Source organism: Pelobates fuscus, chromosome 2 (genome assembly GCF_036172605.1).
Source record: "Pelobates fuscus isolate aPelFus1 chromosome 2, aPelFus1.pri, whole genome shotgun sequence".
Classification (NCBI taxonomy): Eukaryota; Metazoa; Chordata; class Amphibia; order Anura; family Pelobatidae; genus Pelobates; species Pelobates fuscus.
Genome location: NC_086318.1, coordinates 82,987,996 through 83,060,084, shown reverse-complemented (window position 1 = coordinate 83,060,084; position 72,089 = coordinate 82,987,996). Strand labels below are relative to the sequence as shown.

Here is a 72,089-nt window from a genome sequence, read left to right as displayed (position 1 = left end):
TGTGAGATTTGGAAGCTCGTTTAACTTGCTTATCTTCCTCACTCTGCTTTTGTTATTATAATTACTTAATGCTAACTATTTGTTTTTTACTATTTTGGCCACATCTGCGGAGTACCACAGAAAAAATATCTTAATTTTTTTGCTTTTACTGACAAACCTAATGCATTTTTTGTTGCCTTCAGCAGTGCAACTTTTAAATAATCCAATTTTTCTTGGACTCCAGTTAAACTGCTCTAGTATGATAATGACTCCTTCACAGATATTCTAATTTTAGTAATGTCTGTTTTTCTAAAGTCTAAAACTTTTGTTTTTGTGTGGTTTGACTCAGTCACTGTTCTTATATTAAATCACACTTATGTTGCCAGGAATGTCCGTGCACCCTCACATTATCCGTGCACCCTCACAATTTTGAAACTATTATAGGTTTGAAATATTATCTGGGGTTTACCAGGTGCTGCTCTCCACCTATACTACATTTGACAGAGGCTCCTACTTAGGACCTCCTGTGAACTCCCCAGAGCCAAGCCATGTCTTTGCACCATAATTTGTAGATGAGGTGTGAAGCGGTGCCCAGCGGTCCTAAAGTAAGAGGTCAAACCACATCCTATTCTTTATGATTTAGGGCTCAATTTAAAAGCCTAGTATTTGTACATACTTTACTTCATAACAGTGCCCCATCTACCTATATTCACTATTAAGTTAGCATGGGTGCCCTCCACCTCTGCAAAAGATCCACACCTCTCCTCTGTTCATAATATTTTTTTTATTTGCATAAAGTCATGGTACAGATATCACTTTTTTGTATACATAGAATATTGAGAAGTAACAATTATCTATATGTGTCAAATACATAGAAAACAAGAATTTGTTGATAACAATTGTCTGTATGGTTTGTGAATCAAGATGTGTTTAAGTAAATACAAAAACAAAGAACAAAGATAACCCTGGTTGTATGGTATGGAGTGTATGTTGGAAGTTTTCCCCTTCGGTTATCTTGCCCATGCTATTGCGTCTTGCCCAAGGGTGCATGTGAGATCCCCCCTCATGGGGAATGCTGAAGGTACGTGCACCACCAGGACCAGATAGATGTGTAAGAGTGATATCTGTCTGAGAAGGAGTAGCAATTTCCTCCATATTCCTAGTGGTTTCTACTCTTTGGATCCAATCTCTTATGGGCGGCGGGTTAGATTTTTTCCAGTATACAGGGATCAATTGGTTTGCCGCTGTTATCAAATGTAGGAGGAGTTGAGTTTTTTCTTTGGGGTGGTCCTTAAATTATATAGTGAGGAATAGAAGTCATGGAAGACCTTGGTTATGTCTGGCATGAGGTGGGAATTTTTTCCCTCCCTGTTTTTTATAGCGGCTATGAAGGTTCTTCTCTCAGTTTTTTTAGTGCATTTGCCTCCTTGTGCGTAGTAAAGGCTTTTCGTGAGTGTCAGTTTACGTTTGGTTTGAGTACTTAGGTGAATGTTGAGTTCTGTTCTTTTTTGAATCAGTGTTTTGTATGTATCCAGAGTTAGGTTGGCTTTGTAAGTCTGTTCCAGCCCCGATTTTCCTGATGAGTTGTGTTACGTGTGTGCTCTGGTGCTTTTTATGATTGGAGGCCAGTTGGATGAGTGTACCCCTGATTGTGCATTTGTGCGCCTTCCAGATATTCGGGTATGTGGATTTGGGGTGTTGGCTGTGGGCGAAAAAGTGGTCTAATTCTGCTAAAATACGGTTGAATATTTTGGGGTGATTTAGGAGCGTGTCATTAAGTTTCTATTGGGATCTTGACGTGTATAGGGAAGGGATAGTTATGGTCATGGCAAGTGGAGCATGGTCAGACCAGGTGATCGGGCCATATGAGCAAGAGGATATCAGGTTGAGGAACCTGTGGGGGGAGGAAGAACAAGTCAATCCTCGAGTAAGAGCCTGTTGTATGAGAGTAATAAGAGTAATCCCTTTGAGATGGGTGACATGATCTCCAACAGTCGAATAGTTGGTGCGAGTCTAATAGGCGTTGGGTATTTGCTCTAGTTGATGCGAGGTAAGTGTCAGCGTGGGAGGTAGTGTCTAGAGGGCTGTCTAGTGAGATATTGATGTCCCCCCCCCCCTAGGATTAAGAGTCCCTCTGCAAAAGACTCCAGTTTTTTGAGTATCTTGTTGAGAGCTGAGTGTTCATATTATTATGTAGCCTCTAGAGCTACAATAGTCCTATGGAACTTCCTTCCCTGCTCAATTAGACTCTCCCAGTGTCCAGTCCTTTAAAAAAAATTCATTAAAAACGATTTTTATCAAGAAGATTAAACCGTTACCAATGTGCCTTTCCTCTTCTTCCCCTGCACTCTACTAACCCATGTCATCCTCTTACTGCGTTATATAATTATATTGGATACATTTTACTTTTATCTTTTGCACATTTACACCCAAATCTCCATAGAATAAAAGCAATTCTGAGCAGGGCCATCAGCACCTTCTTTTTATGTATGTCCAACATGTCCTACTATAATTACTTGTGTATTAGTCTACCTATTGCAAAGGACAGCAGAATATAGATGTAAACATAATAATAATAATAATAATAATAATAATAATAGCTAATTATCGGTAATGCTTATGCGCTGACATACACAACGATAAATATTTAGATTTTTTCACATGATGACAATTGTAGAAGGAATACTCTGTTTTATTTCTGAGGAAGGTTTGGCAGTACACCAGTAACCACACCAATCTGTCATTTGTAATCCTCGAAAATTCCCAGTGGATGCAAATGGCATATTTTACTCTAGTTATATTTTGACGTTAAAAAAAAAAAACACGAAATGGAACTGGCCTTCTTTTGAAACAGACTCCTGTTTATGTACTTAAGCTGTGTGAGGAGGAGGCAGCAGTGTGAATAGGTCGGGACGTATCTAGAGGAGGAATACAGGCTTCAAAGTAGGTAACAAGCGAAGGCTTCTGGGCAAGATATAAGTCTTCACAAACTAGTGACTAGAAGAACGTCTGATCAGGACAGAAGCACAGGTAACTCCATGCTCACTACTGATCTAAACAATTAACATCATTGCTCACCTGGCCTCTAACCATATTATAAAAAAGGGAAAGGCAGATTTGGGTTTGGTTTAGTTGTATTTTATTTTCCTGTAGTGATACAGCTTGACATATACATTTATAAATAAATGTATGTTATTATAGCAGAGAAAGCTTCTATTTATATGAGGACCTCATGACAAGATTCCAAGACAAATACTTTCTGACACTCCAGTTCACATGTTTTACGTGCATTTGCGCATTAACTATGCCTTCAGTATTGATTCTGTATATTTCTTTGCATTCCATTAGCAGCTAAGCATAATGGGCCATTATATCCAATGACTGCTTTCCTTTGTATTAAAAAAAAATAAATCCAATTACGTAACAAATTAACAGGGTTATTTACTACAGTGAACGTTGGTGAGAATTCAAAGTGAATTTCAAATGCAAGGCCAAAGTAGTTTAACTGGGAAACATAACAAAGTCAGTTATGCTTCCAATTTAGTTATTTAGCCTTAAATTCCCAACAATTCTCGCTTTAGTAAATAACCCTGTAAATGTTATATCTATATGTAATGTAATGCTCCTCTGTAGAAGGGAGAAAATAGATGCAGCTTGCACACATACTGCATGTCTTCTGTTTGCATTACTGATAAACATATTTCACCAAAATGCTCAAGAGTACCTTGCTGTATATGTTTGTGTGTGTGTGGACACGTGCAGTATGGTGCATTATGGAAAAATAATGCTATTTTTGGGGGTTCTGGAGACATCACGATAAACCATAAGACCAAAGGTCAATAGTTTTAATTTATTAATGTCTTACGCACGTTCCAATATATATTTTCTATTACAATATATTTGAGGTTGGGGTAAATGTATCACACTGATAGTAAGGGTTAATGGTTAGAGTTTGGATACTGTAGGAGTTAATGTTTAATTTTAATGTATTTTAGGGATTATTGGTAAGTGTACTGTATTGTAGGGGTTAATGTTACATGATAGTAGGATGTAGTGTAAAGGTAAATGGTTAGTCAGAATGTAGAGTAGGAATTACTGTTTATTAATAGTGCATGGGTCAATGTTTGATAGTGTGATAGTGATAGTGTGGCGTGGTGTAGAAATAAATGTTAAGTGACAGTGTAGTGTGGGGATTATTGTTTATTAATAGGGAAGGGATTAATAGTTAGTGGTAATGTAGTGTGGGGATTATTGTTTATTAATATATCAGTGGTAAATAGTGATAGTGTAGTGTGGGGATTACTGTTTATTGAAAGTGCAGTGCAATGTAGCCATTAAAGTTTAGTGTTATTGTAATGATATGTAGTGTAGATGTTAATATTTAGTGACAGTGTAGTGTGGGGATTATTGTTTATTGATATTGCAGAGGTAAATAGTGATAGTGTAGTGTGAGGATTACTGTTTATTGATAGTGCAGTGAAATGTAGCCATTAAAATTTAGTGTTATTGTAATGATATGTAGTGTAGATGTTAATGTTTAGTGACAGTGTAGTGTGGGGATTATTTATTAATAGGGAAGGGGATTAATAGTTAGTGGGAATGTAGTGTGGAGATTATTGTTCATTAAAGGACCACTATAGGTCCACCTAGGGTTATCCCTGCCTGCTGTAAGCAAGTTGTTTATTGATATTGCAGTGGTAAATAGTGATAGTGTAGTGATGGGGTTACTATTTATTGATAGTGTAAGGATTAATGTTTAGTTATAGTGTAATGTTTAATGTGCAGTGTTAGGATAATGTAGCGGTTAAAGGTTAGTGTTAGTGGTATTGTAATGATATATAGTGTAGGTATGAATGTTTAGTGACAGTGTCGTTTTGTGATTCAGGGGAGATCCATTGCTGCCATAGATTAGTGTGAGTTACAGTACTGAGCAGCATTAGAAAGGTAACAGCATGGCATTACCATCCACGCAGTATGCTAGTAAAAATGACCTGCCTGGTATATATATATATATATATATAAACACACAACAATTACAACAAAAGTAGCACATTATACAGAAACATTGATCATGTTACTAAAGCAATTGGCACAAAATGTAAGTGTATACAGTATATATATATGAAGGTAATGATCTGAAGTTTATTTCACTAGCCTATCCTTGTTTACCATGGAGTAAGTCTCTCACATCGTGTCATTTTACAGATTAACCCACGCAGTTCGTCATAGAAGGCAATGATGAAGTTGCTCTTCATTGGGTTATATTTCTCCTGCATCCTCCTGGGAACATTCCTGGGTAAGTTTAATAACCTTTATCTGTACCTTTCCAATTAACACAGCTAAAGTGTGAGGGCATCAGACAACGGGTTAACGTGTTTATTGTTAGGAGCTAATTTTATGAATCTATTAACTATGACCCATAGGCATCACTAGTGTGCTACATTGAAATGCAACATCTTAGATTTCATTTTCACATTTTCCAGGCAAGTTACAAGCAGAATTCATATATATTATCCCAACTGGATAGTTCAAACTCCGATGTGAGATCATTATGTCTGTGACTCAATAATAACAATTACCTGAAAATCTACATATGGATTTCTATGGTATATAACCAAGGCAATTTTATAAAGTTATATTTTCCAATTGGACCAACATTAGTTCTGTTCTTTCTGTTAAAGGAGTAACTTACACAATTCTACCATTAATTAATATGGAAATTCTATCCATTCCAACCTTGCCTGGCAGTTTAGCACGAGACAGTCAGACAGTCAGACAGACAGACAGATACACTTGTTTGTATACTGGACAGTCAGTAATTAGACTGTTGTGATGTTATAATACAGGTTTAGTTCTTTCCAAAATTCAATTTATTAATAAAGTTCCCATTTAAGCAGTTAATGTGACGGCTGTCTTATCTTGTCAGCTTCTACTCAAGCTGAATATATATAATGTATATATCTCAGTCTGCTTCCCCTTCACTCAGATTAACTGTTGTATAGCTGAAATTAGTAAGATGCAATTTAAAGGAAGAACCTTGAAGGTGTTTTGAACCTTTATAAATGGTTTAGTTTCCCTATCAGACTGTATGCGCTCTCTGGAATGTTGTTGCATGCACTCCCATGAGGTGGGTTCAGTGCCACGCTGTCTTCGGACACAGGGCCCTATTGTATGGGACACAGCCTCACTGTTAGGAATTCCTGCTGACATTTGGATTCAGCTCACACTTTATATTCTGAAAGTCTCCATTGTATTATTATGGCTCCTCTCACATAAAGTTTTCCTTTTTTTTATTTACAGATGCTCGACCGGTTTACGAGGAAAATGGTAAACATTAATGTACTTTTATAGCAAGCATGCAGTGTGGCTTGTGTTGGTGCTTGACGTTGCTGCATTTTTTGGGGGGGAAATATGAGATAGAAATGCCAAAACTCTGATCAAATCTGTGTTAACTTACAGACAAAACTCTGATCAAATCTGTGTTAACTTACAGACAGTTTGTAAGTTATAGAAAAACTGTAAGGCTTGCACATATCAACATAATAATACACAGAAACCCACGAGTCGTTGAGCCAGTCCTGATAATCTACCGTTTGGGCATTTTGAATGGGATGGGATCCTTATGCCTATGTTATACTTATTTAATGAGTGCCTATGGAAAAATGGCATATCCATATCCACAAGTCTATCATTACTGACAAATGCCACTTAAAACATAAATCAATCATTCCCTAATTGGTAATGAATACAAAAATAAATATAGTTTGTGCAATATTGGTGAATGTAAGGGTTTTGTATGTAGGACCATCATGAATGCTTGTGAATGTCTTAAAGGGACCCCTACAGCATAGTCAGTGCTCTATCCAAGGGGATTCTATCCAAGGGGATGGCATAAAGCATACACAATATCATTGTGTATTGTGTGTAGTGTCAATGTGTGTATTAGAGTTTATGTGTGCAAATTATCAGTGGGTGTCCATGTTCTAGCATATCCACAATGTCAGTTCATTTATGGCAGTGTCCCTGTGTGGGTATAATAACAGTAAATATGTATGTTGGCATATTGTCAATATACTTTGTATGTTGATGTTTCGGAGTGCGTGTTGACGATTTCAGTATGTTTGTCTCAGTATTTCTGAGTATGTGAGTGCAGTGTCTGTTTATGTATGTAGGGGTATTCTTGTGTGTTTGTGTATGTGCAGTATATGCTTATTTTGTTATACTTGCTCGTGTGTACATATGTGCGCACCGCACAATGTCTTGTCAGATGTGAAGTGCAATCCCCATAATGCTCAGCCAGACTTATGGGATAACTAAGTGTAACTGGAACTATAGTTCACAAAACACCCACCACATGTTTGTAAAGTACACCTCCCATGGCTTAAAGCAGTGGCGTACATACCAGGGTCGCAGGGGTCGCGGCTGCGACCGGGCCCGGCCCACCAGGGGGCCCGGCCGCCCCTACGACCCGGTATGTACCCACAGGGCCAGCCTCTTCTGCTGGGGGGCCCAGGAGCCGGCCACCTCCGGGCCCCCCGAGGCTGGCCCTGCTGTCACCCGGCTGGCGGGCGTGCGAGGGAGCACTGTCCCCTGGGTGCTCCCTCTTCAGCTCCCTCGCGCACCGCACTGAAACCGGAGCCGGAAGATGACGTCATCTTCCGGCTCCGGTATCAGTACGCGGCGCGCGAGGGAGCTGAAGAGGGAGCACCCAGGGGACAGTGCTCCCTCGCGCGCCCGCCAGCCGGGTGACCAGCAACACCACTGGACCCCAGGGAATCCCCCCAGCTCTCACACAGGTAAGGAGGCTGGGGGGATTAAATTAAAAAAAAAAACCAGAAAAAACGTGTGTGTGTGTGTTTAGTGAGTGTGTTAGTGAGTGTGTGTGAGAGTGTGTTAGTGTTAGTGAGTGTGTGTGTGTTAGTGAGTGTGTTAGTGAGAGTGGTAGTGAGTGAGTGTGTTAGTGAGTGTGTTAATGTGAGTGTGTTAGTGTTAGTGAGTGTGTTAGTGTTAGTGAGTGTGTTAGTGAGAGTGTGAGTGAGTGTGTTAGTGTTAGTGAGTGTGTTAATGTGAGTGTGTTAGTGATTGTGTGAGTGTTAGTGAGTGAGTGTGTGTGTTAGTGAGTGTGTTAATGTGAGTGTGTTAGTGTTAGTGAGTGTGTTAGTGTTAGTTTGTGTTAGTGTGTGTGTGTGTGTTAGTGAGAGAGTGTGTTAGTGAGTGTGTTAGTGTTAATGTGAGTGTGTTAGTGTTAGTTAGTGTTAGTGAGTGTGTTAGTGAGTGTGTTAATGTGAGTGTGTTAGTGAGTGTGTGAGTGTTAGTGAGTGTGTGTGTTAGTGAGTGTGTTAATGTGAGTGTGTTAGTGTTAGTGAGTGTGTTAGTGTTAGTGAGTGTGTTAGTGAGTGTGTTAGTGTTAGTTTGTGTTAGTGAGAGTGTGTTAGTGAGAGTGTGTTAGTGAGTGTGTTAGTGTTAGTGTGAGTGTGTTAGTGTGAGTGTGTTAGTGTGTTAGTGTGAGTGTGTTAGTGGTAGTGTGAGTGTGTTAGTGTGAGTGTGTTAGTGAGTGTGTTAGTGAGTGTGTTAGTGTGAGTGATTGTGTTAGTGAGTGTGTGAGTGATTGTGTTAGTGAGTGTGTTAGTGAGTGTGTTAGTGAGTGTGTTAGTGTTAGTGAGTGTGTTAGTGTGTGTTAGTGTTAGTTTGTGTTAGTTTGTGTGTGTGTTAGTGAGTGAGTGTGTTAGTGAGTGAGTGTGAGTGAGTGAGTGTGTTAGTGAGTGTTAGTGTGAGTGATTGTGTTAGTGAGTGTGTTAGTTTTAGAGTGTGTTAGTGTTAGTGTGTGTGTCTGTTACTGAGTATGTTTGTGTGCGTCTGTCACTGAGTGTGTGTCTGTCAGTAAATGTGTGCGTCTGTTCATGAGAGTGTGTGTGTGTGTGTCTAAAGCACTTACCTTTCTCCAGCGCCGGGCTCCCTTGGCGCTGGGGATCTCTCCGTCCCGATCCGCCTCTCAGCTCCGAATGCACATGCGTGGCTTTCCTATGGACGTTCAGCGTCTTCTCACTGTGATTTTCACAGTGAGAATCGCAGAAAATCCTCTAGCGGCTGTCAATGAGACAGCCACTAGAGATGGATTAACCCTCAGTGAAACATAGCAGTTTCTCTGAAACTGCTGTTTTCAGCTGCAGGGTTAAAACTAGAGAGACCTGGCACCCAGACCACTTCATTGAGCTGATTTGATCTGGGTGTCTGTAGTGGTCCTTTAAGTGTATGTGTTTATGCATGCACTGGCGTACATACCGCGGTCGCACGGGTCGCAGCCCTGCGACCAGGTGCCCGCCCGCAATGTGTTGCGGCCCCAGCCCGCGCAGAGTAAGCGGGGGGGGGGGGGGGAGGGGGCCACAGATCAGTTTTCGCACCGGGGCCCCATGGGTTGTGTGTACGCCACTGGCTTAAAGGCTGACTGAGCTTTGAGGTGAAGTGAAGGTCCTGATTTTTATTGTTGCCCCACAGATTGACAAGTGGTTGATTCACCACGAATATTAGGTTCCCATATATGAGTTCTGTATCTTCAGGTCAAAATACTTCACCTGATTCATTATTCAAATTTGCGAGGGAGCTTCCTCTTGTTTCCAATGACACATGAGAAGTAATCATGCCATGTTGAGAACTATTTTAGCTATGTACCTATTACGATGTAGGAGGTAAAATGCAGGTCCAAATATGAGAGGGCCAGTTGATCATCTCATGTAATTAATAGCAAAAGTCAATAAGTCTAAAGAGAGAGACACCACATTTTATTGCTCTCTGTTAATTTTGTTTCCCTGAAGTTCTGCATCCTAAAATCTGTATTTAACCCCTTAAGGACCAAACTTCTGGAATAAAAGGGAATCATGACATGTCACACATGTCATTTGTCCTTAAGGGATTAAACTCTCTGCACTGAGTTTCTCCACCCGATTTGCATTGCATTGGCGTTTGCCAGAGTTTTTGTGTTTAAAAAGCTTCCTTCTTACCTATAACAATGAATAATAAATATCTGCACAGACAACACTTACTCAAAGGAATTTGTCTTGTAATACTAATTGTAGGGAGTTGGTGGAATATTTTCAGCACCCCCCTACAGAGAACAAAGGGAGGGCGATGATTGGCTTAGAGGTGTTACCCGCTTTCTCATCTGAAATTTGTTTTACTTTAAAGCTGAGGACAGGTATATATCTTTTAAGTTTCTAAAACTATAAAAGTCATACAAAAAAAATATAGCTCATCCCTAGCTTGGAGTGCCCATTCACAATATTTGGAACCTATGCTTTACATTTCACATAACAATAATAACACTGGAACTGGTGTCATGTTTCATGACCTTGGCTTAATGGCAGAACGTTTGTATTTTTGGAACTTTTTCTTACTGAATAATAATATACTGATTACTTCCTCTGTCTGAGTTGCCTGCCCTCTGCTTTGCCTTGTGACACAAGGTCATTGTGAATCTCCTTGGATGGAGCACTGATTGTGTACAACAGTATTTCTACTATGTAATATGATGGCTTTATAAACACATACCTCCAAACATTGGAAGTGGCCAAACAGGGTCACATCCTAAAGGTGTGAGTGGGGATGTGGCCAGGGAGGGGCTGTTCAAATAAATTTTAGGTGACTTACTAATAACAATTTATGTAATTAAAATGTAATTTAGAACACGATGTATCTTTTTTACACAGGCTGGTTTCTAAGCTTATTTATTGAGGTTTGAAGATATTAAAGTGATTATTATTACTGTGGAGCTCTGACACACCATCAATATGGAGTTACCAGAAAAGAGGGATATTCGAGTAGAAAAGAAGGACAGAGTGGGCTAACAAAAAAAAAAGACATTTGGCTAAAAATAAGGACTGCGCATCCTAAATATGGATACTTGAGATGTATTGCAAATATATTTATGTTTGTCACAGAGAAAACAATAACTATCCCTTACTGAGATAGTGAGTGATATACTAAAGTGCCTGAATAAAAGCAGCTCAACACAAAAAGTGGAATACCTTAATCCACAATAAAGTGCAAAATATAAGAATAAAAAGGTATAAACAATATACCAGCAAGTGGAGCGCTATAATGAATATTAATATAAATAATGAGGGGGTATACTCACCCCTCCAACATAGTGATACAATGTGTCCAAATGTACATACAAAGTAAAACAACAAAAAGAGAGAATATAGTGCAGATGGTTTACAAAAATAAAAAATGAATAATAGTAGCAATTGGTTGAAACCACTCACGTGGGTTGGAGCCTATAAGCTATTGGCTCCGTAAGTGACTCCTTTTTGCTCTTGAGGCAGCAACACACCCCTTTATCCCAAACGATGTTCTCCCGAAGATATGGAACAAGCAGAGAGAGAGAACCTCATAGGTGGTATAGTACAGATAGTGTATACAAAATAGTGAGATAGTAATTGTTATGCTCACCTTAGACAGAGCCTTGAATTCCTGGCTCTGAGGTTTGTTGGCAATATGCTAATTTATTGGGATAGCATTCCCCACATAGTGTTCCTGGAGGCTAGAAAGGACTATATGGACTGATATAAAAAAATATCGATTTATTGTAGAGATAAAAAATAATAAAAACAATATTAAGACTTCTCAAAAGCATATAAGCTAAAAGGTGTCACACAGCTACTGAGGAAGCTCATACAAGAGTGAAACGCGTTTAGCTGGAGTTTTGGACTTTTATACTTGGACTTTCTACATTTTAGCTTATATGCTTTTGAGAAGTCTTAATATTGTTTTTATTATTTTTTATCTCTACAATAAATCGATATTTTTTTATATCAGTCCATATAGTCCTTTCTAGCCTCCAGGAACACTATGTGGGGAATGCTATCCCAATAAATTAGCATATTGCCAACAAACCTCAGAGCCAGGAATTCAAGGCTCTGTCTAAGGTGAGCATAACAATTACTATCTCACTATTTTGTATACACTATCTGTACAATACCACCTATGAGGTTCTCTCTCTCTGCTTGTTCCATATCTTCGGGAGAACATCGTTTGGGATAAAGGGGTGTGTTGCTGCCTCAAGAGCAAAAAGGAGTCACTTACGGAGCCAATAGCTTATAGGCTCCAACCCACGTGAGTGGTTTCAACCAATTGCTACTATTATTCATTTTTTATTTTTGTAAACCATCTGCACTATATTCTCTCTTTTTGTTGTTTTACTTTGTATGTACATTTGGACACATTGTATCACTATGTTGGAGGGGTGAGTATACCCCCTCATTATTTATATTAATATTCATTATAGCGCTCCACTTGCTGGTATATTGTTTATACCTTTTTATTCTCATATTTATGTTTGTATTATGATGAAAACATTTGAGCTAGTAGATGATACATATTCTGACATTTCTCTATTTTATTTTTATTTTTGCAGAACCACCATATGAAGAGGCTCCAGCTCACCCATATTGGCCCTTTTCCACCAGTGATTTCTGGCAATACGTGGAACACTTCCGCAGTATGGGAGCATATGATAGAATAAATGACCTGGCACGCACCTTCTTCGCTCACTACCCCATAGGAGATACCTTGGGATATAGCAGCCCTAATCATGAGCACTAGAAGTGCATTCCAAGTGGCTCTTACTGCCTCACAACAGCTGTACAAAGACAATTTACACAACGCCTGACACTAGAATATATGGGTGAACCAAGTGTCATCAAATTCCAAAACAAGCCTTATCAAATCAATGTATCTGAATACCAAGCAAATCCCGGCTTTATTGCAGAGCGATCTACGTTCTTTTTTGTTTCTGTATATTTTTTTGTAGGTGTAGATTTCTAAATATGCCAGTGTTGTAAAGAAAATCCACGTGTTTCTATTGTAAAGCAATAAAAACGATTACGGAATAAAACTAACTTCTTTCTACATGTTCTCTTGTGGCTACATGTGAAGTAGTTTGGCTACTTCGGCCTTAAATTTGAAATTCACTTTGGATTCTCACTTGAATATTCCCAATAGATATAGATGCAATTTTCCAAAACAAAGGTCTTTATTAGCTCAAATAGGCATACTGTAGCTTATCTGTTTATATTCATAATTACACAAAGTCTACAGCCCTAAAGGACAAATGTCACCTCAAAACTATTTTTCAATATTATAATCCCAAAGAAAAATGAGAAGACCTAATCCTTGCCTTTATTATATAATAGGATCCTTCAGCCATTTACTGTATATGCACCTTGGTTCACACAGTGTTTGACCAATTCTATTTACCACATTTTAGTTATTCAGAAAATATCCCAGGCCTTATGACCTACAGCAAGCTGTAGTGGTTATGGTGCCAGGAGTGCTCTGGTGCCCTCCCCTTCCCCGATATTAGTAGTCAAACTCTTTGCTAATAGTTTGACTTCCTACCTGGTCCCTGCCTCTTCTCGTATTTGGAGGACCAGAAGCGTCCGTTAGCTCTCCTGATCTAAGCCCTACAGCGGTCAGGGAAGCAAGGGGCAGTGCTGGATCCCAGATAAGAAGTCAAATAAATTATAAAGCAGTTTGACTGTTGACATTGGGGGAAGGAAGTTCCCGGGCACTTCTCGCACCATAACTCCTTACATATTTTATTTTTATTAAAATCAGCAACTTAATGACATAACATGCAATGGTGAGGGGAACAAGCATTTGATTGCTTTCAATCAAAAAGTCAGCAAGTGAAAACCGAAATGCATGAACTATGATAAACTAGCAAAAATAGGATAAAAGTTGCAAAAATAGCTATATTGGAGAATTGTTCCTACTGACGTACTGACTAAAATTAGCAGTTTGTGTTTTAATTCATCACAAGTGACTGAAGAAATGAACATATAAGTACTATGAATGATCTGATTGTAAGTTTGTCCTGTGACAATGTACCTTGATTCTACATTGCTCAATACAACAGTCTGGACCTACGTACAATGCTTGGGGAAAGCGAATGTTGTGACTAGCTAGCAGACATACCTGCCATGCCGTCCTGAGTGTTGTGGTGTTCCCTTTACTAAATTCCATCAGGAGGAAAAACTGCCTAAAACCTACCTTCATGGTCCCAAGTGAGACTCTAAGAAAGATTATTATATATTTTTTTAATGTTTATTTGCTTTGAGGTAGTAAACAAAAGGAACACGATAGCATGCACATAGTCGCAAAGAGGGAAATGTTACAGACGTCATTTGCAATCAGTACAAAGAATCAATCAGAATCCTTGAACATAACAAATATACGGTAACTGCGCATCCAGTGGTTGATGTGACAATACAAACAGTGATATTATCATCAGATCTCAGGCATGGAAAGAGATCACAAATAAGGCAACTAATAATAAAAAAAAACATGGCGATAAGAACAGGAACCAAATAAGAAGAAAAACAATAGTAGTAATGGCAGTAACAATTTCAATGTACTCTTTAGATATCATCCCGAAATTAGCCCTCATTGGAGAGGGGCAGGGGTGCACCTGCTCAGAGCTTATTTGTTAGTTAAGGGCTTTAAAGAAAAGTGACCCAGAGAGAATTGTGGAGAATTTCAGCTCCTCCATCTCCCTGATATTCTCTACCATGCGGAATCATTCCTCTAAAGAGGATTTTATTCCGACTTCCATTAACAAGGAATTAAAGCTTTGGTGGCATTCAGTAAATGAGGGTGAAAAGCCTGTTTAGATTGAACTACTGATAGTGATTATTACATTTTTAATCAGTAACCTGCAAAGCAGATACTTTTAAGCGTGCAAGTGTATCTCAGAACTCATCACTCAGTAATAAACAGTCATTATAGAGTAAATGTCAAACATTAAGAATGTAACAAATATATTGCGATTTCCTAATCAGACGTAATCAGCCATTGGGTGATCTGTAATAATGATTTTTTAAATCTTTTTTTAATATGTCCCTTCTACACACACACACACTGCATCCCTGATCCACACACTACATTCCTATCCAAACACACACACTCCCTAGCCTTCCACACACATACGCATACACAAATTACATACTACAGACACTGCAAAACACACATTTCAGTTCCTATCCAAATACTCATACACACACTATAGCCACCATATAGATACACACCAACACTACACCACAAACAGCCCCCCTTACAAACACATAAAACACAGGAAAAACGTAGCAGGAAGTATTACTTTACTGAGAGGGTAGTGGATGCATGGAATAGCCTTCCAGCTGAAGTGGTAGAGGTTAACACAGTGAAGGAGTTTAAGTATGCGTGGGATAGGCATAAGGCTATCCTAACTATAAGATAAAGCCAGGGACAAATGAAAGTATTTAGAAAATTGGGCAGACTAGATGGGCCGAATGGTTCTTATCTGCCGTCACATTCTATGTTTCTATGTTTGACGGTGCAATGGTGACAGTCTCTCTATGCTCTGCATGAAGACTCTGAATGCTTCCAAAAGGATGCACTGACACAATGCATCTCTGTGAAGTAATTCTGAATGGTCATAGCCAGGGCCGGACTGGGAAAAAAATTCAGCCCGGGCATTTTTCGATCACAGCAGCCCCCTGAGAAAGGGGTGGGGCTAGAGAGGGTGTGTTTTGTCATCACTAATGACAAGCACGCCCCCTCTCAAAGTGAGCATATTGGTTTAATGCGCAGAGCCCTGCTGAAGAGCTCTAGCATGGGAAAAAGGCCCTGTATTTGTTCTGCGCAGCGTAAGCAAATGTAATAACATGCTTGCGCTGTGTTTGGTTTTAACTTGTCTCTGGTGTCTCCATAAGGGGGATACCAGAGGAAAAAAGGGCCAGAAAAGCATATGGTGCATGTGTTTGGAGCCTGCTTGTGGGATTGCGTGTGTGTTGAGTAAGCTGATTGTGGTGTGGTATTGTGTAAATAGGTCAATTTAATTTGTGTTTGTGGTGTAATATATGTGGCTACGGGCTGTAGCGAGTGTTTATAGGGGGCATAGTGTGTATAGGGGATGTAGTGAGTGTGTACATACGGGCTTTAGTGTGTGTAGGGGTTGTTGTAGAGAGTGTGTGTTTAGAGAATGTAGTATGTGTTTGCTTGCAAGGAATGTAGTGTGTGCATAGGGGATCCAGAGTCTGTATGTCAGGAATGTAGTGTGTGTATGTGGTGCAGTGTGTGTAGGGGATCTTGTGTGTAAAGGACCCAGAGTGTGTATAGGAGATTGTGTGTGTGTGTGTGTGTGTATATAGAGGATTCAGAGTGTATATAGGGTAAGGGATCTAGAGTGTATCTGGAGCGTAATATGTGTAGTGGTGCTGTAGTATATAATATTGTAAAGTGCTACGGAATCTGTCGGCGCTATATAAATGGCAATAATAATAATAATATTATGCATGCTGCACCCTTCACACATACACACAGCACACCCAACACACTGCACCCTTCACACATACAATACCTCCAAACACATATGTGTTTGGACGTATTGTATGTGTGAAGGGCGCAGTGTGTTGGGTGTGCTGTGTGTATGTGTGAAGGGTGCAGCATGTGTGTGTAAGAGGGGTGCTGTGTGTGTGAGGGTGTTCTTATCTACTGTCACATTCTATGTTTCTAATGTTATTGTCTGTTAACTTACTGAGGGTTATTTTATATATTATACATACGTGTGTGTGTTGTATATGTGTGAGAGTGTGCTGTGTGTGTTGTGTGACTGAAGGTGCTGTGTGTGTGTGTGTCTGAGGGTGCTGTGTGTTTGTGTGTGTGTGTGTGTCTGAGGGTGCTGTGTGAGTGAAGGTGCTGTGTGTGTGTGTGTCTGAGGGTGCTGTGTGTGTGTGTCTGAGGGTGCTGTGTGTGAGTATGTTGTGTGACTGAAGGGGATGTGTCTGTCTGAGGGTGCTGTGTGTGTGTGTGTGTGTGTGTGTCTGAGGGTGCTGTGTGTGTGTGTGTGTGTGTGTCTGAGGGTGCTGTGTGTGTGTGTGTCTGAGGGTGCTGAGTGTGTCTGCGGGTGCTGTGTGTGTGTGTGTGTGTCTGAGGGTGCTCTGTGTGTGTGTGTGTGTGTCTGAGGGTGCTGTGAGTGAAGATGCTGTGTGTGTGTGTGTGTGTGTCTGAGGGTGCTGTGTGAGTGAAGATGCTGTGTGTGTGTGTGTGTGTGTGTGTCTGAGGGTGCTGTGTGTGTGTGTGTCTGAGGGTGCTGAGTGTGTCTGAGGGTGCTGTGTGAGTGAAGATGCTGTGTGTGTGTCTGAGGGTGCTGTGTGAGTGTGTGTGTGTCTGAGGGTGATGTTAGTATGAGTGTGATGTGTGTGAGTGCTCTTAGTGTGAGTGTTTATAGCACAGTGTTTGTATAAATGTAATATATAAATATAATTATTATTTTTTTTTTTTTTATAAAAACTAAAAACTATGTATCCCACCCCCTCCCTTCTTACCTTTAGCCTGGGAGGGGGTGGGAAGCCCGGTTTCCATGGAGGGGGGTGCCGTTCTGCCTGATCCCTGGTGGTCCAATGGTGAGAGTCTCGCGAGATCTGATCGTTGCCGCGGTAACCGCGGCAACGCTCAGACTTCGCGAGAGGATCCGGCGGAGCTGCTGGCTAGAGCTCCGCCGGTCCTCTCCTCCTCCTGCCTCCCTCCCTCACTCCCCAGGAGGCCGCATCTCAGTGTCTCTGGGCCGGTGAGGGAGATCTTTGATCTCCCCACCGGCCCATGGAGGCACAGAGCAGGGCCGGCGCTCGGGTAGCGCTGGCCCTGCAGGGGCTGGTAGGGGAGATCCTGTGATCTCCCCTGCCGGCCTCGGCCCCACGGCCATCGCGGCCCACCGGGCATTTGCCCGGTATGCCCGATGGCCAGTCCGGGCCTGGTCATAGCTTGGCAATTCCCCTGCATGTGCACAAACCTTTAAATGCTTTCTCTATGATAATAATTGGATTGACTGAAATCATCAATAATAGCAATCTCAGCCAGCAGAGGCAGAGTGACCAGTGTCGGGGAAATAAAGATAAGTGAAATCCTTTATTTTCTTACTTCTAGTGGTCTCCAAACATCTAAATAGGTAGGTTAACACTCTAGCTCTGGAATACATGTTTGCATTCCTAACACCATAGAGTTTCTTTAAATTCACTTGTCCTGTACAAAACAAACACAAGACATTCTTCTCATACAAGATGAATTCAGCATTGTTTAGTGCATTGGCTGGCGTGATGGGCACTAAACTGATACTCATATTTTGGGGAGGGATAATTGTCATTGGTGATGACACAGCACTAATCCTCTCTGAATCCACTACCCATTATTGAGCTGGTCTGCCTTAAAATATAAATTTGTGTCCAAGTCTGACCCCGTCCTTACTTATTTAAAGTATACATTGTCTGGGAATTCAGTTGATTGTTAAACCCCACTAACATCAAGTTGGTGTTAAAAACTGGAAGGCATGGAGTATTGGAGTTTAAAGAGTATTTGATCCCGTGCTGATTTTGAACGTTTGCCCACTGACAAAGAAATGATCAGTCTATAATTTTAATGGTAGGTGTATTTTAGCAGTGAGAGACAGAATAACAAAAAAAAATCCAGAAAAACGCATGTCAAAAAAGTTATAAATTGAGTTGCATGTAAATGAATGAAATAAGTATTTGACCCCTTTGACTTGGTGGCAATACCCTTGTCGGCAATCACAGAGGTCAGACGTTTCTTGTAGTTGGCCACCAGGTTTCCACCAGGAGGGATTTTGTCCCGCTCCTTTTTACAGATCCTCTCCAAGTCATTAAGGTTTCGAGGCTGACATTTGGCAACTCAAACTTTTAGCTCCCTCCACAGATTTTCTATGGGATTAAGGTCTGGAGACTGGCTAGGCCACTCCAGGACCTTAATGAGCTTCTTCCTATGCCACTCATTTGTTGCCTTGGCTGTGTGTTTTAGGTCAGTCATGCTGGAATATCCATCCACAATCCATTTACAATGCACTGATTGAGGGAAGGAGGTTCTCATCCAAGATTTGACGGCACATGGCCCCATCCACTGTCCCTTTGTTATGGTGCAGTTGTTCTGTCCCCTTAGCAGAAAAATAACCCATAAGCATATTGTTTCCACCTCCATGTTTGACTGTGGGGATGGTGTTCTTGGGATCATATTCAGCATTCCTTCTTTTCCAAACACGGCGAGTTGAGTTGATGCCAAAGAGCTTGATTTTGGTCTCATCTGACCACAACACTTTCACCCAGTTCTCCTCTGAATCATTAAGATGTTCATTGGCAAACTTCAGACGGGCCTGTATATGTGATTTCTTGAGCAGGGGGACCTTGCAGCCACTGCAGGATTTTAGTCCTTTTAGTCCTTCACTTACTGACTATGGCCCCAGCTGCCTTGAGATCATTAACAAGATCCCCCGTGTAGTTCTGGGCTGATTTCTCACTGTTCTCATGATCATTAAAACTCCACGAGGTGAGATCTTGCATGGAGCACCAGACTGAGGGAGACTGACAGTTATTTTGTGTTTTTTCCATTTGCGAATAATCGCACCAACTGTTGTCACCTTCTCACCAAGCTGCTTAGCAATGGTCTTGTAGCCCATTCCAGCCTTGTGTAGGTCTACAATCTTGTCCCTGACATCTTTGGACAGCTCTTTGGTCTTGGCCATGGTGGAGAGTTTTGAATCTGATTGATTGATTGCTTCTGTAGACAGGTGTCTTTCATACAGGTAACGAGCTCAGATTAGGAGCACCCCCTTTAAGAGAGTGCTCCTAATCTCAGCCTGTTAACTGTATAAAAGACACCTGGGAGCCATAAACCTTGCTGATTGATAGGGGATCAAATACTTATTTCACTCATTGACATGCAAATCAATTTGTAACTTGTTTGAAATGCATTTTTCTCTTTTTTTTGTTATTCTGTCTGTCACTGTTAAAATACACATACCATTAAATTGTAGACTGATAATTTTTATTTTTTTTTGCCAGTAGGCAAATGTTTAAAATTAGAAAGGCATCAAATATTTTTTTCCATCACTGTAGCTATTCAATAAAGAGCCTTCTCTGTGATATGTGAATGCTATGGAGGGTGTGCCAAGGTTGACATTACATTTTCAGTGCTGAAAATTCTTCTACTAACGTAATGACAAACTCCTTGCTCCAAAACAAATGACCTAACATAAGCTTATTTTCGTCTTTGAAATTTATTGAGGATTTAATATGTGTTTATGCATGGCAACTAATTAATTCCAGCTGACAGATGTGGATTCATATTAATACTGGTCCATTTACCGAGTATATTGTAATTGAGCATTTTTTTTTTCTCTTTCAGCATCAGGCACCTTTTTGTTTTTAATACAGGCTTGTTTGTTGGTCATAGAAACTTTAAGAGAAGTCTAAAGATCAGGAGAAGAATTTGCAGCAAAATGTGATGGTGACAATGGTTTACTTATGTTGGTGTAACATCACACTTTTGCTTTACATTAATGTTGACTCTAAGACATCATATCTATGTTGTTTTGTTTTAAAAGCAATCGTTTTAATATAATTTCAATGTAAAGGCGGCTTCAAGTGAGAAAGCAGTTGGAAGCTGTATTTTGTAAATCACATCTTGTGACTATAGAGTCACGTTGCCTGGTGTAGAGGGTGGGTGGTGTATGCAGGTGCAAAATAAAAATGTCATATTGATGCTACTGTTAAAGTTTCCATCACATATGTACATTTCCATCACATATGTACAGTTATACTAAAAGGGAGAAGGATGTATTGTCTAACTCAGTCTTGGGTCCCATCCATCAAAACATGCAGCCTTCGATATAGAAAAATAACTGCAAATGAAGAGATTCTCTTGTTTGCTGTCCACAAGTGATGGCTTTGAGCTACTCCATTTAAGCTTGGGCTCCTGATGTTCCCTGCATTTTAAGCTGTGCAATCTGAATTTTCAGTACTCGGTGGGAGTCGCAGGTCTTCTCTATAAATTATATATCCTCCTATCAGGTCTCCAAATGTGCCCTCAAAATATATTCTCTCATCCTGTTTATAAAGTAATCCACTGGTTTGTTTATGTGTCACATAACTCCAGGGCCTGGTAGTCTATGACATTTTGACCACAATAAATACAAAATAAGATGTGAGCAAAGTCACACTCTTCCTTATCTTGCATAGATTTAAAAATAATATCTTGTAAACATTCTTCTATAAATTCAAGGAGACAAATGCATATAGCATTTCTATAAACCCTGAAAAATGGGTGTCCCAAAATAATCAGTTTAGACCAGATTTTACTTATACAGTAACAGCACTTAAAGTGACCTATCAGATTCAGACTTGGACTAAATCCTGAAAGATAACCCAAGAATCAAATCCCAAATCTCAGAAACTTATAGTATTTCCTGATGTTGTCCCTCAGACGTCCACAGATGTTACTGATAGTTAGAGGGTGCTGGTGAAAGTTCCAGGTGTTTGCTGAAAGTTACATGGCTTTGCAAGTTCTCACAAGTGCCCAGATTAAGCTATCAAAGGAGAGTCTCTTGATTCTCTTACAGTACTTGCATGAGACTTTATTATTACCTCTATGAACTAATGCCACCCAAAAGTTATTTTAACCCCTTAAGGACCAATCTTCTGGAATAAAAGGGAATCATGACATGTCACACATGTCATACATCCTTAAGGGGTTAAGGGGTTAAAGAAGAGCTCTCAGGGTTATTCACTAAACACTAGATTTGAGAAAAAAGGCACCTTGAAAGCTTATTCTGGGTTGCCTTGCTCACATGGACCCTGAGCCACAATGGGGAGGTTAGGGGTTTCACACCAGGCAAATATATTCCATATTTTATTAGTTACCTCCACCTGCCTCAAAGGGGTGAGGTCTAGGAGGAACAGTAGGTCTTCTCCGTTATTATATTAATAGCCTACAACCACTGCCCATGAGGGGGGGCCTGGGAGAACAACAGGGTTCCCTTTATAATTTAATTATAGTCCCCATATGTATGCCCTGGATGAGGGCAGGGGGAATACTAGGATGTCCACCACTGCTGTTTTGTTTAACAGTGCCCACCAGAAACCACAAATGGATATTACTGAGGGAAGAAGCAGAAGAAGAATGTATTAGGGCAGACAGCTGGACCACTGGTGCTGTATCTGATTCTGTGCAATAGTCAACATCTACGATCAGTGGTACATCCTCCACTACTACTACCACCAGCTTTAGGCAGAGAAGGGGGGGGGGGGGGGGTGCAGATAGATAGAAGCTGACAGGGGCAAGTTGGACAGGAACAGTCAGACATAGAAAAATAAAAATAAATGTTCCTCTTGCTTAGATGCTACTGCCAGTGCCACTTACAATTGTTTTACTGATTTGTGATTTTCTTATTTATTTATAGTAAGAGACAGATTAATTTGCTGTGTGCTTCTGTGCCACTGCTTTGGAAATTGCAAACCTCTTCACCCAGTACGCAGTGTGTGGAAGTTTACTGCACAAGTGAACCCTGCCTGTACTGAGCGCGGCAAGTCTTTTTTTTTTTTTTTACACTTTATAGAAATGTGATGGCAGTGGTAGTGGTGATTGTAATCTTTTGAAATGTCTTTCATTGTAGTGGTTTTGCCCAGGCTGGATGAGTCTTGCGGTGTGACTACCTCCACAATTGCAGGTGGTAAAAGTAAATAGAACACAATATTTTGCTTACCCAATCCCAGCACCAATGTTCCTCGTCGATGCATCGGCACTCCGTAACCCAGTGTTACATGCACTAATCGAAACAGGGTGCTGAAATGGGAAATGGGATAGATAAAGTGCAATCTGATTACCCACTAGATGTTCTGTCATAAGTACTGACCTAGGGCTGTAGACCAACAACTCCTCAACGTTTTGGCTGTTGCCTTCTTCCAGGGGATCTCCCTGAATGTGCATTAGTTTTTGGATGAATAAGATTTTGTTTACTATATCTAAACGAAAATCCTACATACAAATTATATATGAAACGAAAGGGCAAATGCCGAATACATTACCTTTTCGTTTCAGTTTGTTTAGTTACCGGCTCGCGGCTCCGTCCTTGTAATATGTGAAAATATAAGTGGCAGGGAGCTTATATATAACTGCCACTTCCTAACTCCCCCCATGGCCCCCTTCATTCAAAATTAACCCCATATTAGCATAATGGAGATTAAAATCTCCCGAATGCCAAACCTCGCTATGAAGCAAGTAGGGGCATGTCTACTAAACAGTGAGCAGCCAATGGCTGCTAACTGTTAAAAAAAAAAAAAAAGCCCCCCACTCTCCAAATTAAATTAAAGGGGACCTAGCACAGACCTAATAATAAAGTGACGAGGGGTACCCAAGCCCCTAGTCCTTCACCCCAATATAAATTCCCTACCTAACCCCCTCACCCTAATAATAGTGAGGAGGGGGCAATAAACTAACACCCTGTAAAATAAATGTCATACTTACCATTAGATGTCTTCTTTCTTCTTTTCTTTTCTTCCTTCAGCCCCAATAAAGGCCAAATAAAAATCCATAATTGTCCGGTCAAAACTGTTAAAATAAAAAAATAAACCAGAGCGCAAAAGAAATGCCACCAAAATAAAACAAAACAAACAACAGTAAAAATAATCCATGTTCACCCAGGGTGGACTCCGCACAAAATGAGCTTTGCAGAGCGGGGGAAGCCTTATATAGTCTACCCACCTCCTGCAATTTGACTCAGAGCACTCTGATTGGTTGATTCCAAGCCAACCAATCAGATTGCTCTGACAGGTAAATGAAGAAACTGAAAGGTAAGTCTCTACATTTACCTGTCACATCACTCTGGATGGTTGACTTGGAATCCAACCAATCAGAGTGCACTGAGTCATTTTACACAGCGTGGAAAAATTCCAAAGAACTACATTTAAATACTTACCTGTCAGCCTCTACATTTACCTGTCAGAGCACTCTGATTGGTTGGCTTAAACCAACCAATCAGAGGGCTCTGAGCCTTATTGCAGGGAGTAGGAAGGCTTTATGAGCCTTTCTCTGCCCTTCGGAGCTCAGTATGCGCGGTGCCCTTGCTGGGTGAAGATGGATTATTTTTTTTTAGCTGAGGTTTTTTGTTTTTTACAAAATTCAACGGGAATTATATATTTTTTTTATTTGGCCTTTTTGGGGCTGAAAAAAGAAGGTGTAAGAAAAAAGAAGACATCTAATGGTAAGTATATATATATATTTTATTTACAGGTATTTAGTTTTTTGTTTCCCCCTCACTATTTTTAGGTAGGGTTTAATTTTATTGCAGGGGAGTAACTAGGGGTTTGGAGACCCCTAGTCACTTGTAGAGGGGAGGTATTTTTTATATTTAGCCCACACCCACCGCTCATGGGTGGGGGCTGGGGGGGAGACAATAGGTTCCCCTCTTTTGTTACTTAGGGCCCCTACCCGTCGCTCATGGGTAGTGGCCGGGAGGAGACAATAGATCCCCCCATTGATACTTAGGGCCCCCATCCACCGGTCATGGGTGGGCATTGGGAGGGACAATAGGTCCCTTATTGTCATTTAGGGACCCAACCCGCCGCTCATGGGTGGGAGCCATGTTGGGGAGGACAATAGGTTCCCCCCCCCCTATTGTCTGTTAGTGTCCTTACCTGCCGCTCATGGGTGAGGACCTGGGGGGGACTATAGGTGTCCCTCCCCCTCTATTTAACAATTTAAGGTCCCCACCAGCCGGTCATGGGTGGGGACCTAGGGAGGGGACTATAGGTGCCCCCCATTATTTATTTAATTAAGGTCCCATGTAGTAGGGGCATGTCACCTAAACAGCGAGCAGCCAGTCATTTAAAACTGGATATAAATCACTATCTTATATAGAAGTGACAGAGAGCTACAGTAAGAGTACGTGTAACGTATAGTTATGGTAAAAACAATAACAATGTTGCAATATGAAAAAGTAGCTATTTAGATCAGTAACACAGCCTGATCTAAATAGCTACTTTTTCATATTGCAACACTGTTATTATTTTTGCTATAACTATTGGTTACACGTACTCTTACCATAGCTCTCTATCACTTCTATGTAAGATACTGATTTATATCCAGTTTTAAATCACAGCGAGGAGCCGCAAGTAGGGGCATGCGGGAGGATTTAACCTCCCTTTTATTAACATGGGCGCTGCCAGCTCCCTCCTTGCTTTTTTTTTTTTTTTGGTGCATGCCCAGTGTTATTTTCATCCTAATGGAGGAAAACTAATATTTTTTTTTACCGAATTTCAGAATGGACGTATGAAATGTTTATTTAGTACGAATTCATTCATCCAAAATGAAAATTTCACTGGTGCACATGTCTAGAAGGAAACAGAACTAGTGGGTAATATGACAGAACATCTAGTGGGTAATCAGATTGCACTTTATCTATTTGTCTGTCTATGGTGGATACATCTATAGGTTATGCACTTTATGTTTATACACTTTATATTTTATATTAACTGTTTGTTGTACCTAATGTATCAAATAAAATCCTGTTTTTGGCAAGAATTGGTGTGCTATGGGTTCTTTAAAAATCTAACAATAACATCTGCATGATTGCCCAGCTTTATATAGTCCTACTGGCCAGAATGCCTTTATTTCCTTAAAGGAACACTATAGTCACCTAAATTACTTTAGCTAAATAATGCAGTTTTAGTGTATAGATAATTCCCCTGCAATTTCACTGCTCAAGTCACTGTCATTTAGGAGTTAAATCACTTTGTTTCTGTTTATGCAGCTCTAGCCACACCTCCCCTGGCTATGATTGGCAGAGCCTGCATGAAAAAAAAACTGGTTTCACTTTCAAACAGATGTAATTTACCTTAAATAATTGTATCTCAATCTCTAAAATGAACTTTAATCACATACAGGAGGCTCTTGCAGGGTCTAGCAAGCTATTAACATAGCAGGGGATAATAAAATCTTAATTAAACAGAACTTGCAATAAAGAAAGCCTAAATAGGGCTCTCTTTACAGGAAGTGTATATGGAAGGCTGTGCAAGTCACATGCAGGGAGGTGTGACTAGGGTTCATAAACAAAGGGATTTAACTCCTAAATGGCAGAGGATTGAGCAGTGAGGCTGCAGAGACATGTTCTATACACCAAAACTGCTTCATTAAGCTAAAGTTGTTCAGGGGACTATAGTGTCCCTTTAACAGCACACTGGTTGCAGTCTTCAGTGCCTTGGTATGGTGGTGGTAGTGGAGAAGGTCCAACCATAGCAGCAAGAGGCATGCTGGGAGTGGATCTGTAAGGCAGCAGAGCTATCAATCTCTCCTGTTACCTCCTAAAGTGATGGATGAAAAGCACATTTTGGAAAATATCTTGCAGGCAATCAGACAAATGATGGCAAATTGGTTAGGAGAGCAGACATGCACCAACAGGCAAGTTGAGTTTGTGATTGCTGACCGAGCTGCGAACATGACCAAAGCTCTGTGAGTGGATTCGATTATAGATGGGTTGAAATTCATGAAGCCATCACAAAGGTGCAAACCATATGAGAGCCTTGCATGAGGATTGCTCGGCATTTCCACCATAGTGTGAAGGCTAACAAATTCTTAAGAGAGAAGCAAGACTTCCCCCACACCGTCTGTACGATATGATGTCACTATGCCACCACACAGTGGAACTCCACTTTAGACATGCTGGAAAAACTTTGGAACAGTAAAGGGCAACCCATAGTTGGACAATAATAGGAAAAATACAGTTTTTTCTTATTCCATTAATGGGACAAGTTCACCCACCTCCCTTTAAAAAAAATAAATACATTTAAATTACTCCTGCTGCTGCTCATCTTTTTTTCAAATGCCTCACATTGTCATGGTTTTGCACTGCTTGGCTGAGTCTTGCGGTGGGAATACACCTGCTGTCTTTGCGTATGCAGGTGGAAAAAGCTGAGAGGGCGTTTTTTTCCACACCAAAGGACAATCACTCATGCTAAGGACTGGAAGTGGGGGGAAGCATTGTACTTCTTAGGGTGGAAGGGGTGAGAAGTTGATTAATTGCCCACTGATATTTCTCTCTCATTTTATTTTTTTTAAAATACCCCTTTTTTCAACTTAGAATGATTCCTGCTTCCCATGTTTCATCAAAGGGACATTGCAGTGATCCATATAGTGTCTCAAAATATCTTGTCATTCATGTACCAGGGCAGGGTGTTTTAGTCTGAATGTCTCAATATCCTCATTGACATGAAGTGGTCTGGGTGACTAAAGTTGTCTTTTAATATGATAGCAAAAAGAAGATTCCAATTAATCATTACATTCTCTCATTTACATTTTTTCTGATACAGAGGTATAATAATCTAACTTTGCCAACTCAGAACTGGTATTGTAAAAATGGCTGATATTGCTTCGACTTTAGGTTAGCCATTGTAGCCATGTTTGAGTTGCGGCAAACTAAAAACTGCTTTTTTTCCTTTTTTTTGGCTTGTCCACATTTTTTCATTCATTTGTTAGGTGAGCGAAATTCTGATGAGCCAGACTGCAAAATTAACAAAATTCCTCCATGCTGAAAAATGTATTTTTAGACTTAGTGGTTTGGCGGAAGCTAATTTTACCTCCATGCCCAAGTCTAGCAGGGTTATTCACTAATGTTCAAATTCAACAATGTTTGGATTTTGTAGCATCAATTCAACAATGTCTGGATTTTGTAGCATCAATTCAACAGTGTCTTGATTTTGTAAGCAGGTCTGATTTTGATTTGTATGTCCGTCAAGCTCGAGGGCAGGCTGGCAGCTTGTGGGGCCCTTGGTGGATAAGGGAATTGGGTGGCCCCATGTTTTGTTTTTTTTGGTTAGTACTCTTCTCCCCCTTTTTTGTGGCTGTCACACATATATTATGTGTGTGTTGCCTAGCACCCAGATTGGCTGTGTCAGAGTCACACAGGCATGACTCCCACACCTGCAGGGCCATTAAACAGGGCCAGATTAACTTAACCCCTTAAGGACACATGACATGTGTGACATGTCATGATTCCCTTTTATTACAGAAGTTTGGTCCTTAAGGGGTTAAAGTGGTTTATCCAACTAAAAACAATGTTTTAATTTTTAGTTTTTGGATGGAGTAACACTTGCTGGCATGACCCCTTTAAATTAAAGAAATAAAACAAATTTAATCACATGCTTCCACTGTTATTTCTGATGACATCACAAGCAGTGTACCGCATATGTGCAACCATACAATGCATAGGGGCTGAGGTGGGTGCAGGAAAGGGTGCACTGCTCCAGGAAGTCCCTCCAGTGGCCATCTAAAGAGTGGCCACTAGAGGTGTCCCTAGGCTGTAATGTAACTCTGAAACAAATACGTTAAATGCAAGTGCCTGCAGGGACTGACTATACTCATTAGAACAACTACATTAAAGGGACACTCCAGGCACCCAGACCACTTCTGCTCATTGGAGTGGTCTGGGTGCCAACTCCCACTACCCTTAACCCTGCAAGTGTAATTATTGCAGTTTTTTTTTTAACTGCAATAATTACCTTGCAGGGTTAAGTCCACCCCTAGTGGCTGTCTATTAGACAGCCACTAGAGGACACTTCCTGCTCTATAGCACAGGTTTTCTGTGCTAGAGCGTCGCTGGACGTCCTCACGCTGTGTGAGGACCTCCAGCGTCGCTCTATTCCCCTTAGGGAAGCATTGAAATTCATTTTCAATGCTTTCCTATGGGGTGCGCTAATGCGCATGCGCGGCATTGCCGCGCATGCGCATTAGGTCTCCTCGGCCGGTGGGCGAGATCAGTCTCACCCACCGGCCGACGTAAGCAGAAGGAGGAGCGGCGGGGGAGGAGGAAGCAGCGACGTGGGACATGTCGCTGCCTCTGGTAAGTCACTGAAGGGTTTTCACCCCTTCAGCAACTGGGGATTGGGGGGTGGGAGGGAGAGGGACCCTCCAATGCCAGGAAAACGGATCGTTTTCCTGGCACTGGAGTTTCCCTTTAAGCTGTAGTTGTTCTGGTGACTATAGTGTTCCTTTAAAGCATATATTTCTCTGTCTGGATACTCTCCTTGTGTATACTTGATCCTAGTCAAGAGTGCCTCACTTGAATGTTTTCAATTTTGCTTAGACAATAATTCACTCTCCATTTTTCAAGGGATAATGTTGTCCCACAATTATCACTACAGTTAAATCTAATTGTACTTTGCAAAAAGTATGTCTAATTTGTAGGTTCAGAGCTCTTGGTAAATGGTATAATTTAACTCTCAAGTGTGCCTTTGGGATAGATTGGAAGCTTGTTTGAGCAGGGTCACCATCAACCTCTTGTTCCTGTAATATTTTGCAATTGTCTCATTTATTGTTAAATAGTAAATAAAACTAAACAAATAGGAGATATAATCAAATGTTCTCTTTTTTTAAGGTACCTACTTCAGTCACTTTAATAGTACTTGTGTTTGTATCCCTTAAAAACAAATCCTGTCCTAATTTTAAATTACATTTTGTACCACTTCATGAGTGAACAGGCAAGAAACATGTTTGTAGTGTAAAGCTAATCAGTGGTTAAAATGAAGGATGCACCATGCAGGGATAATATCACTACTAACTAATCAGGAAATATATAATCACTCACACTGTGCTACATATAAAAAGTAAAATGGACAATCATCATTTATAATTATTTCCAAACAAACTATTTACCGCATAATTAATTAAATCACGCGGCATGTGTTGTGGCAATGTTTTCGCATAGATCTCTTTACACATACATAGAGAAAATACAAACAAACCGCAAACTAGCAATTTTATATGAGTTCAAATATTAACAGAAAAAAAAACATGTTCATGAAGGGGTTAACGAAACTGGGTTTAGGATAACACAGAAATACATAGACTGCTAGTGACATCTTGTGGACAATAGATAGAAATCAGAATCCGGTTTAAGAAATCGTGTTAGAGGAGGATGGTGGATATCAGAGGACGCTAATTGGTCATAATTGCTTCTTAGAACATCAAGTCATGTCTAATATGTCTTCCAGCCCTGCATCATTGTGGATTAATATTAAACATGAATTATTTTAGTATGTTCTAATAATAATATTAGAATAATAGGCACAATCAGAATCAGATTACTCGGGTTTTCAAGTACATTCATGAGTAACAACATCCATGAGTTGTTAATATTACCCAATTTATTGGTACTCATTTTATCTATCTCAGAATGAGGAAGGGCTGAGTCAACCCTGCCAGGATTCAAACCTTCTGATAATTCATTAGCCCACTGAGCTATCTGGTCTGCAACTAATTAACTCCTGATTCTTCCTTTAAACTCAATTAGGTATAGTACTACTAAACTGGTTCATGGATTGCAGGATAAAACTTACCAGGAAAGGTTAAAGGAACTTAACATGTATAGCTTGGAGGAAAGACGAGACAGGGGGGATATGATAGAAACATTTAAATACATAAAGGGAATCAACACAGTAAAGGAGCAGACTATATTTAAAAGAAGAAAAACTACCACAACAAGAGGACATAGTCTTAAATTAGAGGGACAAAGGTTTAAAAATAATATCAGGAAGTATTACTTTACTGAGAGGGTAGTGGATGCATGGAATAGCCTTCCAGCTGAAGTGGTAGAGGTAAACACAGTAAAGGAGTTTAAGCATGCATGGGATAGGCATAAGGCTATCCTAACTATAAGATAAGGCTAGAGAATAATGAAAGTATTTAGAAAATTGGGCAGACTAGATGGGCCGAATGGCTCTTATCTACCATCACATTCTATGTTTCTGTAAACACTACAGTGCTCCATAATGGTTATGGTGTTTGGAGTGTTCCTGTAAGAATTGCAAAGGAGCAATCTGGGAATGAATAAGAACAGCAAGGGATTGCATTACTCAAGTTGGGAAAATAATTTTGGTGTACTCACATTTGAGCATTCTAGAGACCCTCTTGTTAGACGTATATTCTCTCCTTAATTTTTCACAAAGAACCCAGAGTTTATGCATTTTTGGATTGTGTGTGTAGTTCGTATAGTTCTGTTGTTCAAAGACTTGTGCAGAGTGGAAAAATTCAGTTTGGCCAAATCGCTTTTAGTGGTAGTGGATGCATGGAATAGCCTTCCAGCTGAAGAGGTAGAGGATAACACAGTAAAGGAGTTTAAGCATGTGTGGGATATGTATAAGGCTATCCTAACTATAAGATAAGTCCAGGGACTAATGAAAGTATTTTTTTAAAAATTGGGCAGACTAGATGGGCCAAATGGTTCTTATCTGCCGTCACATTCTATGTTTCTAGTAATAAACTTATTTACCTGATCTGTTCATTGGTAAATGCATATTATCTGTGAAGGTATTTCTAAACAATGAACAACTGAAGATTCACATAGCATACATTTCATGTTTGGTTTCACATGCTTTTTATAACCTAATACCTCCAAATAGTCACACACCAAGGGTTGTTTCACTATTCACCTCCAGAGGTCAATGATTGTCAAACATTAATGGTTCAATTTGCTAAGCCTTGATGAAAGTAGAACTCATATTTAGGCTTAATATTTTTGGATACACTTTTGAAATGATTTCATATTTTTGGATAAACTTTTTAAATGTTTTAAATTGTTTAAAATATTGAAATATAAAAAATAATAATTTGTATATAAAAAATATAGCAACATATAAAAATATCAAAATATTTTACAAATAATAAATTTTTTTCTAAAAAGTTTTTATTCAAAAATATTAAATCAATTAAAAAAAAGCTTATCCAAGAATATTAAATCAAGGCCTTAATATGAAGAAATAGGATCCAGACCCCATTCAATGCACTTGATAACCATTTATGCCACACTGACTTTAGACTATACATACCTCTGGTTCATCTGATTAGTATAAAAACCCTCAAAGAAAAAAAGACATCAACAACCAACTTAATGTAGTGGGTCTTTATGCAGAGGGTGTGCAGCACTGCCCCAGGAAGCACCTCTAGCAGCCATCTGAGGAGTGGCCAGTGAAGTCATCCCTAGGCTGTAATGTAAATACTGCCTTTTCTCTGAAAGGACAGTGTTTACATTAAAATGCCTGTAGGGACTGATTCTACTTACAAGAACAAATGCATTAAGTTGTAGTTGTTCTAGTGACTATGGTGTCCCTTTCAGTATTCATGAACAAAAATGCAAATAAAGTGCAAACAATCAGCCCAACGTCCAATATAATTTCAAAGCGCATAGTAAAAATTAAAAAGGTAGACATCCTTGACACATTTCATAGTGTAGACCATGGGTCGTCAACCTGGTCCCTACTGCCCACTAGTGGGCATTTCAGGATTCCAGGTGGGCGGTAGGGATTTCCTCGACTGAGCGGGCGGGTGCGAGCCGGTGGTACCCCTGCGATCGGGTACCGCCGTCACCATTTGCGGCCCTGGCCGTTGTGGTAAATCACCGGGGCCGCCTTCCAAGGGGTCCATCGGGTGGCCCATGCTGTCAGGACCACCCGATGGATGTGAAATGTAAGGGGGCCCGGTCAGCGCTGGGCGCTTTAACAGCGCGACCGGGCCCCCTGTGATTACATCACATAGCTGGGAGGAAGTGACTGCACGTCACTCCTCCCAGCTAACACACAGACTGCGCGGGAGGAAGCAGAGGGAGTCAGAGTGGAAACTCTGACTCCAATCCACCTGAGCCACCACGGGACCCCAGGGAATGTCACCCTCCTGCACCTAAAAGGTAGAAACAGGAGGGTGACTAAAACATTTTGTGTGTGTTTGTTTGTGTGTATGGTGGAACTAAATCCCAATATTTATTCTTAGATAGGCAATTTAGAAGCCTTCTTTGTGTTGTATTTTTTGTAGTCTGAGTGCGCTGCAATTATTATTATTAATTAATTAATTTTTTCATGTTTGTATGTATGTATATCTTGTGTGTGTGTGTGTCTGTATATATGTGTGTATGTATGTGTGTCTTGTCTTTGTATGTATGTGTTGTGTGTGTATGTCTTTGTATATGTGTGTGTGGTGTCTGTCTGTATGTGTGCATGTGTCTATGTATGTCTTATGTGTGTGTCTTTGTGTGTGTGTGTGTGTGCATGTCTGTTTGTATGTGTGCGTGTGTGTCTGTATGTATGTGTGCCTGTCTGTATGTATGTGTCTTGTGTGTCTTGTGTGTGTGTGTCTGTATGTGTGCCTGTCTGTGTGTCTGTATGTATGTATGTGTGCCTGTCTGTGTGTCTTGTATGTGTCTGTCTGTATGTGGGCCTGTCTATGTCTGTATGTATGTGTGCCTGTCTGTTAGTATGTATGTGTGTCTTGTGTGTTTGTGTGTCTGTATGTATGTATGTGTGTCTTGGGTGTGTGTCTGTATGTATGTATGTGTGCCTGTCTGTTATAGTGGACTATAGTAAGTGGGCTACCTAGCTCAGCCTTCCTACTGGGCATTATATTATTATAAGGAAGGTTAAAAAATAGAAAAAAGGGAAAAAAAAAGGTGGGGAGGGAGGGGAATTGAGGAGGGAGAGTTGATGAGCTGACGCACAGATGAGAAATCATATTATGCGCAAACATAGAAGTCGTCTGAATATCACCGAAAGAGACCTTTGTTTGTTCCTTACAAAAATCGAACCAGATATCAAATATTTAGTCTCGCTGCATCAACCTCAAGGATCTCATTAATCACTAGTAAAGGTAATTTCAATTTACTTTATTGTTTTCACATTAAACTTTATAAAGTTAAAAACATTATAAACATGCATTAAGTAGAAATAAAAAGATAAGTGTACGTACATTTATTTTGAAAAAAATATTCTGCACTTGCGCGAAAACTGGTGGGCGGTAAGGACATTTTTCCATCAAGAAAGATGCATTAGTGGGCGGTAGGTAGAAAAAGGTTGACTACCACTGGTGTAGACAATCCTTTCTCAAAGGCAAGGACATTTAGTCTTGATACAAAGAGTTCTATTTAAGTATTTGTAGCAGTATTTTTTTTATTTCTGCAGTATTATAAAAGCCTCACTATCTTTGGCCAGGGAGGGGAAGACATTACTTTCCATCGCTGGTGGTCCGGTTGGAGAAGCCCTGGTGGACCTAGTGGTAAGAGTGAACTCTAGCATGCAAGAGTGGAGCGTTGCCAAGGTAACCACGGAAACGCTCCGAGCACACTAGAGGAGAACCCGGCGGAGCTGCAGGTAAGAGATCTTTGATCTCTCCTCCGGTCCGTGAAGGCAAATAGCAAACCGCATGTGCTGGCAGGGGAGAGCCTTGGCCTGCTCTGTTTTCCCTGGGAAAGGGGGGCAATTGCCCCATTGCTCTGCCTCTCTGGATCTGCCCCCCCCCAACCCCTGACCCTCATGCTAGCAAGACCTCCTTATCAAAAATATGTGCACAGCCTCAGCTCCACCCTAGCAGACAGTCAGAGAAACTATTAACATGTGGTGATATCCCTACTACCTAACTATATGCTTCCTTGGGTTGTGAGGGGGTGCGGCTAAGGAGGCGGGCTTTGAAGTGCTGCTTTCTGCAAAATATATATATATATATTTATTTAATGCGAAAAACTATAAAGAATTGAACATGCAAAAAATATGGCATATTAATGAGGCCAAAACCAAAATAAAATGCATTAAAAGTGTATTGGTGCCCTAATTATTATATTCTCCCTCTGTTTACTGAGTGAGATATAAACAAATAACAAGACACCTATTTCTCTAACTACAGTCTATCTAAGTAAAAGCTATAGGTGTTCACATGTTTTGCTTTTGATTACAGTCTGTTGTGTTATATACGAATATGTTTTGTCATCACAGGATAAGTATTTAGTATATAATAATATTATTCAATGGAAATACATATGTACAAGTCTTCAGCTCATTTTGTTTTATGTTTTTTTATGTATTAAGATTTTCAGTTACACTTAAAGGTAACTTTCTGCAGCTAAAATAGATAAAAATATAAAATCGAAGCAACGTCTTTAAAGTGGCATTGTCCCTTGTGGTATCTTTTCAATGAGAGTCCCTCGGGGGATGCAGTTAGGGAAGTATACCCACCTGAAGCTCGGCCTCCTGAGCTCTAACATGTCTTTTAACCCCCTGAGGACACATGACATGTGTAACATGTCATGATTCCCTTTTATTCCAGACGTTTGGTCCTTAAGGGGTTAAACTACTGTTGCTTGATCTGCTAGAAATGAGTCAGTTGTGTTCTCTTTTGCTCTTGCAAAACAAGTGTCTATAAAAGATCTTGTAAGACCTTAGTATGTTTCATACAATTTTGTCCTGCATGTGCATTTAGATAGATATTATAAGCATGTAGTGCACTTTGCTAAAGAAGCTGCACATTCCAATCAGGATGGCAAGATGTGGTAGCAGGAGCTCTGCCCATTGCTATATTTTTCCAAAAATGAGATACTATATGAAACACACCAGTCGACATTTTGTCTTATATATATCTGCTCAGTGCATTGGAAGTTTAATTAAATAACTGCATTTGTAATTCACTGCCCCTATGAAAAACTTAAAAGTGATAGCTGAGCTAGTAGCACAAAGCAAAAATGAGTCACTAAGTAAGCATTAGCAGAGGTAGGATGAGAACCATGAAAGGACCATGTCACAATCTCCAAACTGTGAAGGGTTTTAACCCCTTAAGGACACATGACGTGTGTGACACGTCATGATTCCCTTTTATTCCAGAAGTTTGGTCCTTAAGGGGTTAAGGAGGAGCAAGTGGTGATCAGCGGCAAACACAGAAAAAATAGAGTAATGAATGTTGGATTCAGTGGTGTATAAAACATTGGTTACTTTAGCAAGCAACATTTTAGTAGAGGGTAGATAGTGGAAGCTAGATTGAAGAAGAAATTGGAATCAAGAAAGTTAGATGAATATATACAAGTCACTCCAGCAGCTTAGAAGTGAAAGGATGTTGGAATATGGGTCGGCAGTTAGATGGAAACGTAAGGTCAAGAGACAGCTTTGCAATTGCATGTTTGAGAGAAGTAAGGAAATCATCAGAAACCAGATTGCAGATGATTTAGGGATGTTTAACCCCTTAAGGACCAAACTTCTGGAATAAAAGGAAATCATGACATGTCACACATGTCATGTGCCCTTAAGAGGTTAAAAATTATTTAATCTTTTTTGATAAACTTTTAAAATGATTAAATAACATTTTGAAAATTATTTTAATATTTTTTACATATTTTTTGTATTTGATATATGCTTTTATATTAAAATATTATTTAAAAAAACAAAACGAAAACCACATTTCAAAAGCTTATCCAAAAATATTAAATCAATCTCTCACTTATCTGACGAATCCTGTGCTGACTATGCCACGCTTCTCCCACTTTGGACCGGTGGGGGTTATTCCGGTCCCCACTGGGGAATCTCACCTCCCTGCAGCAAAGGCCTCGCAGCTCAAAGAAATGGTGACCATGTGGCGAGTAAAAAATGGCCACCAAGCTGAAGCCACTGCTCAACCAACCGAGCACTGGAAGCGGGAACTTGAGGAGGAGCTTTGAAGCGAGATTCAATGCCATATGTCAGAAGTTTTGGAGCCGACTTGACTGCCAACCACACACCTCTACCCTCCAAGCTACACCGCAAACTCAGGAGGTTGTGCCAGTCTACCTTACCTCTGCTGGGCTGGGGGCCCATTGGGAGAAACATTTCTCTCGCCATCCACACAACCGGAGGTCCGGAGGGCTCTTCCTTCACAGGAGATTCTGCGGGCCCGCAATCCCGCCACCAGGATTTATCCCTGTACTTAGGGCATCGACTCTCATCAAGGCCTGGGCCCGAGGTGGTGAGAGGTCCAGGCGCAATGAGCCTGACTTACTGGAGCGTCGGGTCACTCTGCAAAGTTGGGTGAGGCGAGAGGTGATCAAGTGACCGTTCTATAAATTACCTGCTGGCATCGGCTGACCAAAGACTGGCAGATCATGAGCTCATCCTTAATGTAATGCTACAGTTCAGGGAGATCTGAATGATTATCTTTTTATTCTCTTGTTTTATATGTTGTCTGAAGCATGTGAGCAGTACTCAATGATATTTTCTCATAGCTTATCAGCCTGTTAGAGATTATGAGCTCCATAAGCACTCGAATATATTCTCTTGTTATATCCTACATTTAAAGCAAAATTTCAACTGATGTGATACTTCTTGACTCTCACTGCTATGTTTTTAACCCCTTAAGGACACATGACATGTGTGACATGTCATGATTCCCTTTTATTCCAGAAGTTTGGTCCTTAAGGGGTTAATGTAGACCTGCATGTCTCAGTATCTCCTCCACAACTATCTCCTACTTAGTTTTAAACATGCATGGTGACTCTGGTTTACTTTTATACTATAATAATAACAAATGCATGTGCAGTCAGGTACTGCGCAAAGTTTAATCAGTTCAGTCTCAAAATGTGATGTTCTAGCCTGAACCTTACTCTTACTTTAACTAAAATCGTGATGCCAATCTGTATGCCATGCTGATGTTTTCCTTTGTTTTTATAAAGCTTACTATATATTCCTGTTTACTCCCCCTATAAAAAGTGCAATGTTTTTGATGCTATTTAATCATTTTAAAAGTTTATCAAAAATGTTTTAATAATTTTTAAACATCCCTAAATCATCTGCAATCTCATTTCTGGTGATTTCCTTACTTCTCTGAAACATGCAATTGCAAAGCTGTCTCTTGACCTTACGTTTCCTGTTACCATATGACTACAAATCTGTTTGCACCTGCTTTTGTGGCGATGCAAAGCTGCTTGTTTAATCTCTGCACAAATAAAGTAAAGCATTTAAAAACAATTAATAATAATGAAATCATTTGAAAAATGTATCCAAAAAAATTAAGTCAAGGCGGTTAGTGTGGAGAGAGGTTGTTGGTGTCAGAGTGGTGATGCTCACAAAGATGTGAGAAATTACACCAAGAGTCAAATCAAATATTGAAACAGTAGAGTTAGCATCATAATTTAAAGCATTAACAAGAATTTCATAGTAATAGTTCATTCAATAAGACAAACAAACATAATGTGAGTATTAACATATAAAAGTTTTCTTGTTTAGATTAAAAATATCCATTATAATGCAATAAACAATGGGCTAACTTGGATTACATTTTAATGCGTTGCTGTTTTTTTCTAGCATTTTTTTGTGATCGGTCCTTTGTTTTATTTGGGACTAAATATTTTTATTTAGCCTTTTGTGCGGGTAGGGGGCATTTTTTAAAATCTAAAATGCCCTATTGGGCACTATTAATTAGGCCATCCTTAAAATATTTCGTAAAACCTACAAAAAGAAAGATTTTTTTTACTTATTTGGAATCCAGCGCCGGGGTGAAGTTCTTGGCACTGCCTTATATACCTCCATTTAACATCATCAAGGGCCTTGCACAGTTCCATTAAAGGCTTCTTATAGAGAAGCATTTGATTGGACCATATTGTTGGCTCAGAACTTATGAATGCAATCTTAGCCAGTGAGGGGAGTGGGGAGGGAGACTAGAAGGGATGGAGGATGGGAAACTCAATAAAAAAAAAAAAAAACTAGCAAAAATTAACAAACATTAGCAATATTGAGTTTGAAGTGGTCATGATGGTTAAGGAAACCTTTTAAGAAAAAAGAAAAAAATCTAAAAGTATACTTTTGTTTTTACAAGAATTTAGTTTTAGTCTCTTTTATTATTAGACCAATAGTTGGGACCCCCTATTTAGAGCTCCCACCTGCCTCATGAGTTAGGCAGAGGTGACACTAGGTTCCCCTGTTCATTTTACTTAATAACTCCCAACCACTGGCCACAGTTATTTTGCAGTTCAATAATGCATGTATCACAAAATCTTTTGCCAAATGTGGCAATTTGCACTATCCATTGAAAGTCAGTGCATGTTCTCTTTTTACATTCTTTCAGGGATACTCAAGACACCAACACAACTTTTGAAGGCCAAATTGTCATTTTGCATACAAAATACAAAACAAACACTCCTATTCTAAAATGCTTCCTTCTTTCTGAATTCAGTATGTTTACACCCTTTCTGACCCTCCCTCTTAACCTGCAACATCCCATAACAGCTGTGCATGTCATCACAGAATATTTTTGTAGGAGTTTTATTTCAGCTTTTAAAAGGAACTGAACTACAAATCCCAGAAACTCTTGATCTTTGCAAACATGAGACAGTGCACAGAGAGCTTTGAAATATGTTAAGCAGGAACATACATCCACTGTAGGTCATGTAGTGTCTGGTTAAACACGTGCAACAGTTCAGACTTAAAAGACCCAAAGAAACTCCTGAATTGCCAATCTAATTCCCTGGGACTGGGAAAGCTCAAAGCTAATAATGCACTAAGTGAGAATTTGCACTAAAAGAAAACGCTTTAAAAGTAATTATTAATTTTACAATTTTGGTAAGATGTTTTTGCATATATTAATTTTATGTACAAATATGTAAGCAGTTAAAAAAATATTGGGTCTATTCCAGCTTGGCGTGCCAATTCAATCGTCTAATCTTTCCATGTAGCTGATTTGCACTATATACCCAAGCATGCAGGACATTTTCCTACTTTATTCTTTTAACTGATTAAAAGCTTTTTCAAAATCTCCGTACATTATAATACAGGATGTGGAGCTTCTTGGTAAACCACATGGAACTTTTATTTGGATAGCATTGTGCAGTTTAGTACTCATTGTCTGGATAAAGCAATATTCCAGAGAATGTGGAATCATTGAGATTGTCTCCATAGATGCCTGCAAAATTTTCATCTCCGTATACTTGCAACCAGATCTCATCCCCAACTGATACATGCAGTAAGATAGATCCAGAGGCCTGATCCACATTACTGCTTTGATACTGATCAAAGGTGAACAATATAGGTTTATTGTTCCGGTAAAGAGCAATTTTAACATCCTTCATGTAGACGGTGAGATGGTAGGAGAACTGGTAAAGTCCCGGGATAACGCAGCGGAACTTTCCAGTGGTATCATCATAATGACGTTGCTCATTATAAAAGACCTTGGTGAAGCGGATAGGCACACTGTGGAGAGGAGATTTAGAAGCCGTCGCCAAGCCCATACTGAAGGCAGATCGATGTAGAAGAGAGCTGTCACCTTTCATTCCAACAGGTCCTTGAGGACCAGGGAAGCCCTGTGTCCCTTTGGGTCCTTCTTGCCCTGGTTCACCTTTCTGACCTGGAGCACCTAGGTAGATTGGAAAAACTAATTTTAATCATGCATTTAAGTGTGCACACATGTCATAATCACACGGTTGTGGCAATGAGATGAAGCAATCACAATTCTCTCATAAAATCTTAAAATACAATTTGAAATAGAACAGAAAAGGTATTTCTGTGTCAACATTTACCTTAGTGAATAACGCTTTAAGATTATCGGAGGGCTGTTGCAGGTATTAACTGCAACCTCGGAAATACAGCCTAGTGTATGGAGTACTGTATGCATACTGTGTTTTAAGGAACCCTCTTCAGTGCTTTCATCTTCCAAATTCTAAACACGCTCACTAGTGCAAATATTCCACTGTTCCGTGTTTTTTTCCCGGAAACATGTACTTCTTGGATTGAGTTAGATTACATCTGACCTTATGTAAGCATCGCATCCATCTGATAATATGCAATATTAGTCGAACATATACTACATTGTAAAATAACATGTATACCCAATTATTGCCCTCATATTCTCTTAGCTTTTCTCACCACCAGTTCAGCTGTAATCCTGTTTTAAAAATAGTAACTGTGGCAAACCAAGCCACTGGACTGTGATATGTAGAGGTTGTCCATAGGATGTAAGGGGGGACTGTATCTTTTATATTATGTGTGTATTGTATGGGACCGTTCGCATGCTGGCAGCCCTAAGCTACCAGCATGCAAACCCTTCGTTTGACGAATTGCGGCCATCCGGGCCGTTCGCCAACCGAACACGGGCTCCCCAGGTGGACCACACACTTAGAAGTCGTGTGGCGCTCGTTAACCGATTGCAACATTGTTGCAATCGGTAATTAAAGGCTCTCCTAGGTGGCCGTCGTTCGACTACCGACCATGCGGCGGTCGGCCATCTTGGATCCTTTGTCTCTCCAGCGGTGTTCGGTCGTCGAGCGCCTGGTACTAAAAACGGCTACTCAATGATACGAACACCGCTGGACTTCCCGAGCGTTCGGGAGTTTCGCTCTCATCGCATTGTGTTCCCCATCGGTGTTCGGTAGTTTTAAACCGAACTCGATGGTTAAGTGTATTTTATGCGGCGTTCGGTCAGTTCAGCTGGGAGCTGAGCGGTATTCTCCCAAAAGATGCGCTCAGGTCCCAGCTACCTGCCGAACGTTCGGTCATTTAAATCTACCGAATAAAATGTGAAAACCGTATTTTAATACAGATTGTCAGTTCTGCTGCACGAGGGGATAATCCACTTAATCGTCCATTTTAGTGGGAGTATCCTTCTCGTGCAGCACAGCCTGTTGGGAAATTTACATTGCATGATGGGAGAAATCCCCTGGATTTACTGTATGGAAACCCCTTGCATGGGGAACTGTATAAATATGCCAGCTGTGAATAAAGCCAGTTAGTTGACTCCCAAACTGTGTTTCGTCCGGTTATTGGGAGGATTGGGGAACTTGCCTTACTTTTCAGCGCTGACTGTGGATTTACCTGTGGAACCAGCGGAGATCGGGGATTTTAATATTGCCCTCCGCTACAATTGGTGGCAAGCGACGGGATCTGAACTTACAGCCGAAAGCGCAATTCGTGCAAATTGCATCTGCCGAATGAGAAAAGGGAATGGCAAGCAGAATCCAACGAAAGAACCGACTGCCGAAGTGAATGGAGACGGATTATTCTAAACTAAAGAAACAGATGTTAAAGGAACTACTGGAAGCCAGGGGTAAAGTAGCCAGCAGCAAAACCAAGGCGGTACTAATTGCCGAGCTGATGGAGGGAGACCAAGCCCGCAGCGCTACACCCCCAGCAGTCATGGAAGAAACTCTCTATGAGAGAGAAATGAGGACCAGGCTAGCATTTTTGCTGCAGCCAGTATCGGATGCCATTATGAATCTGGTGATGGCAAATGTGCAGGAATACGTAATGGCACACAGCCCGCAGCACACACTGGCTCGAACAGAGTCCACCACCGGGTCCCTCTACAACCCGGTAAAGCCCAAGATCCCGTACCAGGCCTTCAAAGCCTTTTGCGAGGAAAAGGATGAGATTGATGGGTACTTGCAGGACTTTGAGAGACTGTGTGATTTGCATGAGTTAGAGCGGACAGTATGGGTGCAACTGCTAGCAAGCAAGCTAGCCGGTCGGGCAGCCGAAGCCTACCGTGCTGTGCCCAGTGAGGACAGCAAGGATTATGAGAAGGTGAAGCGAGCCATCTTAGAGAGGTATGCCATTACTCCAGAGGCATATCGACGCAAGTTCAGACACTTGCGCAAACCAGAGAGAGATTCACACGCTGAATGGGTGCACAAACTAGATCAAGCCTCCCAAGGGTGGATACAAGCCAGCCAAGCCACCACCATGGAGGAATTGCGCCAGCTGATGTTGCTGGAGCAGTTTTTTAATGGACTATCCCCTGAGACACAATAATGGGTGCGGGACAGGAAACCCCTCACCCTAACTGAAGCGGCTAGATTGGCCGACCAACACTTTGATGCACGGAGACACCAGGGACCTATAGCCAAAAGCTACTCCCGACCCACAGGACTACCTAGCGCTATACCACCTCCAGCGCACACAGCCGCCCCGTTTCGTCCTTCCCAAGGGAATGTACCTCCACCTTCCAGATATAACGGGCGGGCCAACATCCAATGCCACTCCTGTAAACAATGGGGGCATATGGCCCGGGAATGTACCCAAAACCGGGGCAAGCCCACCTGGAATCAGGGGCGCCCAAACCCGGTGCCCAGGGCTGCTGCCCACCATTATAAGAGGGAACCAACCACTCAGGAGTTGTGGAGTGTTCATGCGGAGGAACCCCTGGGTATATTGCATGAAGTAATGTCGGTCCGGGCCACCGATAACCGGCAGCATCACCGGCAGCTGGTAACCCTTGAGGGGAAAGAGGTTCAGGGACTGCGGGATTCGGGAGCTACCTTAACCCTGATAGCACCCCATTTGGTATCCGAGGGAACGCATACTGGCGGATCTGTGGCAGTCCGGGTAGCCGGGGGAGCTGTATACCGACTACCCACTGCGAAAGTACATTTGAACTGGGGTGCGGGAGAGGGGACAGTAGAAGTGGGACTAATGCAGAACTTACCGGCAGATGTTGTTCTGGGGAATGATTTGGGCCAGATGACCTCTGCTTTTGTTCCACAGGCTCCCTACCAGGAAGCCCATCCAGTAACCACACGGCAACAGGCTCGCACCATGGCTCCACCAACGCACTCTGAGGCTCAGGTAAGAGAGCAAGACCCCCCCCCCCGACACGTTTATCCTGGGATACCCCGACTAAGTTTGAGGCCGAGGTAAAGTCAGATCCCACGTTACAGATATACAGGGACCGGGTACACACTGACCAGGCAGGGTCAGAGGGGGAGCGATACATGTGGGAGAAAGGGCTACTGTATCGCATTGCTGAACGCGAAATTGGAGGGTCAGTCACAGTAACGACTAAACAGTTAATGGTACCCCAGAAGTATAGGCAGGAATTGCTTAGGATTGCACACGACATTCCCCTGTCTGGCCATCTAGGGATGACCCGTACTCGATATAGGTTGACCCACGCTTTCTTCTGGCCCGGGATTTCCAAGGACGTGAGACAGTATTGCACGTCATGTGACATCTGCCAGCGGGTAGGCAAGCGGGGCGACCGACATAAAGCCAAACTCTGCCCCCTTCCCATCATAGAAGAACCCTTTAGTCGGGTGGCCGTAGATATAGTGGGGCCCTTGCCAACCCCTAGCCCCTCCGGGAAAAAGTACATCTTAACGGTAGTAGACTATGCCACCCGCTATCCCGAGGCTATAGCCCTCTCCAATATTCATGCCGAAACAGTGGCAGAGGCCCTAATGAAGGTATTCTCCCGAGTAGGGTTTCCCCAAGAGATTATCTCCGATAGGGGCACCCAGTTTACCGCCGAGGTCACCCAACAATTATGGAAACTCTGTGGCATTAAGCCAATAGTAAATTCAGCGTACCACCCCCAGTCCAATGGCCTATGCGAAAGGTTTAATGGTACGCTGAAACAGATGCTCCGCACATTTGGAGAGGCCCATAGAGACTGGGAAAGGTTCCTACCCCATTTACTGTTCGCATACAGGGAAGTACCCCAAGAGTCCACAGGGTTTTCCCCGTTTGAACTACTGTTCGGGAGGAGGGTACGGGGCCCGCTAGACTTAATTCGGGAGCACTGGGAGGGGGAGAGTAGTCCTGATGGGACCCCTATTGTATCTTACGTGCTGGAGTTTAGGGATCGACTGGAGGCATTAACTCAGGCCGTACACACCAATCTCCAGGCAGCCCAACAACGCCAGCGCCGCTGGTACAATAGGGGGGCCAGAGACCGCAGCTTTCAAGTTGGACAAAAGGTTCTGATTTTAAAACCCGTCCGCACAGACAAGCTGCAGGCCATCTGGCAGGGCCCATACCAGGTGTTGGAACAGAAGTGTGACACTACCTATGTGATTGGCCCCTGCTCAGGGGTAGGGAAAAGACGCATGCTCCACGTAAACATGCTCAAACCCTACCATGAGAGGATAGAGGATGTGACGGCGATATGCGCCTCTGCCTCGGAGGATCAAGAGAATCTGCCCCTACCCGACCTCTTAGAACCAGAGACACAGACAGAGCCCTCCAAGGGGGTTCAACTGGGGGAGCGGCTAAGCCCTCAAGAGCGTGCCCAGGTACAGGCGCTGATTGTAGCTAAGGGGGCTACCTTCTCCAATTTACCTGGGTACACTCCGCTGGCCACCCACCGAGTGGAAACCCAGGGACAGCTGCCGATGCGGCAGGCTCCATATCGTGTCCCCGAATCAGTGAGGGCACATATGAAGACTGAGCTGGACGAAATGTTGCAGCTAGGGGTTATCGAGCCCTCTGATAGCCCCTGGGCATCACCGGTAGTGCTAGTACCTAAGAAGGACGGCACGACGCGTTTCTGCGTCGACTACCGGAGGCTAAATGACAAGACCGTGTCTGATGCCTACCCGATGCCCCGGATAGACGAGCTGCTAGATAAGATGGCCCGTGGCCAGTATCTCACTACCATCGATTTGTGTAAGGGATACTGGCAAATTCCCCTAGCCGATGATGCCATCCCCAAGTCGGCCTTTGTCACCCCGTTTGGCCTGTACCAATTTCGGGTCATGCCATTCGGGATGAAAAACGCCCCGGCAACCTTTCAGCGGATGGTGGATCGGCTACTGGACGGTTTCCAAGGTTATGCATGTGCGTACTTAGACGACATTGCCATATTTAGCCAGACCTGGGAGGAACACTTACAGCATATAGGGGCCATCCTAGATCGTATCGGGGAGGCAGGGCTAACCCTGAAACCCAGCAAGTGCCATATTGGGATGGCAGAGGTGCAGTATTTGGGTCACCGGGTGGGGTGTGGACAGCAGAAACCGGAGCCGGCTAAAATTGAAGCTGTGGCCAAGTGGCCTACCCCCAGGACCAAAACCCAAGTGTTAGCATTCCTAGGTACCGCAGGGTACTATAGAAAATTTGTGCCCAATTACAGTGCCCTGGCCAAACCCCTGACTGACTTGACCCGCAAGAACCTTCCCCGACAGGTTGTCTGGGCCCCAGAGTGTGAGCAGGCATTCCAACAACTCAAAACTGCTTTGACTAATGCTCCTGTACTTGCCGCTCCTGATCCAACTAAAAGATTTCTTGTTCACACAGATGCTTCAATGTTTGGATTGGGAGCAGTGCTAAGCCAAGTAGGAGCAGATGGTGGAGAACATCCCGTAGCTTACCTGAGCCGAAAGTTGTTACCCCGGGAAGTAAGCTACGCCGCCATTGAAAAAGAATGCCTGGCCGTGGTGTGGGCCCTCAAAAAGTTGCAACCTTATTTGTATGGACAACCCTTTTCCCTACTCACAGATCACAACCCGTTGGTATGGCTGAACCGTGTGGCTGGGGACAATGCCAGGCTGTTGCGCTGGAGCTTGGCGCTACAGCCCTTTGACTTTACGATCCATTATCGCCCAGGGAAGCAAAACGGTAACGCCGACGGGTTATTTAGACAAACTGAACTTGAAAAATGATCTGTGAGTACTCCCCCGGACATCCCCAAGCCGATCCGTTGGGATAAGACTGTGTATGCCGGCTTAGTTCTGGGGGAGCATTGTGGCAAACCTAGCCACTTCTGGACTTTGATATGTAGAGGTTGTCCATAGGATGTAAGGGGGGACTGTATCTTTTATATTATGTGTGTATTGTATGGGACCGTTCGCATGCTGGCAGCCCTAAGCTACCAGCATGCAAACCCTTCGTTTGACGAATTGCGGCCATCCGGGCCGTTCGCCAACCGAACACGGGCTCCCCAGGTGGACCACACACTTAGAAGTCGTGTGGCGCTCGTTAACCGATTGCAACATTGTTGCAATCGGTAATTAAAGGCTCTCCTAGGTGGCCGTCGTTCGACTACCGACCATGCGGCGGTCGGCCATCTTGGATCCTTTGTCTCTCCAGCGGTGTTCGGTCGTCGAGCGCCTGGTACTAAAAACGGCTACTCAATGATACGAACACCGCTGGACTTCCCGAGCGTTCGGGAGTTTCGCTCTCATCGCATTGTGTTCCCCATCGGTGTTCGGTAGTTTTAAACCGAACTCGATGGTTAAGTGTATTTTATGCGGCGTTCGGTCAGTTCAGCTGGGAGCTGAGCGGTATTCTCCCAAAAGATGCGCTCAGGTCCCAGCTACCTGCCGAACGTTCGGTCATTTAAATCTACCGAATAAAATGTGAAAACCGTATTTTAATACAGATTGTCAGTTCTGCTGCACGAGGGGATAATCCACTTAATCGTCCATTTTAGTGGGAGTATCCTTCTCGTGCAGCACAGCCTGTTGGGAAATTTACATTGCATGATGGGAGAAATCCCCTGGATTTACTGTATGGAAACCCCTTGCATGGGGAACTGTATAAATATGCCAGCTGTGAATAAAGCCAGTTAGTTGACTCCCAAACTGTGTTTCGTCCGGTTATTGGGAGGATTGGGGAACTTGCCTTATTTTTCAGCGCTGACTGTGGATTTACCTGTGGAACCAGCGGAGATCGGGGATTTTAATATTGCCCTCCGCTACAGTAACACTGATGAATATTGTAATAAATGTATTTCTAAAGGGGTACTGAAGGCACTAACACAATTTACAGGGTTCAGAGCTACCGTATATTGGAGTATATTGGAGTGTGGTAACCTGTTTTGGAATTTTAAATACACTGAACAAAATTATAAACGCAACACTTTTGTTTTTGACCCCATTTTTCATGAGCTGAACTCAAAGATCTAAGACTTTCTATGTACACAAAAGGCCTATTTCTCTTAAATATTGTTCACAAATCTGTCTAAATCTGTGTTAGTGAGCACTTCTCCTTTGCCGAGATAATCCATCCACCTCACAGGTGTGGCATATCAAGATGCTGCGTGATTATTGCACAGGTGTGCCGTAGGCTTGCCACAATAAAAGGCCACTCTACATGAGCCATATATGTTGTACGTATTTATGCATGCATGTAGGGGATCCTGTAATTTTATTTATTGTTTTCTTAGAGACTAAAAACTCTTACTATCTACTCTCCTATTAAATTCACTGACCTATTTCTCCACGGTCTCCTTTTTCTCCATCCTTCCCATCTCTTCCATCCCTGCCAGGAACTCCATTGTGCCCTGGGTAGCCTGGTGCACCCCCCATCCAGTTAGCACAGGGACTTTTTGGAGGCTCTACCTGATCATCATTTGCTCTGACACAGAGGGGTACCAGTATAAGCAGAGCACAGAGTGTGCGCAAGGCCAGCATTCTACTGTAGGATAAGTATCTAGAAAATACAAATGCGCTTGTTATAATATATTGCAATGACTGTCCTGCCATTAGCATGCAATGTGTTATTATTGAATAGACAGTAAAATGACAAAAATAGATATATCTGTAAACAGCAAACATAAGCTTTGTCTAAGTAGCTGTCAGGTTACCTTATGTATCAGTCAGGAGCATGTCACAGGCTGGCATCTCATTGCAGGGTACTGGGGACACTCCTACTAGCTCTCAGCTTGTCCCCAGGGATTCTCATGACAGCCGCGATAAACCCGCCTCCTTTTATGATGCGGTTAATGAGCGCCAACGTCATGACGCTAAGAACACCACGGCCCGCCAAGGTGTTCGAACGAGAACATTTTGGGGGCGTGGTTACCTACCTAAGTGAACACTGTATTTAAAGAGAAACCAGGGAGAGACTCATTGCCCTGTTGTGGTTCTTGTTTGACCCAAGAGCGCGTATTCCGTATTGGTATTCTTGTATTCTGACTTTGGCTTAGTTTGACTTGTCCTCCTTCTGTGTTCCTTTGACCTCGGCTATTATCGTTGATCCTGATTTCTGGTAACCCTGACCTCGGCTCGCTTTTTGACTATTCTTTATGTGTGTAGTGTTAGTCCGGCCATCCTAAGGTCCGGCATACATTACTAGTATTTGCATTCTGCGTGTAGGACCCCCAAACGTTCCTGACAGTAGCCTTGTCAGAAATTTTATTGGGGGTAATCATATAAATGTAAACTGTCATTGTAGCAATGGCAAGCTTAAATTGCCAATGTCCCTATATCACCCTATATCATCATAATGTTTATGAATGCTTAGAGCACTACCACCACTACACCACCCAGGGGCGGACTGACAGGTCGGGCAGATCGGTCACTGACCGAGGGCCCGAGTCAGTCAGGGGGCCCGGCAGCACAGCCATGCTTCTGCTGTGGAGATCAAAGATCTCCACAGCAGAAGGAAGTTAAAGAAAGTGCTGTAAGAAGGTTGCAGGGGCCCATAATGAGTCGAAGGGCCCCTTCAACCCATCAATCTGCTAATACCTCCCTCCCATCATTCAGTGAGAGACCTGGCAGCATACCTCTCACTGTCACTCTGCCAGGTCTCCTCTATCTCTGCCTGGTCAGTGCTCCGTGTGAGGATGGGAGGGGGGCAGGAAGTGACATCATCCGCTGCTTCCCTCTCACACGGAGCACTCACAGCATGGATGGAGGGTGAGAAGAGGAGCCTGGCCTGACAAGGGCTGCTTCAGGAGATGGAGGGAGAAAACCATCACATTGTACAGGTAAGCAGGCCCACACTGCCCACCCTCCATACACACACTGCCCCCCCCATACACACACTGCCCCCCCCCCATACACACACTGCCCCCCCCCATACACACACTGCCCCCCACCCCATACACACACTGCCCCCCCCATACACACACTGCCCCCCCCCCATACACACACACACACTGCCCCCCCCCTACACACACTGCCCCCCCATACACACCACACACTGCCCCCCCCATACACACACACACTGCCCCCCCCCATACACACACTGCCCCCCCCATACACACACTGCCCCCCCCATACACACACTGCGCCCCCCCATACACACACTGCCCCCCCCCTTACACACACTGCCCCCCATACACACACTGCCCCCCCATACACACACTGCCCCCCCATACACACACTGCCCCCCTCATACACACACTGCCCCCCCATATACACACACTGCCCTCCCCCCCATACAAACACTGCCCTCCCCCCATACAAACACTGCCCTCCCCCCCATACACACACTGCCCCCCCCCCATACACACACTGCCCCCCCCCATACACACACACACTGCCCCCCCCCCATACACACACTGCCCCCCCCCATACACACACTACCCCCCCATACACACACTGCCCCCCCCATACACACACTGCCCCCCCATACACACACTGCCCCCCCCATACACACACTGCGCCCCCCCCCATACACACACTGCCCCCCCCATACACACACTGCGCCCCCCCCCCATACACACACTGCCCCCCCATACACACACTGCCCCCCATACACACACTGCCCCCCATACACACACTGCCCCCCCATACACACACTGCCCCCCCATACACACACTGCCCCCCTCATACACACACTGCCCCCCCATATACACACACTGCCCCCCCATACACACACACTGCCCCCCATACACACACTGCCCTCCCCCCCATACACACACTGCCCTCCCCCCCATACACACACTGCCCTCCCCCCCATACACACACTGCCCTCCCTCCCATACAAACACTGCCCCCCCATACAAACACTGCCCCCCCATACACACACTGCCCCCCCATACACACACTGCCCCCCCATACACACACTTCCCCCCATACACACACCGCCCCCGCATACACACACTGCCCCCCCATACACACACTGCCCCCCCCATACACACACTGCCCCCCCATACACACACTGCCCACCCATATACATATACTGCCCACCCATATACACACACTGCCCACCCATACACACACTGCCCACCCATATACATATACTGCCCACCCATATACACACACTGCCCACCCATATATACATATATACTGCCCACCCATATACATACACTGCCCACCCATGTACATACACTGCCCACCCATGTACATACACTGCCCACCCATGTACATACACTGCCCACCCATATATACACACTGCCCACCCATATACATATACACTGCCCACCCATATACATATACACTGCCCAACCATATATACACACACTTCCCCCCCATACACACACTGCCCCCACATATACACACTGCCCCACATACACACACTGCCCCCCATACACACACTGCCCCCCATACACATACACTGCCCCCCATACACATACACTGCCCACCCATACACATACACTGCCCACCCATATATACATATATACTGCCCACCCATATACATACACTGCCCACCCATATACATACACTGCCCACCCATGTACATACACTGCCCACCCATGTACATACACTGCCCACCCATATATACACACTGCCCACCCATATACATATACACTGCCCACCCATATATATATATATATATATATATATATATATATATATATACACTGCCCACCCATATATATATATATATATATATATATATATATATATACACACTGCCCACCCATATATATATATACACTGCCCACATATATATACACTGCCCACCCATATATATATATACACTGCCCACCTATATATACACTGCCCACCCATATATATATATACACTGCCCACCCATATATATATATATATATACACTGCCCACCCATATATATATATATATATATACACTGCCCACCTATATATACACTGCCCATCCATATACATACACTGCCCACCCATTGATATACACACACTACATACACTGCCCACCAATATATACACACACACACACACACACACACACACACACACTACATACACTGCCCACCGTTATATACACACCGACTGCATACGCTGCCCACACATATACACACACTGCATACACTACCCACCCATATATGCACACACACTGCATACACTGCCCACCCATATATACACACACATTGCCCACCCATATATACACACACATATCCCACCCATATATACACACACATTGCCCACCCATATATACACATACACTGCCCACCCATATATACACATACACTGCCCACCCATATATACACATACACTGCCCACCCATATATACACATACACTGCCCACCCATATACACACACACACACTGCCCAACCATATACACACACACACACTGCCCAACCATATATACACACACACACACACTGCCCACCCATATATATATATGCACACACACACACTGCCCACCTATATATACACCATACACACACACGGCCCCCACACACATACACTGCCCCCACACACACCATACACATACATACATTGCCCCCACACACTACCCTCCCCATACACACACTGCCCCCACACCATACACATTCACACACTGCCCCCCATACACACATACACTGCCAAAACACACACACACCCTACACATTCACTCACTACACCCCCCCCCACACACACACTGAACCTTTCACACACACTGCACCACTCACACACACCACTGCTCCTATGCCCTACTACAGCCTCATGTCCCAGCAGACCCCAGGTAAGTTGTCAAACTGTTCTCAAACGGTTTGACTACTTACTTTAAAATTATTTTTAACATTTACTTAGTCCTTAAAGGACCACTATAGGCACCCAGACCACTTCAGCTCAATGAAGTGGTCTGGGTGCCAGGTTCCTCTAGTTTTAACCCTGCAGCTGAAAACATAGCAGTTTCAGAGAAACTGCTATGTTTCACTAAGGGTTAATCCAGCTTCTAGTGGCGGTCTCACTGACAGTTCGTTAGAGGCGCTTCCGCGATTCTCACTGTGAAAATCACAGCGAGAAGACAAGCTGGACGTCCATAGGAAAGCATTTAGTAATGCTTTCCTATGGGCGGTTTGAATGCGTGCGCGGCTCTTGCCGCGAATGCGCATTCGAATCTGACGTCGGCAGAGGAAGGAGAATTCCCCAGAGCCGAGGGAGCCCGGCTCTACTCTAATATTATAGTGCTACTTTAATATTTTGTCTTCGAAGGGCCCTGGACCTAATTTTGTCCGGGGGCCCAGAAGGCTGTCAGTCCACCCCTGACACCACCCAATTTATAACACCGCAACTGGGGAAAGGTAACATGGGAATATATAATACACATAGGGCTTGGTTTAGGGAGAAGTTATGAGGGAGCAATGATGTCTCCAAAAAACAGGTATGGGGGGAAAATGCACAGTTCTGTAGTTAAAAATAATGGGGTACAAAAAATTGCCAGTGCCAAGGACCTAGTATATAAATAATGAAACATGCTTCAATGTATGTAAATGACACACACTTTACAGACAAACTAGTAATTAGCATTCATAAGCTCATTTGCCAGTGTGCTTGGAATTCAGTCATTTTCACCAGTCAAAATCCACTGTTTAGTGAATAACCCCAATAAGAGGTTTTTTTGTTCAGGTTTAGGCTTTGAGTTCTTAAATTGGGAATAAAAAAATATTTACTAAGGTTTTGGGAAGGGTTAATTTTAGGATTAGGCAAAGGGATGTTTAAGGCATATGAGGTTTTGAAGTGTTATTTGCCCCCCCGAGGCTGGCAGCGGCGGCACTTTCTGGGCGGGTGGCGAGGGAACACTGATCCTCCTGTTCAGCTCCTTCGAGCACACCGCAGTGATGACGGAGCCGGAATATGATGTCACACCCGCCGTGCATCACTACGCGTCACATGAGGGAGCTGAACAGGAGGGTCAGTGCTCCCTCGCTGACTGCAGTGACTGGCCGAGCCCCGCTGAACCTCAGGGAAAGCGAGAATCCACCCCAGCACTCCCAAGGGTAGGGAGGGTGTGGGGTATTAAAAAAAAAAAATGTGTGTGTGTCTGTTAGTGAGTGTGTGTGTGTGTGTGTGTGTGTCTGTTAGTGAGTGTGTGTGTGTGTGTGTGTGTGTGTCTGTTAGTGTGTGTGTGTGTGTGTGTGTTAGTGTGTGTGTCTGTTAGGGAGTGTGTTACTATGTGTGTGTCTGTTAGTGTGTGTGTGTCTGTTAGGGAGTTTGTTACTATGTGTGTTTCATAAATTTCTTTTTAATATTATTAATATGTTCACCTATGCGTATCTTTAATTCTTAAGATTCTATACTTTTATTTTATGTGTTTTATGTGTTTTATATTTATATTAATATTAATATTATTAACCAATTATTATCAATTTACTTTCTTTAATTCTCCTTTTTTCCTCTCCCCTCTTTTTTTGATATGTTTTTTTATATGGATTGATTTTATATTGATTTTTTATATTAATTTAGGTTATGCTACAATCCTTATTGTTCTAAGGGTTGTGTATTATATATGCTTGGATATACATTTTAATACATATATTTGATTTAACAAAGATGTATATTATATGAAGTTTATATATTTTTATATATTTTCTTCTTATTTGATAACCTACACAATGTCCGGATTTTGTTTACATTTTTGGCGCACATGTGCATTGATAATAAACACTCAAAAGGTCGATCTGAACATTTGAACATATGATCGAAAAAAATGGAAATACGTCATCCAATAGAGACACGCAGTATCCGCTGACCCTGAAATAGTCTTTATGGAAGTGACGGTTCCGGACATGGGGAAACGTACGGAGGAGATGGAAAACGCGCCTTTTTTCAAGATATTTAAACAAGAACTGTAAGTCAAAGATACCGAGAAGCACTTTGTTAAAGACTGTGGTTGAAACGCGTTAGTGCGCTTGTTTATGAGAGATCTTTTATTTTTTGCTGTTTTATATATATTTTGATCGAATTTAATTAAAGTTTGTTTCTGCAACCACCCTATATTTGGTGTCTATTTTGGTAACATAAGGGAAAGTGGCAACATCCAGTGGAACATCTTTATATCGATTTCCAGCATCTTATATCAGCAACCATCTGTATATATCTAAAAGGCGCTTATAGTCTGAGCCTACTTCAAACGGCTCAGCACAACGTGAGTGGGATAATTTCTTCTTTTATTCTCATTTGTTACTTATACAGGTTATACTATGATCTGTTATTCTTTGCAATTTTATATTGTACCCTGCTATATGGTAACTTGCATGTGTTTTTTGTTATAAACTATTTTGTATGCACTCACCTAACTCTCTATCCACTTTATATGTTGCACTCTGTGTGGTTTGAGTGACACACACAAGGTGATTGGAGCATTATTCTTCAATTTTAACCTTTTTGATATATTGTTTTTACATAAAAGGAAAAAAAGTTTCAGCAAGTCCTTAGTGAACAAGTGTCCTTCATCTAAAGTGTCCTAAATATACAAGGCAACATTTTGACCGGTGTCACATTCTTTGTCAAACTTGACAAAGACCATGACAGCACTGAAATGTTACCTTGTATATTTAGGATACTTTAATCAAAGTAGACTTTTTTAAACATTTTGTTTAGTTTTCTATAACCCTCCATATGAGATCATAATCTAGCAGTTTTATACAAAGGTCTCATGAAGAACAGAGGACTGATAACACCTCATAATTGCTGAGTTTCCTCACCAAAAAAAAATACACATAACTGAAACATATGGCAGAGAAAATAAAGCATTTAAACTAATCCCATGGTTGTTCAGTCAATCACTAGGAGCAGTAAAGTGTAATAAGAGCCATTTTGCAAAAATGATTGCTGGGTAATGTTAAAAGAAGGTCAAGTTTAGCTATGTTAGTAGCCAGCAGCAACTAATCTGGGGTGAGTAATTGCATATTGACTTTTCTGTGATTATTGTTACGAAAGCTACAAGGATTTTAAGTAAGCAACCAAAAAAAATAAATCCCCGAAAAAAACAGTGGGGTGCATGGCGGTGACTATTATATTGATAGAAAATATAAATTTATAATAAACACTTTCTACTTTATATTTTGTCTTTTTTATTGTTCACAGGACGGGAAGCCAATTAGCATTCTAATATGGAAAAATGGAAAAGAATATATTAAAGTAAGCTAACAAGTAAAAAAAAAATTGAGTATATCACAAAAAAACCAAAAAAAAACCCAACAATAATATTTAGGCATAATTATAAAAAATATATTGCCTATGTAAAAAAATGAATAGATAACTTAAAAATGAAACTGATTTACTTTAAATGTTACATGTACGCTATAGCAATTTTTATACAAACTTTTCACTGCTTGCTTGTATTGGTTTAAATGCAGTATAAAGATTTAATTCCAATTTATTTCATTTCTTATAATGTGAAAATGTTTGATTATTAAAGGATTACATGAAGCATAGCACTTGGGGAAACAATTACACAGTGATACAAGTACATATAAGAATACTAACTCTAACAAATATACCACACATAGAGTGTAAATGTACATATTTTCTAAAGAACTCTCAGCTTAATACCCTGACCTGTCTAAAGAATAATGAATTTCAGTGACTTACCAAGAGAGGCAAAACTGTGCGACCTGTTCTTGCGACAAAGAAATGTCTTGTGTGCTTAGGTCCATTGGGCAGAAGCCAGGTGCTACTGTCAGTTACAGTTCTTCTTGGCAGTGACACGATTTGAAGGTCAGTATTTATATCAGGGATTGCATGCTATATGGGGAGCATATCAAGACACACTAGAGATAATATGCTTTCCAAGTTAGCTTTATTCTGTGGACAGGGCAATAACAAGAATAAGTAATGTTGGGGGCATACTCTTAGTCTCTTAACTAACAAATCGTATAGGCAATTACCAGTAAGGCTCACATATACTGTGTTTTATGGTGCACTGGCAGACCACAACTCCTAGAAACCTTTGCCTACTAAATACCCAGCAAGTAAGTGGCAAAGGATCATGAGAGTTGTAGTTCACTAACAGCTTAATCATGATCACTTTAGTGATTTATAGTGATCAAGGTGATAGGAGTATGTATGTGCGGTGTTTCAGTCCCGTTCCGGGCTGCCTTAAAGGATCACTGCAAGCACCAAAACAACATCATCATTATGGTGTCAGGAGCTCTTACCTCAAGGAGTCAAACCGTTCTTGAATGCTATAACCCCAAAGTGGCATCCAGTGGTGATGTCAACTCCCCCCCGGTGGTATCCAGCTTCTGAATTTTCATATTGAGGTTGCACGAAACTGGTGCATAAAAAGTGCGTTTCTTTCCAAGACAGTTTAGTAAATGGTGTTACTGATAGGCTGAGAGCGTCAGCTGACCACTCTGGCAAGTCAGCGGTGCCTATGCATGGCGGAATTCGATTTCCTGAGTCTGAAAATTCAGAATCAGGATGCTGCACGAAGAAGAGTGGACATCGCCACTGGAGGCAACTTTGGGGTTAAAGCGTTCAAGAAAGGTTTAACTCCTTGAGATAAAAGTGCCTCCGGCGACCTCCTGACACCATAATGATGAAGTTGTTTTGTTGTCTGGAGTGACCCTTTAAGGCAGCCTGGAACAGGACTGAAACGCATCCTAGACCCATAACAACTTTATTTAGCTGACGTTGTTTGGTGCCTGGAGTGTGCCTTTAATGTCAATTCTGTGCATAAAATATATCTGTCATCAGCATGAACAACACGCTGGAAACAGACGTAATGAGCTTCCCATTGCACAGAAAAGGTACTTACTCCAAAGGGTTAATCCTTTAAGACATGGCAATTCATATCTCATTTAAATTTATTCAGAGCTGAGCAGAAATGTGCTGGAGCCAGTACAATGCTCATTGGCGCTGAACAGAGTTATCACTGACATTTGCACTTACCCTTATAAACACACACTCAGATACACATACACATAGATATTGGCAGATACACATATACACTCATTTACACAAACTGACACACACAGAGTAACCCATACAAGTACATTGACACACATGAACACTCACTGACGCACACTTCCAGACAGACACGCACATTTCCTGACAGGCACACACACATTCACAGACACACACATTCACTCACCGACACATACTGACTGACACACGCAGACAGACACATACACATTCACTCATAGACACACACATTTACTGACAGACACACACATTGACTCACAGACACCCTGAGACTGACACACTCACACACATTCACTCACAGACACACACACACACTCACAGACACCCTGATACTGACACACTCACACACATTGACTAATACAAATTATATGTAATTTCATTTTAATCCACCCAGCCTCCCTACCTTTAGGAGCGCTGGAGTGGATTCTTTCCTGGGGTCCAGTGGGGCCTGGTGCCGGTTGCTGTCCATGCTTCTGTTGCTGGGCGGGCAGGCATGAAGGCACAGGTGGGCGAGCCGGTGGTCAGTCAGCCAATGCGGGGCAGTGATGCCGGGAGCCGGAATGATGTCCTCGCCGCCCGCACTGTTAGCAGCTTGAATCTCTTTCCCGGACACACAGCCAACCATCCACCTAAAAAAATAAATTTTGATTTATCAGTTAAGGCAACCTTATTCCATTGCTCCATGGTCCAGTTCTGAAGCTCACATCCCCATTGAAGCACTTTCAGCAGTGGACTGGACAATGGGCTACACAGCCCGATACACAGCAAACTGTGATACGTGGTGTGTTCTGACGCCTTTTTATTATGGTCAGCATTGTTTTCCAGCAATTTGAGCTATAATAGCTTTCTGTCTGATCAGAGCAGATGGACTAGCCTTTGCTCCAAGTGTGCCTCAATGAGCCATGGGTGCACATGACCCTGATGCCACTTATGGGTCCCCCATGAAAGAGGCTAACATGGCATCTGCCCATCTGCCAGGGCGCTTAGGGGAGCCCTGAAAGTGCCACCCAAGGCAAATGCCTTGTTAGCCTCATTAACCCCTTAAGGACCAAACTTCTAGAATAAAAGGGAATCATGGCATGTCACACATGTCATGTGTCCTTAAGGGGTTAAAGATACAGCACTGGTTTTACTTCTCCTCCTCCTTTTTTTTCTTTTTGGTTACTTCTTCTAATTTGGTTTGTGAACCAAATGGTGGGAATATGCTCCTATCATTGAACTGCAAAATATATACATAACATTTATGTTATGTATACATTTTGCAGTACACTGATTGGCCCATTTTTGTACCATTTTGGATCATCCAAACTGTTTTCTTGAATGCTTTTTCATTAAGGAAATTCAGAAAAGACAAATTGCCATGTGGCTGAAATTCTGCCGTCACAAAGTGCTTTTCTTTTTCGGGCAAAATATTTTGGCTGAATCAAAGGTTTTCACAGTGCGGAGGTTAAAGGGAATCTCCAGTGCCAGGAAAACGATCCGTTTTCCTGGCACTGGAGGGTCCCTCTCCCTCCCACCCACCAATCCCCAGTTACTGAAGGGGTGAAAACCCCTTCAGTCACTTACCTCAGGCAGCGGCGATGTCCCTCGCCGCTGTCTCCTCCTCCGCGGCACTCCTCCTCTGCATTGCGTCGTCCGGTGGGCGAGACTAATGCGCATGCGAGGCAATGCCGCGCATGCGCATTAGGTCTGTGGGGATATTTATGGGATAATAATAGTAAAGAGATGAGAAATTGCCCACGATTTTCAATTCTCAGATCCCAAAGATCGTTATCGTTATAAGTGAAAGGTAAACCATATAATTAAATCACAAATTGTTATAAAATAGATAATTTTTATTTCTTAACAATTTAAATAATAATAATGAGTAACATGCATGATAATAATCAATGAAATTTGAGTATAACATGAATATGCAATACAATATGGCAATAATCAATGAATATTCAGTATAAAACAATATATATGCAATACAAACTAGCAATACGTTTCCTGGTTAATGCAGCATTGAATCTACAAGCTCTCAAGACAATTTACGCCTTTCTCTTCACAGAGAAGGAATGTGAACGTTTCACAGGGAGACAGAGCGTAGAGCAATAAAAACTTAGCTGGCAGAGTAACCCTTTCAATGCTGGCTAGACCTCTTCTAGGGATTTAAGATCTACTCTTGTGTGATTTTAAATAAAATAACGTTTAAACAGTCATAGTCTTTAATCATTTCCTTGCATCCAATGAGAAATCTTACTATGTTCCATAAGCTAATATTTAATTAATTTGTCTAACAGATATTTTATCCTATTTTAGAGCAATTCATACAGCTGGATAAATGTCACAATATACTAACTTGTGATATTAATCACATAAATACAAAATCATCGTTTTTACCTGCAGAGTAAAAAGTGTAATCATGTATTTCTTATTAATAAGATTTCTAAATATGAAATCTAAACGTGCTTTTATCCAGTCATATATCATGCTATTAATTTTAATTAATTTTAATTAATTAATGGAAGCCAGTAAATTACCAGTTAAGTAGATATTTTCTCATCAGATGTTCTCAGGTAGCTAAGTGTCATGGGTCTCTTTCTCTGCATGGAGTGTAAGAGTTTCTTGGTTACTCTGATCGCTCGATTCTCCCTCCTCAATCTTTGAATGTTGAATCCCCAGAGTGTTGTAATGTTTTTTTCTCCTTCCTTTGTCTTAACTTTTTAAAGGGAAAATTCCTTAGGTGATAGCCAATCACAAATGTGGGGTGTGGTTATTTTCTAGGTAACCATTTTAGTATTTGGACGCAAGATGGCAGTCTTGTCCCACTAAACATACCTATCCAGGAAAGAGTTAACTTTTCCTGGTGGCTATTTTTGACGTCATTTTCGTTATCTATATGGTGGCTATAACTTTATATTTTCTGTCAGATCAAGAGGATTTCTTCAGACTATGTGTCTCCATATTCTGTAGTAATTCCTAATATGACAGCTTGTAATTCTACAAATGACCCCGAAATATAATGGGATCTTGTGCATATAGAAAGTAAAATTTAATTATTTAATCTCCTCTGTCACCTATGTCTGGGAATAGAATTTATTATATTTCATTAGTACCTAGACAGTCTCTTATCACTTGGTTTGTTTATACAAGACATTCTTAGCCCTGGGAAAGCGGTTAGTTTTAGAGAAATCTTGTGTCTCTTTGTTAACTTGAGAATAACAAAATGGAGTCTGGTCTGTTCAACAATGACTTCAGAATATACACTTTGTATTTCTATCATAGCACAAAATGTCTGCCGATATAAATACCCTGACAGGTCTCCCCATAGGAAAGCATTGAAAACGATTTTCAATGCTTTCCTATGGGGAAATGAGCGACGCTGGAGGTCCTCACACAGTGTGAGGACGTCCAGCGACGCTCTAGCACAGGTTTCCTGTGCTATGAAGGAGGAAGTGATCTCTAGTGACTGTCTAGTAGATAGCCACTAGAGGTGGAGTTAACCCTGCAAGGTAATTATTGCAGTTTATAAAAAACTGCAATAATTACACTTGCAGGGTTAGGAGTAGTGGGAGTTGGCACCCAGACCACTCCAATGGGCAGAAGTGGTCTGGGTGCCTGGAGTGTCCCTTAAAGTAGCAAGTGTATTCACAGTTATGTTTTTTTTTCTAACAAAATAGGAAACATTTTCACATGATATTTGTTGCACTTTATGCATACTACAGAAGTTAATACTACATTCGAACTTGTAGATCTTGAGTCAGAGAATCCATCCTTAAGCTAAAAGACTCATCACCAGTGTTGCTGAAAAACATTTGGGTCACAATATGTAACATTTATAAAAAAAAGACTACATTACGATGTATCATAACACATTTATATCTCATTCACATTGGTTGTTGTTTCCAATGCCCTATAAAAAAAAAACAAAAAAAAAACTGAATCAATGCAGTATCACAAAAGGATATTTTTCACTAAATCAAACAGTGTTGTAGAACTGACAGGGAAATTGCAAATTGTACCTTAAAAAGACAGCTTTTATTCTGATTTGAAAGTTCCTTTTCATTTCTCCACAATTCATAATTTAGTAAATAATGAATAACATCATTATTTCCTTTGTTATACATCAAATCAGTGGAAATAATGGCTATTATTGGACCTGATCGTCTCAAAAGACCCCCTAATGCCTTTTTATCAGACCAAAAAATTGCTGTTTCATAAGATTGTGTTAACATACATCACAGTTTTTTCCTATGTCTGAGTACCTTTCCTATTGCTTTTTCATTTTCGTTTTTGTTTTTATATCCCCAGACTATCACATCGGATGTAACGAAATTGAACAATTTATTTTTTTTAATGTACCTTAAAGGCACTGATTGCTGATATATCGTATTGCTGAATTATTCAATAAAACTTTGAAAAACTAATTGTGTTAACAGTGCATCACTGGCTACTAGACTTGTGCATTCATTTGTGGCTGAATTGTAATTCATCCAAATTTAGGTCGATCAGCAGGCCATCAAATTTCCATAACTCTGAAATATATTTGGAGATTTCTTTCAGTCCAAACTGCAATTCGTCCAAATCTGAGGAAATCAGGTAAACGTTTTAATTCCCAAATTCTGAGCTGAAATATACCTAAATCACGAACCAATGGAAAAACATGCAATGGTAGTGCATATTTATTTCTGCTTGTGATTCTGCATTCCGCCCATGTCGCCAGAAAAAAAGAGATGGTTGATGAGAGAAAAAGATGATTGCTGGCTAAAGGACAGTCACGGAATGTTGATTTTATTTACCGATCATGTGAAAAGTGAGCAATACAAAAATAGCTATATTTATAATTTCTATCATTAATAAATATATAATATACAAATACGTGTTTCTTTACTGCTCTTCTTCTTGTTCTCTCTCTTGGTTAATTTTTCTTACATGGTCTGTGAACGAAATGTCGGGAAAATGCGCCTATCTGTGTAAGGCAAAATATATAAAAGTGGTCAGCCAATCACAGCCACCTGAGCAGCACAGGGGGGGGACTGCTGAGGACTCTCATTTAGAAAATCATAAAAAAAAAAAAATCATTAAAAAAAAAGTTTAACACTGAATGAAGGTGCCAGTGAACTCCAGATACTATAACCACTTAAATGAAATGATGTGGCAACAATCTCTCGAAAGTTAAGTGACTAAAGGCTCTTGATACTGTTCTCTTCAAGCGACTCCTATTTACTCTTATAGGGGAAACAGTACACATGTGAACACATGGAAATGGGGCAGTACTTCTTGGCACTTGCATTGATTTGGATATATTTGATTAAAGTGGCACAGCACCCCCCTGTGAAAAATTATAAAGTCGTTATGAAAGAATTTCACTGATCTTCCACCCCAGTATATTACCTCCACCTGACACTTCTAAACACTGGGCAGAGCTACTACTGTTTAGAAGTGTCAAACCCCCAGTTGTCACTAGAACGTCCCATTTAAGTCACCTCCTGGTTCAAGTAGTGGTTGCTAAAAGAGGATCATAGCCCTGATATTTGATGTAGGTGAGATACATGCAATTTTTCATCAATGTATTTTTAACGCAGTGTCTTTCTAATATATGCTGGTAAAATCCTGTAATATTCCCTTTTGCTGATTGCCTGTAATACAATGCTTTTGATAATGCAGTGTCATGTGTCTTCATTTGCTCCAGTAACTAAGGGGCTGCTGCGTTGATATATAAGATTACACACAGCAATATTTTTAGAAGCATGTTAAACCCTCTTTCTGCTCTGTCAACTTATGTGATTAGCTAGGAGCCAAAGGACACATTCAGAGAGAGCATCAAATGGAACATTTTATTTTATTTTTTTAAAATTGTGGTTTATGTTTAAATAGATATTAATTATGTTTTATTAGATACAGATAGATATTTACTTTTGTATGTTATTATCAGGGCCGTCTATAATATGATTAGGACCCTGGGCAATGCATTTTCTTGGGCCCCCTGGGCCCTGCCCTTCCCATCCCTCCCCCCCAATTATGCCCAATGCGCAATCACACTGACGTACTGGCACATACAGACACAGACAGACATTAAAACATTTACAGATACATACTGACACACAAATATATACTGGCAGACATACTGACACACACACAGACACACATACACACACAGACACATACACTGACAGATATACTGACACACACACAAACACATACACTGACAGATATACTGACACACACAGACACATACACTGACATATGTATTGACACACACACACACAGGCATACTGACATACACACAGACACACTGACACACACACAGGCATACTGACATACACATAGACAGACGTACTGGCACATACACACAGACAGACATTAAAACATTCACAGATACATACTGACACACACATACACTAACACACAAATATATACTGGCAGACATTCTGACACACACACAGACATACATACATACACACACAGGCACATACACTGACAGATATACTGACACACACACAAACACATACACTGACAGATATACTGACACACACAGACATACACTGACAGACGTATTGACACACTGGCACACACACACAGGCATACTGACATACACATAGACAGACGTACTAGCACATACACATAGACAGACATTAAAACATTCACAAATCAAGCTGACGGCCCAGGTGCGAAACACCACAACCACCTTTCAAAAAGTATGGGCGCCATGGGAGCAGTTCGACATATGATGCCCACTTACCAGGAGGGACAAACACAACAAAACTGACCAGACGATTTTGCCTTCCAGGGGACGAGCAGGCGGCAGAGACCTGAAACCGGACAAGGAAACGCTAGCACACGACAACAAAGGGTAATATAAAACAGAGCTCAGCTCACACATACAAACAACCACTATGAAACAAATATCACTTGTACTTATGTTATGATGTTTTTTCCTTTCTTTCTATATATGTTATGATATACTTGTTTATAGAAACAAAAAACAGACAGTTACAACATAACCACGGAGCTTCTGCGTAAGCCAAGAAAAGAATCACTGCCGCAATGTAACTGTTGACGCAAAAATAAAGAATTCACAGATATATACTGACACACACATAGACTGACACACAAATATATACTGGCAGACATACTGACACACACACAGAGACATACATACACACACAGACACATACACTGACAGATATACTGACACACACAGACACATACACACTGACAGATATACTGACACACACAGACACATACACTGACAGATATACTGACACACACACTGACAGACGTATTGACACACAGACATTCTGACACACACACACAGGCACACTGACACACACACACAGGCATACTGACATACATAGACAGACATACTGACACACACAGGCCTTCTGACATACACACACACATACATACACAGACAGACATACTGACACACACACAGGCCTACTGACACACACAGACATACTTACACACAAGCATACATTTAGCCACCCTCCAGGTTTTTACCTTTTTCTGGAGGGTGGTTTCCCTGGTCCAGTGGCAGGATGAGGCAGATGGGAGTTCTCCTCTGGAACTCCCCTCTTCCTGGCATTCTGCTCCCGTGCGGCTGTGATCTCCGTCGGGAGGAAGTGACGTCACTTCCTCCCAGCAGGTACAATAAGGGGCCCGGTCGCGCTGTTTAAGCGTCACAGCGCCCGACCGGGCCCCTGCTCACACATGCTTACCGGGTGGCCCTTAGTGCATGGGCCACCCGGGGGGCTTCCTTAGTGTGCGGGCTGGTGCGGCTCTGTGCAGCCACACCGCCCGGTCCATGGGGGCAGCGCAAATCGCAGGGCCCACGGGGCAGCTGCTCTGGGGCCCCCCGCATTAAGGACGGCACCTGTTTATTATATAGAACATTGTGACGGTACCAACCCCACCACTGGGCATTGGAGAAGCCCGGTTGCTCGCCTGCTCCCTCTGGACTATGGCCCCATGTTGAAACGCTTGATTTTCCCCTGCAAAGACCCGAAAGCCGGGTCATTCGGTACTTTCCCTATTTGAACAGTGATACCCCAGATAGCTATGCCATGGAGCCCATTTGTACAACGTAAGACTATGGCAATTGAACTGTGTGTATGTGATCTGAGCTCCATTCAGTAATAATGTGCGCTCAGATCTAAGCTATCTGGGGAAATGTTGAATGTACCTATTTTAGGCAATAGCTGCACAGTTATATATATTTATGTATTTTATTGTCTTTTGCTACCATGTGGCTAATGGAGTTTTGCCTCTGTCCTTGGAGATAATTGGATTACTTCCCAATTATCTCCAGGATAGAAGACTCTGTGGAACCGGTTTTGGACAGAAAAGTCATGCTTTATTTGGTCACAAAGGACTTTGATCTAACTTTTGACCCACTGGACCAATTTGTATGATTTTGACGTATGTTTGTATTTGGAGTATGCTGATTCTGAAAATGTTTATGTGAATGTGATGCATACTTTTAAAGTTATGAATATTGTGTAAAACTGTGTATTTTCCTGCCTGTGATAATTACATTAACCCATTGTGTAAGGTAATTGTTTCACAGGCAGAGGGGAGGATTTTGTGTGGGAGTGTCTGAGTGTATTGTACGTGTTTATTGGTTGTTTTACAAAACCCTGTGGGTGGTACTAATGTGTAAGAATGTGTATATAAGAACAATAAACCCACAGCTCTGGCTGTTCTGCTTGACCCTCAAACAAAGTGTTGTCTCTTTCTTGGGGGGAATTGGATTGTATGCTGTTTCAGACCGAGTGCTAGGAGTGTAAACTGTTCGTATGGTTTTTCCTATTCGGCTGTTTACAGCATTCATATGTTTGAGAGCATTCAAATGCTTCTCCGGTTCGGTGGATTGGTGTCTACAGTAGCTGCCTGTATATAGAGAAGGCGAATATCTCCTAAACGGCTGTTAACCCCTTTTATGCCTGGGGGTGCCGTAATTATATATATATATATAGTATGCCCCATTTTAAGAAATGTGTTGGGTGTACATATATACTTTGGAACGTAATACAAATATCACAATCTCCCTAAAACTCTTGCATATTTTCTTACTTAAAGGAACCCTATCTTGCTCCCAAGGTTTTCTAACCCTTATTGTAGAAAAATTTATTTGGAAGCGTGTAGTTAATTTATGCAATATTTAGGAAGGTGGATTCTGCTGCTACACCCATTTCCCCATCTAGTAATTCAGTCTTTGGGTAAGAATTCGGTATACTTATACAACGTATTATTCAAAGTATTCTTAGCTTACTTAAGCAGGAACCAATTTGCCAAAAAGTGTTTCTTAGCTATTAAAAAAAGTTTGAATGTATTCAGCATTGGAAAGAAACAACTTCTTGATATAATGAATAATGAAAAATAATGGAACAACTAGCAAAGAAAAAGGGAAAAAAAATATAATGGAGAAAGTAATTAGTTGAAATGGTTGTGTGAACAAGGAGCAGCAGGGTGCATAAAGGAACACTAGGTGGTAGCATCAGAGTAAAATAATGAGCATAAGCAACATTGCGTATGTGAAATGTGCTTCAAGAGCACACACACACTTAAAGGACCACTCTAGGCACCCAGACCACTTCAGCTTAATGAAGTGGTATGGGTGCCAGGTCCAGCTAGGGTTAACTAATTTTTTTATAAACATAGCAGTTTCAGAGAAACTGCTATGTTTATCAATTAGTTAAGCATTCCCCTTTTTCCTCTAGTGGCTGTCTCACTGACAGCCGCTAGAGGCGCTTGCGTGATTCTCACTGTGAAAATCACAGTGAGAGCACGCAAGCGTCCATAGGAAAGCATTATGAATGCTTTCCTATGTGACCGGCTGAATGCGCGCGCAGCTCTTGCCGCGCGTGCGCATTCAGCCGACGGGGAGGAACGGAGGCGGAGAGGAGGAGGAGAGCTCCCCGCCCAGCGCTGGAAAAAGGTAAGTTTTAACCCTTTTCCCCTTTCGAGAGCCGGGCGGGAGGGGGTCCCTGAGGGTGGGGGCACCCTCAGGGCACTCTAGTGCCAGGAAAACGAGTATGCTTTCCTGGCACTAGAGTGGTCCTTTAAATACTATCTCGGGAATTGGGTAGGCAAATACCGAAAATTCTTACAGATTAATAAACCAGGAAAATAAACAGGGATAAGGATATTGATCTAAGCTATGCATTTAGTGAATATGTTTACAGAAAAAAAAAAAAACTGCGTCATGAAATCTTGGTTTTAGGAATTAGCTCTCTCCTATGAGTTGTGTTTCATGAGCAGGGCTTAGACACAGCAAGCTTATACAATGGCTTCACCTACAATGTCAATATCTCCCTATTGGCAGTATAACTGCTGGTGCTGTTTGTAGTTAGAGCCGGTGCAAGTATTTTTGACACCCTCGGCAAAAATCGACTTTCTCGCCCCCTTCGACAATTAAAAGGACACATCAATCACCATCATAATGAACTTATAGCGTTTGTATAGGTTAGGGTAAATGAGGTCCCATCTCGTCATGGTCTACCTAAGTGTTTTGCAATGCGCATAAAACAAACCCTCACCTCCTTTGGTAGCCATCGTCAGAGATTTCAATTAGTGGAAACTGTGCAACTGCCAGGTTTGGCAAGATTAATTACAAAGAAAAAAAAAATGAACAGCAAACAAAACAAAAACTCTAATGGGGCTATTGCTAAAGGTATAGATGCTGCACCACTACAGACTACTTTACCACATATGCTATAAAGCCAGGATCTCCATGGATATGGAAAATAAACGGCATTCAAAAAAAACGTATACATATTACAGGCAAGGGAATTAACATATCTGCACCTGCCTTGCAAAGACTTCTCATTGAGCTGCATTGGAATGCCTGTGATTGGACAGACATGGAAAGGCTCAGCGGGATTTGCAATGACTGCAGACAAGAGTTCTGCAGCTTGTGCAGGGTTTTCTTAGATATAACCCAATGAAACAGTGCATAATTAAATATAGACATTTTCATTGGAGTTATATCTACTAAACAGTGATTTATTTATATCTACTAAACAGTAAATAACAGCAGGTAAACAGTTAATACATTGTAGATATGAAGTAGTGCTGATTGGGGTCCCTCTCTTCGTGCCAGAGCTGAGCACTTACAGTTATGTGCACACAGGGAGAGGGTAAACATCTTCCGATCCTGCCATGGCCGGATTGAGAAAAAAATTCAGTCTGGGCATTTTTCAAGCACAGCCACTGGCGTACATACCGCGGTCGCAGGGGTCGCAGCTGTCGCAGCTGCGACTGGGCCCGGCCCACCAGGGGGCCCGGCCGCCCTGCCAGCTGGGTATGTATGACAGTTTGCCAGCCTCTTCTCCTGGGGGGCCCAGCAGCTGGCCACCTCAGGGCCCCATTGAGCGCTCTCTGCCCAGCTCCCTTGTGTGCAGTGATGCCGGAGCCGGAATATGACATCACTCCGGCTCTGGCATCAGTAAGCAGCGCGCAAGGGAGCTGAACAGGAGGATCAGTGCTCCCTCGCCCTTTGCAGGACCGGTCACCCCCAGCCCGACTGGACCCCAGGGAAATCTGGAATCCCCTCAGCACTCTCAAAGGTAGGAAGGCTAGGGGATTAAATAAAAAAAAATATGAGTGTGTATGTCTGTTAGTGTGTGTGTGTGTGTGTTACTGAGTGTGTTAGCTGTGTGTTACTTTGTGTGTGTCTGTTATTGAGTGTGTGTCTGCTAGTGAGTATCAGTGAGTGTGTTAGTTTTTGTGTGTGTGTTACTTTGTGTGTTAGTTTGTGTGTGTGTGTTATTGAGTGTGTGCTAGTTTGTGTGTGTGTCATTGAGTGTCTGCTAGTGAGTGTCAGTGTGTGTGTGTGTTAGTTTGTGTGTCAGTGAGTTTGTGTGTGTCAGTGAGTGTGTGTGTCTATTACTGAGTCTGTTTGGTGCCTGTTAGTGAGTGTGTATTTATGTCTGTCACTGAGTGTGTGTCTGTCAGTAAGTGTCTGTTAGCTAGTGTATATACTCCTGTTTGTGAGAGTGTGTGTGGTTAAAATCCCTTCAGCACTTACCTTTCTCCAGCGCCGGGCTCTCTTGCACCGGCCCTGGCTGCATTATAATATGTAAGTGTAGAAGCCATATCTGCTACTGTGGTATTTGTGCTTCCCCTCCAATGCAGGGCAGGGCCGGTGCTACCATAAGGCGGCCCAGGTGGCCGCCTTAGGGCGCACCGGCCCTGGGGGCGCAAAATCAGGCTGACCGGAAGGAGGGAAGCGCACTGCGCTCCCCTCCAACCAACGACCTATTGTAGCGTGGCCAAGCGCCCGGTTCTGCGGGCGCGCGAGGGAGCACTCTCCCATGTGTGCTTCCTCTTCAGCACCCTCACGCGCTGCATACTGATACCGGAGCCGGAAGATGACGTCATCTTCCGGCGCCGGCATCCCTACGCTGTGCGCGAGGGAGCTGAAGAGGAAGCACACATGGGAGAGTGCTCCCTCGCGCGCGCGTGCCCGCCCGCCCGCCAGCCTGCCAGCCTACCCGCCCGCCCACCCAGGAGCCCAGCAGCACCACTGGACCCCAGGGAATCCCTTCAGCACTCCAAAAAGGTAAGGAGGCTGGGGGATTAAATAAAAAAAAAACATGTGTTAGTGTGAGTGTTAGTGTGTGTGTCTGCTAGTGAGTGTCAGTGAGTGTGTCTGCTAGTGAGTGTCAGTGTGTGTGTCTGCTAGTGAGTGTCAGTGTGTGTGTCTGCTAGTGAGTGTCAGTGAGTGTGTCTGCTAGTGAGTGTCAGTGTGTGTGTCTGCTAGTGAGTGTCAGTGTGTGTGTCTGCTAGTGAGTGTCAGTGAGTGTGTCTGCTAGTGAGTGTCAGTGAGTGTCATTGTTTGTGTCTGCTAGTGAGTGTCAGTGAGTGTGTCTGCTAGTGAGTGTCAGTGTGTGTGTCTGCTAGTGAGTGTCAGTGAGTGTGTCTGCTAGTGAGTGTCATTGTGTGTGTCTGCTAGTGAGTGTCAGTGAGTGTGTCTGCTAGTGAGTGTCAGTGTGTGTGTCTGCTAGTGAGTGTCAGTGAGGGTCAATGAGTGTCTGCTAGTGAGTGTCAGTGAGTGTGTCTGCTAGTGTCAGTGAGTGTGTCTGCTAGTGTCAGTGAGTGTGTCTGCTAGTGAGTGTCAGTGTGTGTCTGCTAGTGAGTGTCAGTGAGTCTGTCTGCTAGTGAGTGTCAGTGAGTGTGTTACTGTGTGTCTCTTACTGAGCGTGTTTGTGTATGTATTAGTGAGTCTGTTTGATGTCTGTTAGTGAGTGTGTGTTTGTCAGTGAGAGCGTAAGTGAGTGTGTATGTATGTCTGTCGCTGAATGTGTGTCAGTAAATGTGTGTCTGTTAGCTGGTGTGTATGCATCTGTTCGTGAGAGTGTGTGTGTGTGTCTTCAGCACTTACCTTTCTCTAGCGCCAGACTCCCTTGGCGCTGGGGATCCCTCCGCCTCTCAGCTCCGAATGCTCTTGCCGCGCACGCATTCAAACCGCCCATAGGAAAGCATTACTCAATGCTTTCCTATGGACGTTCAGTGTTTTAGAATAGTGGAAGCTCCTCTAGTGGCTGTCAGTGAGACATCCACTAGAGGCTGGATTAACCCTCGGTGAAACATAGCAGTTTCTATGAAACTGCTATGTTTTCAGCTGCAGGGTTAAAACTAGAGGGACCTGACACCCAGACCACTTCATTGAGCTGATGTGATCTGGGTGTCTGTTAAGTGTGTGTGCATCTGCATGCACTGGCGTACATACCGCGGTCGCAGGGGTCACAGCCCTGCAACCCATGCGACCAGGTGCCTGCCGCCATGTGTTGCGGGCACGGATCAATTTGCGCACTGGGGCCCCATGGGTCATGTGTACGCCACTGCACCTACCCTGGTGTCTGCCGCAGGCTGTGTGGAGGGGGCGAGGATATGAATGACATCATATCCCTGCTCCCTGTGTACCAGACAGCGCGGCTGGCACCCTGTGATGGGGCTGGGCTGCAGGACAGGACTCCAAGGAGCTAGACAGCATGCATCCAGGGGACAAGATTGAACTGATGTAAGTATGTAATTGTGTATGTATGTATCTGTATGTATGTATGTATGTATGTAGGTCTCTGTATGCCTGCATGTCTTTGTATGTATGTTTCTGTATACCTGTATGTCTCTGTACAAAATGTATGTGTCTGTATGTTTCTGTATGCCTGTATGTCTCTGTATGTACAAATGCATGTGTCCGTATGCCTGTATGTCTCTGTATGTACAAATGTATGTGTCTGTATGTCTTTGTACGTATGTGTCTGTATGCCTGTATGTCTCTGTATACCTGTATGTGTCTGTATGACGGTATGTCTCTGTATGCCTGTATGTATGTATGTGTCTGTATGCCTGGATGTCTCTGTATGTATGTCTATGTATGTATGTATGTATGTATGTGTCTGTATGACGGTATGCCTCCGTATGTATGTATTTATATGCCTGTATGTCTCTGTCTATGTCTGTATGTTTCTGTATGATTATTTCTGTGTTTGTATGAATCTTATTTTAAACGAGGGTGGGGGGCACCAAAATGCATCTTCGCCTGTGTAACTAAAAATCCTAGCACCGGTCCTGATGCAGGGTGTCATATTTACACATTACCACATTCAGAGGCGGCTCTCTAATTAGGCGATTTAGGCGGCCGCCTAAGGCCTCGCGCTGATGGGGGCCTCGCGGCCGCCTAAATTGCCTTAGGGCAGTGTGACAAATCGGGTCCTTGGTCGGAGACCGAGGACCCGACACAGGAGGGGGCCCGGCGGCTTGCCCTTTATGCCGCCGGGTGCGAGGCCCCTGCCCGGGAGAGAGCCAGCCTGTCTACAGCTACGCCGAGCGCAGAGCTGCAGACTGAGGGGGTCTCTCGATCTCACCAAATCAGAGCGTTGCCACGGGTTACCATGGCAACGCTCTGACTGGCTGAGATCGCAAGACTAAACGGAGCTGCACACTGTAAAGGGAGCCCACCGGACCACCAGGGATACAGTTAATCCTAAG

General features: G+C 42.3%; 2 protein-coding genes across 2 annotated transcripts; one reads left to right on the top strand and one right to left on the bottom strand.

The window, feature by feature from the left end:
- The first annotated feature begins 2,827 nt into the window (after positions 1–2,827).
- Positions 2,828–12,885, top strand: OTOS (otospiralin). Its single transcript, XM_063440954.1, has 4 exons — positions 2,828–3,009; positions 5,185–5,275; positions 6,280–6,306; positions 12,392–12,885. The coding sequence occupies exons 2-4, from the start codon at positions 5,215–5,217 to the stop codon at positions 12,577–12,579; spliced, it is 276 nt and encodes a 91-aa protein (XP_063297024.1). The 5' UTR covers positions 2,828–3,009; positions 5,185–5,214; the 3' UTR covers positions 12,580–12,885.
- A 25,983-nt stretch (positions 12,886–38,868) lies between these two features.
- On the bottom strand, positions 38,869–55,881 carry ADIPOQ (adiponectin, C1Q and collagen domain containing). Its single transcript, XM_063442341.1, has 3 exons — positions 55,773–55,881; positions 47,536–47,756; positions 38,869–39,969 (listed from the first exon to the last, which is right to left on the bottom strand). Exons 2-3 carry the CDS (start codon positions 47,735–47,737, stop codon positions 39,449–39,451), a joined length of 723 nt encoding a protein of 240 aa, XP_063298411.1. The 5' UTR covers positions 47,738–47,756; positions 55,773–55,881; the 3' UTR covers positions 38,869–39,448.
- Positions 55,882–72,089: the final 16,208 nt, after the last annotated feature.

Excerpts from the sequence above, each read along its gene's own strand:
- OTOS (XM_063440954.1), top strand. The coding sequence starts at position 5,215 with ATGATGAAGTTGCTCTTCATTGGGTTATATTTCTCCTGCATCCTCCTG. Across the intron at positions 5,276-6,279 it reads CCTCCTGGGAACATTCCTGG|ATGCTCGACCGGTTTACGAG; the intron begins GTAAGTTTAATA and ends TTTTATTTACAG. Across the intron at positions 6,307-12,391 it reads ACCGGTTTACGAGGAAAATG|AACCACCATATGAAGAGGCT; the intron begins GTAAACATTAAT and ends TTATTTTTGCAG.
- ADIPOQ (XM_063442341.1), bottom strand. The coding sequence starts at position 47,737 with ATGCTGGCCTTGCGCACACTCTGTGCTCTGCTTATACTGGTACCCCTC. Across the intron at positions 39,970-47,535 it reads AGGAGACCGTGGAGAAATAG|GTGCTCCAGGTCAGAAAGGT; the intron begins GTCAGTGAATTT and ends CAATCTACCTAG.